Consider the following 65842-nt stretch of genomic DNA (forward strand, 5'->3'; position numbering starts at 1 on the left):
TGGCTCCTGAGCCCATCCGTGGAGTGTCAGAACAGACCAGCATGTCAGTAGCCATACTTGAAGCATTTCCTCTTTGCTTACAGGGCTGTGGGGAGGTGACATGAAGGAATCCAGTTTATGTGATAAATCCAGGTACTGCCTCATAGAAAGCTCTGAAGAGCAGCGATCTTAACAAAACAGAACAAGACAAAACAACAAACAATTAAACAACCCTCGGCAGCAACCATGGCAGCCAGCCACAGTGGAGTTCATTCTCCGTAGGATCCCCAAGAGACAAGCATTGGGATGGAGCCCTGGGACTCTCCCGTGAGGCAGGGCCAAGCCCAGAGGTACAGATCTACTTGCCAGAGCTAGAAGGGTTGGGTCAGGAGAAAGCAGGGAGACTGGGAGGACACTGTGACCCTCGGGCACCCTCCCCGGGGACGGGGAGCAGCAGGTGTCCAACAGGCATAGCTGCAATGGGACACTTGGGGACAAGCATCCTGCGGTGTCCAAACAGGACAGAGGTCAAAATCAGGTTATAGCATGGGCAGCAAGACTCCAGGCTTTGGGCCACAGTTCAAATACAAGGCTATGTGGGACTGGAGCAACTTAGGGACACTGCCATAATGTTGGGATTGAGTATTGAGAATGGGATACAAGGCTGAGTCCTGCTGTTGGTGCAGGGGACTTTGTACTGGGCCCTGGAGACCAGCCTGGAGCTGCCCTCAAACCCTTGCATTTGGGGACAGGCTGGTTTTCAGAGTCAAGTGAGCTGACTAGGGGAAAGGCTGTAGAAACCAGATTTTTTTTTTCTATGCAAGATACTTGTGTTCAAATCCTGACCCACAGTTGTGGGCTGGGTAACCTCTTTGAAACGAGTTACTTAATCTCTTTTTAAAAACCTCACTTTCCTCTTCGTGGGTAAGTCATGGGGTTGCTGAGGTGTTGAAACAACACAGCCTAGCAACACTGGACAGCGTGTCTTCTATGCACAGGGTTTAATGCAGATTTGATCCTGGGCGTCCAGGCCTCTTCAGCTTCCCCTCGAAGCTTCCTAGGCTCAGGGCCCCGCACTGTACTTCTAACTAACCTGGGCACCTTCAGCCTTCCCCCTGATGCCCTGTTCCAGACCCCTTACTCGGAAATGCCCCAGCACTGCATGAGTGCTTTCAAAACTGAAAGCAGGTAGAAGTCTCCAGAGGTCAAAGGTCGTTCCCCTGGGAAGTAAGTGTGCCCTGGCCTCAAATGCTCTGTGACTCTCGTCAGCCATCTTGGATTGTTTCTACATTTGAGGGGCTACCTCAGGCTGCTGACTGTGCAGTTGAGGACAATTTTGCTGTTAAGGACGCTGTGGAAGATGATGCTGTAGAAAGCGGGAGTCTTTTCCCCTACTTTTTTGGGCTCTGGTTCATTTTTTTATTCAAATTTCTTAATGTTTGTGTTTCACTTTTTAAAATCTTGCCCCTCACATACTCCTTGCCCCGTCTCCTAGGCTAGAGATCCCAAGGTGTGACACATCCCTTCAGGGACATGTGCCCGCCCCCGACCCCATCTTCATGAGAACCACAGTCAAAAATCACTGTATCTGGATTTGTCTGGATAGTTCATATCATAAAGATATGTTCCATAACGTACTGAAATATGCCTGTAGTGCTTCTTTACTAAAGTTGAGTACTGAATTATAATCCTTTCACTTTCTCTGCCCAGAGGGTGCTACACCTCTTTAGTCCTGTGAAAGTTACCACATTTAGAAATGCCTCTCCCACGCCAGGACGCCTAGGCTGCATGGTCTTCTCCTCAGGAAATTGGCCATGTTGATGTTGACGCCCTCCTGATTCTTCTCCATCTCAGATCTCTGTACTCAATCCTTCAGTGAGTCCTTACGGCTCTACCTTCTAAACCTCAGAGGCGTTCCGTATCCCTCACTGGCTCCCTCTCCACTCCTTTCCCCAACATCTCCTGCCCGGGCGTCTGTTGTAGTGGCCTCCAGATGCCCTCATCCATCACCTACAACCCAATCTTTGGAGTCACTACTTTTTTTGATTTCTTTAAAAAAAAAAAAAAAGTGAATTAGAGACTGCTTCTCCTCTGTTGAAATAGAACAAAATCCAAATGCTTTTCTCTGAACCAAAAGGCTGTCCATGGGAGGGTCCTCCTACTCCATGTGCATGGCGGGCCCCGCCCACAGCACCACCGCACTGTACCATCCTCTTCTTGCTCACCCGTATGTGGCCTTCGTCACTCTAAGTCCAGTTCTGACCCAGGACCCTTGCACTGACTATCCCTTTCCCTCACACACATGAAAGGACACAGAGTTGGCTGGAGGGGCAGTGCAAGTGGGGGACACTGTGACCTGGGGCACTTTCTTCAGGGATAGGGAAAGTAACAGGTGTCTGGCAGCTAGATTAATCACAGTCCAGACACCCCACCCTCCCCCACCAAGGTACCAGTGCATCCTACAGAACAGACTGGTTTTATTTGCTATCAGATTTGTCATTTGTTTGTTGCGTGGGTTTTCTGTTAGAAGAGAGGTCCCTGAAAGTAGGGACATTATCTCTTATTCAGTGCCAAATTCAAATAATCTGGTGTATAGGCTTGGACTAAAAAAATTATCCACCTGTTTATCCGACACTCGAACCTAACCAGGCACCTTGAAATGTAAATGGCAGCCCTACTCAAGCCCTGTGAGGTCTTGGGGGACATGTACCCAAGGGAAAGAAGTTGGCAAGAGACAAGAAGGAGAGAGGATGGGAGGGAGAAGGAGAGTCACTGTTAGACTCTGACGTCGTCTGAGTATCTCGTTAGCCTTACGAACCCTGACTTTCCTATGGTGTGTTTTTCAGCTATTAGTATGTTGCCTTGTTGCTTCAAAGCAATCTCCAGCATTTCTCGAGCTGTGTGTCCCTGCTGCTGAGCCAGCCAAGTGGCTTGGAAGCACAGACTCATTTATGCTGTTACGTCACAATGACGCTCCGGATGCTGCGATCGCACGTCCTCTGCAAGAAGAACTACAGGTCGGGACTTTAAATAGCACACCACGGTGACAGAGATGCTAGGCAGCAGAGCTAGGACTCAGCGTCAGGAGTCAGACCATTGCCAGGCCTCTTGGCCACTCCATGCACTCACTGCTCACCATTGCTTTAGCCAAGGAGGTCCTCAGCAGAAAGACTGGCTCCATTGTGGGTTTGGGTCCCAGAGCCTTGTGATTCAGGATGACATATGGGCTTAGACCAGACCACAGGTCAAATCTAAATTCTCCTAATCCACCACACGACCTCAGAATAAGTTCTTTACCTCCTTTCAGCCTTGACTTTCTCTTATGTAAATTGAGATGGTGATAAAAGTAGCTAGACGTGGGGTGCTTGACTCTGTCTGTCTGTCTCTCACCCTTTAAATATGAACAGGCACTGATGGGTGACGATGACGTTGGGGAATACGGATCATCGTGAATGAGTGCCTTAACATCTGCCATGCACGAGCGCTGCGCTGAGCGCCTCACACACATCTCAGTCTCCATGACATCAGCGTCATGCAGAAACTGCTATCTCCCCCTTTTAAAGATGAGAAAACTGAGACTCAAGGCACTCGAGTTACCAGAAGGCCGTGGAGAGAGAGGCCCGGAGCTTGGATCTCAACTCTGGTGTATGGTTGGGTTGACTTTGATGAGGTGAGGAAGCAGAGCAATCACGTGAGGAGCTTCTTCTGTGGGCTGAGCTTTGACCTCTTACCCGTGTCTTCCCGGCATCCCTGTGTCCTGTTGCTATGCCTCTCCACAGTTTTCAATGCACTGCTGTCCCATATGAGTACAAAGAGTCCCAAACTGTGAACGGGTCCTAGAGGCCAGGATGTATTGGAAGCCATTCTAGTAGTTAGGAATACCACAAGATTTGAACACACCTGACTCTCGTCTGTTCACTGGACTCTTAGAGAGCTCCCCTGACTATAACAGAGCGCCAAGCACCTACCTTTTCCTTTCCCCACACTCTTAAGTTCTGGGTTCATGTGGACTCACGTTGGATCCGCATGGCCTGTGTGTATTTCCCACTTCTGGGTCCTTCTGCCTACCTCCATAGTCTTCGGATCCACCACCAGGTCTGCTCAGATATGCAGGCTTTATTTCCACTCCTTTTAGGGCTCTCGATCAGGGCCTCGCGCTCTGGTTCTTGCTCTGGTTCCTGCCCTCATCCCCTCTGTGAACCGCGCTCTTTGACTGAGAACTGCTCAGTCATCTGCACTGCTGTCTCTGCTTCTTGGCCACACACTCGTGCTTCAGAGTGAAACACCCGTGTCCCTACCTTCCTGCTTTAAGCATCTTTCAACCCTCAGTAACTGTCACCTCTTCCAGGAAGCTTTCCTGGCTTTGCTTAGGCACTCTTCCTACGTGTGTATTTATGGGGATCTTCGCCTTTTGTAAGTGAGGTTTTTCTTAAGGGTCTCTCCCACTGCGCTAGTTCCACGCGGGCAGGGGTTTTGTCTGTCTGCTCAGGCTGCGGTCCTGGGGCCTGGTACTATATTGGGTACATGGCAGGTGCTCAGTGAAACACTGCTGAATAAATGAATGAATGCACCAGTGAGAATTTCTACTGTTAACCACTCCTTATGATCGTTATTTACAGTTAGCACCAAGCTGAACATAGTGGGCTCCCAAACACATCCATTGCATTCAATGGAGGAATGAATGAATGAATGAATGGGATATATATATATATATATATATATATATATATATATATATATATATATATCCCAAGCCCCAACCCTGCCTCATTTGTCTACTCTTGGCTGTGAGGCCTCTTCCTGCTTCAGCACCCTCTTGCAGAGTAAGAGGGATCCCAAGTTTACGATCAACTCTTGGGGGGCAGGGTCTTTGGTGGAAGTACTCCTGCCCCTTCACCAAGAAGACTTTCAGGCCACAGAGGCCTTTCTTGCTAGCAAGGGATGAGCGAGAGTCGTGGCATCAGCCTCATTTCAGGACGGCCTCAATTGGCCCTGAGCTGACTAATAAAGTGTGAAATTGACTTCATCCTCCACCAAGTCTCCCCAGCCAGCCCGTCCCTGTAGCATCTCCTTGTGCTCCAGCAGATGCAGCACTCCTGACATCCCCTCCATCACTGGCAGACTAGAGCGTCATCAGTGCCCACGCAGTCCCTGGGCCCAGTGCTCTGCAAAGCCTGCAACGTTATTTGGCCAGCGGCCAGCTGAGGCTTTCAAAGCCAGAAGCATCCGACGCGAGTGTCTGCGGTGCTCTAAGACAGGCGTCGGCTCCTTCTGTCCGTCTTTACTCCACTGCTACAGGCTAAGGCAGGCTGACAGCCAAAGGGACCAATCCCAGAGGCTCGCAAGAGGGGAGTAAGGGAACATGAAGTGCCTCGAGAGGTTACGGGAGACCCCCAAGCCCTCTTTCTAGCATAATGCGGTCCATTCCGGGCTCCATTCAGTTTATTCCCTCCTGTTGAAGATTATCCAGGAAAAAAGGAGATCCCATGTCTGTAATATGTCCTAACTCCCTCTTACCCATGGATCAGAATTAACTGGCGATGAAATACATATCGTGAGTCCAGTATTATACTTTTTTTTCTTGCTTGCTTAGCACCCATTTACTTCTTCTTTGAGGAGAGCTTCCATGCTTCCTTAGGGAGTCATTTCTACCCACCCTGACATCATCCATGTGGTTCCAGGGCGGATCCTGACTGGTCACCTAAAACTTGAAGGGACAGGCACGTCCTAGATGTGGCCAATCAAAAGGAAGGTGACAGACAGTCCAGGGCCAGAGGCACACTAGATCAGGAGGCCCCAGGATGAGTCAGAGCAGAGCGAGCAAGAGCAAGAGAGAGAGAGAGAGAGAGAGAGAGAGAGAGAGAGAGAGAGAGAGAGAGAGAGAATGAACCCCTCCTCCCTCAGAGGTCCTAGGCTGGTAGCTGTCAGCTTGAAACAGCTCTTTGAGAAGGGAGAGCCAACACGGAAGCAGCAAATTGGGACAAGGGGCGGGGAGGGTAACTGGTGACAGACACACCCAGAGACATGCTGCATGCTGTGAGTGGGTTGGGTCTAGCCTTACCCTGGGTTTGACAAACAGTTCTTATTTTTTGTTTGTTTTGTGACTGTTTTCACTTCCGCCTATTTCGCTCTCCCCTCAGATCTATGCAGTAGTGAGTCCTTTAAGATAGAGTTGAGAATCTTGTATTTCTCAAAAAAATATTTGCAGGAAATCCTTAAAAGTTTTGCTCCAGGCTGGGGGCTGATTAAACACGTGAGGTCTAGGGAGATGACTCAGCAGGTAAGAGGGCTTGCCACCAAGTTCGAGGACCTGTATTTGATCCCTGAAATCCTCATGGCAGGAGGAGAGAGCCGGTTCCCACAGGTGGACCTCTGACTTCCACATACGCAATGTGACACATGGTTACATACCCGCTTGCTCCCACCCACACAAGTAAATAAACACAATAATAAAAAGTTTAAAACGGAAACAAAGACTTAAGCAAAGCGGGTCCCTCCAAGAAGGAAGAGGACCAGCATGGCTGGGGAGTCTCGGCTGTAAGGCTCGGCCTCATCTTCCTGGGTGCTTACCTTAGTGGGATTCCAGAGGTGTTTACTTGGTTTACTCTTGTTGAAAATTTCCCAGGAAGAGCAAAGGATTCTGTGGCCCATGTTTTGAAAGGACTATTGGGAGAAGGAAGATGAAGGAAACTAGTGAGACACCCTTTGGTCATCAGAGAAAGGTCATCACCATTCAAGAAGGCTATGCGACCCCAGTCCCTTCCTCTTTTACTTACTGTGGCATTTGCCCCTGTCTTGAAACGTCATCACAGACACAAAGCAATGAATTCAGTCGACCACAGACTGACACCCCTAAAGCCCTGAGCCCAAACAGCTCCTCTCTTAGCTGAGTGTCTCCAGCACTTGTAACCACAGCTTGCTATAAAGCCACACATGTGTGGTCCATTACTCCCTCTTGGGTAGCCGTAGGTCTTGAAAGAAGGTCAACTGTCAGAGTTCAAACACATCCTGAGGCTCCTATCTTTCCAGCCCTCCAATACTGTGTATAACTCACTTCCTGTTGGATTCACACCGGGTCACTAGGTTGCCCAGAGGACCAATACTGTGGCAGGCACATGCTAATTGTCTTTTGTTTCCCTGCTTCTAATTAGAGGATCCACGCCTGCCCTCTGGGCACCCACACTCCTCCACTCTCAAGCCCCATTGGTGTAAGAAACCCAGAGCCTCTGGGGACTCAAACTCTTATAAGGGTCTTCTCCTATAAGGAAGAACGCACTTGGTCCTCATGACTTAGGCCTATCCAATCACTGTGTTTGACGCGTCTTCCACACGATTTGATTTCCGTCGGACAACATCCCTGGTCTGCTCCTGTGAAAAGCCGTGTCCTAGGCCTTGGGCTCAGAGCCTTGAGTGAGAGTTTCATTTTCACAAGCAGCAGTGTTTGAGCTTGGTAGTTTTCAGCAACCGTCTAGAAACTTCTTGCGAGAAAGCTGCTCTAGGTATTGACAGAAAGGCCCCAAGCTATTGGGTCTGGCCGAGCCCAGTGCTGGAAAACTCCAGATATTTCAGCCACGTGAGTCACGAGTCTCTTTGCTGGTCCATCTGCCTTGGCGCCCTGTCCTTGTAACTAAAAGGCTACTGAGAGAGCCTGTGGCTTTGATGGTGCTTTTTTCTGCGGCTGGGGCATGGGATGTGTGAGGGGTAATGAGTGATAAGGGTAGAAAGCGATGGATGGTGAGAGTCGAGCAACCCTTATATGGGCCACCGATCTTTGAGATTATTGAGAACGTCGGCTTTCCTGAGGCCAGGTAAGCCCAGGACTTGCTAAACAGGCTCTCGGCTGCCCCCAAGGAATCCATTAATGTTGCCAGAGCTGCTGAGAAAGCTGGATTCTTTGCCTGCAGCAGGACCCATTCCCCAGGAACACTTTGCCAGAGGGAGACTAGGAGGGTGAGTCCTGCATGGCTGAGAATATTTGAAGACCAGGAGCTGCTTACATTAACTGGGGTGATGAGGGTGTGGGAAAGCCTAACGCATCTTACAAGGAGAATCGAGGAGATCCGTTCTACTCAAATGGCCCAGAGCAGGCCACAGGCGGCCCACTGGAAAGGGATAGGCATCCTCCACCTCTTCACATAGTCCTCCTCCTCCTCTTCTTCCTCCTCCTCCTCCTCCACCTCCTCCTCCTCTTCCTCCTCCATCCCACCTCCTCTCCTCCTCCTTCCTCTTCCTCCTCCTCCTCTTCCTCCTCCTCCTCCTCTTCTTCCTCCTCCTCTTCCACCTCTCCTCCTCTTCCTCCTCCTCCTCCTCCTCCTCCACCACCACCATCTCCACCCCTTCACATAGTCCTCCTCCTCCACCACCACCATCTCCACCTCTTCACATAGTCCTCCTCCTCCTCCTCCTCCTCCACCACCTCCTCCTCTTCTTCCTCCTCCACCACCACCACCATCTCCACCTCTTCACATAGTCCTCCTCCTCCTCCTCCTCCTCCACCACCTCCTCCTCCACTTCCTCCTCCACCTCCTCTTCCAACTCCACCTCTTCCTCCTCCATTTTGGCTTTGGTTTTTCAAGACGGGGTTTTACTGTGTAGCCCTGGCTGTCCTGGAACTCACTCTGTTGACCAAGCTGCTCTCAAACTCACAGAGATCCGCCTGCCTCTGCTTCCCATGTGCTGGGATCAAAGGCGTGTGCCACAGCTGCCCAGCAGAGCGGCTTTATTATTATTATTATTATTATTATTATTATTATTATTATTATCACCATCATCATCACCACCACCACCATCATCATTATTATTAATTTTACTTTAATTTACCAGCCTTGTGCATGTGAGAGTGGACTGGGTCCTGCAGCTCACACTGAGGACACTGGGCCTGTACGGCAGAGCATTTACCTGCTCAGCCAATCTCACAGCCAATGCACTGACCTAGTTCCCTCAGTACAGCCCAAAGTGCCAACAGATTCGCATTTAAACAAACGTCATACATGTTGCTACTAATTTCAGGTTTCTCACCTTCCTCCCATCTAGGGAAAACCGTCCCCACATTTGTCTTCTTTTAGGATGCCAGGAGTCAAAATTCCTTTCTTGGGAGGGTCGAAGAGACAAGAAAACAGCGTTCGTTCTATCATCATGGCTACTGTTGTTACTGAATAGCATCACGGGCCACTCTCAGGACCCTCCCCCACCTTCTAACTTGTTAGCAAGAGAACGGTGCTTGGTCCCACCAGGGTCCATGGGAACAGAGCTCCATCCACAATGTTACTCCCTTCACTTGTACCCTCATGACTTTGACTGTTTCCTTCTGAGGTCTTGCTTTGAGTTTTCCCTGAAAATGAAAGTTTTCCCTGGATAGGTTCAGAGTCACCTGGCTCCTCCCAGCTAACGTTAAAACCCAAACGAAATGCTTAATTCTTTTCAGCCATAAGCTTGCCTATTCATGGACATAACATGATGGACAGAGTTAGCCAGTGATTTCCATCCGCTGACATAGTTAGCCTTGAGAGAATCCATAACGCCCCTCAACATGCCCCCTTATTAATTTTTTTTACATTTGTTTGATTATTCTATTGGTGTTTTGCTTAATTATATGTATGTGTGCCTTGGTAGCCATGGAGGTCAGAAGAGGGCATTTTATCCCTTGGAACCGGAGTTATAGGCAGTCGTGAGGCACCATGTAGGTGCTGGGAATTGAACCTGGGTCCTCAGCAAGAATAACGATTGCTCTAAATTGCTGACTCAACTCTCCAGCTCAATGTGTCCTTTTTATAGAACATGGGACTGAAGTGTGCACAGATTAAGTGACCTACCCAACATTACGAAATTAGTGGCGGATCAGAGCTTTGATTGGTTAAGAGTACGGACTGCTCTTCCAGAGGTCCTGAGTTCAAATCCCAGCGACCACATGGTGGCTCACTACCATCTGTAATTAGATCTGATGCCCTCTTCTGGTGTGTCTGAAGACAGCTACAGTGTACTCATACATAATAAATAAATAAATCTTAAAAAAAAAAAAGAAACGGAGTAGTCTGCACCCTTGAGCTATACCAAGAGCTGGCATGCACTTCCTGTAAAGGGACAGGTAGTGTTTTAAACACCGAGGATGACTAGATACTGTCTCTGCCATAGTTGTTCCCATTACTGTCATGGCAAAATGTGTGTACTTGTATGCCATGTGCTAGTACAGGTCTGTTTGCAGCATTCAGATCGCACATCATGAGATATGTTTCTCTTGACTTCCTCCCAATTGTTTAAAAATATGAGTCTTGTGTGTGCATGTGAGACAGGGTCTTGCTATATGGATCAGACCAGCCTCGAACATGTGATCCCTCTGCTTCTGAGTTATTGGGATTATAGACTTGTGATCCATTCTCAGCTCACACACTGTGTATCGTGATGTGTGTGGTCAGACCCTGCCCTGTGCTGTCCCAGATTCTGACACTTTCCTCTTACCATCTCTCTTTCCCAGCAATGGGTTGAGGAAGTTGAGGAAGTTAAGGGCTTGTGCAAGGTGCCCAGTGAGAAGCAGGGTCCAGAATTTCTAGCCCTTGGGCTACAGAGGCAGGAGGGCTAGCTAGCTAGCTAGGCAGGCAGGCAGGCAGGCAGGCAGGCAGGTAGGCAGGTAGGCAGGTAGCTGGACTCAGCATTACCTTGTTTGTTTGATCTGAATCTATCAGTCCACCAAGAGCTGGTAGGACTTCCCTGCCTACCCCAGGAACTGAGTAAAAAGTCCTACGGACCAGATTTGGGTGTGTCTGTGTGTGTGTGTGTGTGTGTGTGTGTGTGTGTGTGTGTGTGTGTGTGTGTGTGTGTGTGCATGTTGTCTATTTTGTTTTTCAAATGGACACAGCTAGAGCTATCTGGTAATCTTTTCTTGATTGGTGATTAATATGGAGGGCCCAGCTCGCTGTGGGTGGTGCCACCTCTGGGAGGGTGGTCATGGAGTGTATAAGAAAGCAAACTGACCAAACCAGGAGGCACAAGTCAGTGAGCAGCATTCCTCCATGGCCTCTGCTTCAGCTCGGGCCTCCAGGCTCCTGCTGTGGTCTCCCTGGATGGCATACTATAACCTGTAAGGCAAGCTGATTTTGATCACGATGTTTATCACAGCAATATAAAACACTACATGAGAACCCCTGCCCCACAAGCCACTGTGGGCTCACTTTACACCCTGGGACTCGTAAGCAAAAGAATGATTTGCTTTCCAAGCTTGGGGCCGGAAACTCCAGCAAAGGCTGGAGGTTGCTTTGCCTTTGTCTAACCTCGTCAACTGTAACTGCTAAGCTAGGGAAGACTCAGAGGGCCCAGACATGTCACCTGTGAAAATATTTCAGCTCTGGCCTGGTTGGGAGGGAGGGAACAAGAGCCAACAGAGGGACAGAAGAGACTGGAAGGCAGACCCAGAGGCATATGGAGTTGGGAGTTGTAGATACTCAGGCATGCTCAGGTAAAAGCTACTTCCTGCTGGGCATGGTGGCTTGTGCCTATAACACCGGCATTTAGGAGGTTGACAGGGTTGGTCACAAGTTGAAGCCAGCCTGAGCTACACAGGAAGATGCTGTATCGGGGATGAATTGTTCTTCTGAACCAGAACCCTATTGCCTGGATCCCTAACTCCGTGGACACAGAAAAGCCAGAACCTTCCTGCTTGACTTATTGGTATTCATTTTATAGGCTCCCTTACTCCCTTACTTTATCCAAACCAATGAGCAAGGCCCTCGGGTGAGTAATACAGAGGTCACTTACTGAGGAGGAATGTGGGCTCAGGGAGTTCCAGAATCTTGCTCCAGTAGCACCAAGTTAATGGCCGAGCTGGAGCAAAGATGGCGGCTCCCAACTCAGGGGGACTAGGGCTGCAGGCCAGAAGCAGAGAAATTGCCTAGCATGTGTGAGGCCCCGCTTTACACCCGAAAAAAAAAAAATCTCGAAAAACAACCAGGACAAAAAGGGGTGGGGCTGGTGAGATGGCTCAGTAGATAAAGCCATTAGCCGCCAAACCTGACCACTGGAATTCAGACCTGGGACCCACGTGGTCCAAAATGAGAACCGATGCACACACAACTCCAGAAAGTTGCCTTTCAACCCATGCAAATTCCACCTTCTTCTCTCTCACATACACAAAGTGAGTGAGTGAGTGAATGAATGAGTGAATACATGTAAATTTAAAACAAAACAAAAACCCCACAAAGACTCTTGAATCCCTGAGCAAGGTATGCCCAGGGGATACGGCAGTGCCAGGGGCGCACATACATTAAACGATCTTCTCAAAGTCACTAAGTTTGATCCTGAGAGCTTCCGTACTTACATCCGTGCTGAGCGTCAGCAAGCTTCACACCCGTGGGAAGCTCTTGATTTGGGCCCGCACAGCTTCCATCCTCCCCCCACCGGAAGGACACTGGGGGGAAACACGTGGAGACGCTCACTTCCTCTCCTTCTTTCAATCAGTGAGACCCTGAAGTGCTTGACCAGGAACTGAGCGTGGCATAGTATACTGGAATGAGCAAGGCAGCAATTAAGCAGTGCATATCCTAGTGGCCAAGCAGAACAGAAAGCTATCAGATGGATTCTAGGCCAGCTGGGGAGACTGCAGGCAGCAGAAGATTGGTACCCAAGGGATGGATGCTGATGGGTCTCTTAACACCAAGGATGCTATGTCACACACAGCTCTTCAACACTTAAAGTGGATGACTTAAGCTCCCTCCCACCGCTTCTGAGGATTCTTTACCCAACTTGGGATCCCTCTCCCAGGCCAGCTCTGGGGAGATTACTTAGTTTAATTTCCATATCCAGAGGGAAATAAACCAAAGGGGCCTGGTCTTTAGGGCTGCAACTTTGGGTTCTGGTATGTGAGGGTCCTGTTGAAAAGGCACAGCTTGGTTGCCTGGTGTCAGGAGCTTGGAAATAGTCACTAGCATCTGTGGGCTCAGCCTAAATGGAGTCCCTAAGGAAAGTATGTGTGGGGGGAGGGGGAGGGGGAGGATGGAAGGGAGGGGTAGGGGGAGAGAGGAGGGAGGGAGATGCTGGGGATAAAGCCTAGTGCTTTATTGGTCACATAGTGTATGTGTCTGTCTTGCATTTGTTTCTCAGTGAAAAGGAATGAAAATTTCCCATATAGTTATCCTCTCTCCATGGCCACACAGACCTAGTGTTACGATTCTTACATATTCATGCTCAAAAAGCGACTCTGTACCTTTCCAGATTCACCAGCACGTAGCAAAAGTAGCAAGGTCAGGACAAGCTCCACGCTCAGCGCCAAACTGAGTCAGAGCTCTTGATCTGAGTGAGCTCTTGGTCTGAGTCTCCATCCCCTCTTCCAAAGACATCCCATTCCACGGAGGGATGCGGCTACTCCCCAGTGCATTAGAACAGGGAAATCCTAGTGCCTGTGTCACATAGGGGACTCCCTTCATTTGCAGTCCCTAGGGCCTGACCCTTTCACTCTCACCTCTTGGGAGTCACTTGGTGATGTATAATCTCAAATGCTCTTTCCCAGAACTTTTGAAGTCTGGCAGTGGAAAAGTAATGGTGTCCAGCCAGTGGCTTTGTGGGGTCAGCCCTTGTGAAAATAATACAGAGCATTCTGACATAAGTCCTGGCTGCAGGCAATGGCTGCTTTTCCTGCTTCCCAGCCCTTTAATGTGTCCTTAATTATGCTGACCAAACCTGCTCTTGGTCACCAATAATGGAAGCTTCCCCTGGTTTCCCACTATTCCTTAGTTTCTCGAACTTGCACCAAGACCCCTGTCTGACACAGTCTCCCATGGAAGAAGGCCTTGACCTTCTCTTCCGTCCAAGATTTGCTTCTGTTTGTTGTCCAGGGGGACAGCTTGGGTGCCCCAGAGGAAAGGCCTCCTTTGCCCTACATAAATTTTCATAGACAACAGCCCAGGCCTCAGGTAATGTGCTTCCCACATGTTGGCAGTGACAGCTGAGTTTGCTGAGGTTCCTGGAGGGGCCTCGTGGTGTCCACTTTGTTGTTCTTTGCCACAGCTTCCATTACAGTTGCTGACATCAGTTAGTGTTCACATTTGTGTTGCTTACACTGCAGCCAGAGAACCCAAGATAGTGAGAGAAGGGCACTGAGGGCCACTAAGTGCCCTTCGCAGTGCCCTTGAGAAGCCTTGACTGGCACTGTGGCACTGCCTGTTGCCCATTATCACCCAATGTTTGGGTGTAGTTATTGACACAACTGAGGCCTGATACCTCAGTTGACTTTGTTGTGTGTGTGTGTGACTTAGGCCAAGTCCTCCATCCAATTTCCCACTCACACAAGGAGGGCATGGGACAAAGTGACCTCTAGAGAGCTGCTGCTCAACTCTGGGCCTACTGAAAGCAGCACCCAAGGAAGGAGCTGGAGTCATGTTCCAGGGCCTAGGAGGCACAATAAGGTCCCTCAGGGTCAGCTCTCTGTTGACCGCACATGGCACTGAGAGGTTTTGGATTGCAAATGGCTGGGTGCAGGGAATAAGGGAACGAGGAGGGCTCAGCTCTCTTCTTGCTTCATCCCTGGTCATGTTCTTCCCATAGCTGCCAGTGAACCGCATGTGCTCAGGGAAGTGGGTGGGCAATGGTGGTAAGCCCTCTTCTATCCCTGGAGCTGGAATACAGGGGAGTTTCAAAGTCGGTGGCTAGGAGTGGTTTTTTGGGGGGCACACCAGGACTGTTGTCAGAGGTGGAGACCATGATGGGAAAAGAGAAGAAAAAGCCTTGCAGAAGTCCCCTTTGGGTCAGCAGCAGCCCCCCCAAGTATGTCCTTAGATAATGGTGTTGCTGAGAAAGGCAAAGAACTTGAGCTAGTGAGAGTTCAAATTCGCACGGAAGCTGAGAAGTTCTGCAGAAACCTGGGGGTGTTACCCATATCCCAGTTGCTCACTGGGGGGGTATTCCTGCTGCCAGGACCCTGTTGAGTGTTTGGACAAGACCTTGCTGCATAGCCCAGACTGGCCTGGAGCTTGTGATTCTTCTGCCTCGGCCTCCTGAGCACCGACTTTACAGGTGTGCACTACCACACAAAGCTTCCAGCCAACTCTTTCAGGATGAGGAGGAAACAGGTCCACTTAGAAAATGATTCCAGTTCTGGCAGCAGTGGCTCAGTTGTTGTTCTTCTGGGGGATCCCAGTTTGGTTCCAGGCACCCATGTTGGGTGGCTCATAACTGCCTGTAATCAGGCACCAGGGAATCAATGCTCCCTTTCTGGCCTCTATGGGCTCTTACACACATGAGGCATTCACACACACACACACACACACACACCCCTAAATAACCTACATTTCCCCAAATGACTCCACTGGAAGGAAATCTTGCCCTCCACATTCCTGACTTGACACGTGCTGATGAACAAGAATGTGGGCAGGCCCCTGCCAAGAACAGCCTGGGAACAATGACATGTGAGGTACAACCCACAGCGAATCAAATGAAGCATGAAGCTGAGGTGGTGGCAATCCAGCAACTGTCAACTTTGAACCTGGGGTTCCCTTCTTGTAACAAATTAATCTGCACGCCCTTACTGTCGGTTCACCCAAGACAGGGGAAAAGACATGATTTCAAAGTTATTTTTGTATCTATCTCATTGAAACAAGACATAACCCTGTGAAGTGTGTAATAAACAGAAACACAAACCTGTGTTGGGTAATTTTTAAGAGAAGTACGTATTGTGAGGTTGGTAATGTTAAAAAGAACTATAACTGGGTAGATAGGTCATGGTAAACAGGCATGGAACTAGGGAAATGATTGGGTAGAGACAGAACCAGGAAGGTCAATAAGAGAAAATTCAAGAGGAAAAATACTCACGGTCAAATGGTAAAGCAGATCTGGGTAGCTGAGCTGGGATCTCAATCCAGGGCTGTCTGGGTCAAAATCAGATCTTTATATGCATGTGACATACATGCATACATACATGCAGGCAGACCACTTACTTATACACATAAAATTATGTATGCATATATATTATATATAGGCTGCTTTTGTGTGTCAACTTGACACAAGCTGGAGTTATCACAGAGAAAGGATTCTTGATTGAGGAAATGCCTCCATGAGATCCAGCTGTAAAGCATTTTCTCGATTAGTGATCAAGGTGGGCCCATTGTAGGTGGAGCCATCCCTGGGCTGGTGGTCCTGGGTTCTATAAGAAAGCAATTGAGCAAGCCAGGGGAAGCAAGCCAGTAAGGAGCATCCCTCCATGGCCTCTGCACCAGCTCCTGCCTCCAAGTTCCTACCCTGTGTGAGTTCCTGTCCTTCTGACTTCCTCTGGTGATGAACAGCAGTGTGGAAGTGTAAGCTGGATAAACCCTTTCCTCCCTAAGACAGTATGTATGTATGTATGTATGTATGTATGTATGTATGTATGTATGTATGTAGGCTTTTATTCCTTGTTCATGTCCTTCTGGGAAAGGTCTCATCTCTAGGGGTTGAGAAGCTTGGAAGGTGGACGGGAAGCTTACAGGCAAGCCCTCTGGTGTCACAGGCTTGTGGAAAAAGCACTGGCCTAGAACTGTTCAGTCTTGTGGCTTCCAGTAAGTTACTTTGGTACTGGGTCCTCCGTCTCCCATTCTGTACAATGGGGATCACACCAACAGGACCATAACTTCTTTTTCAGCTGCACAATAATTTCATGGGGGAGAGCCTAGTGGAGTAGCTTTCATTCTGGGATTCTAAGGTCTGCTTGCTAAGTGCCTGTTTCCTCGTGCTCCAGCTCCCATTACAGCCATACCAGTTGCTGAAGATTGATTCCTTAACGACCCCTGAGGTTTGTTTTATTTTCAAGTCTTAGAAAATAGCACAACTCCTAAAGAAGGTCTAACATTCTCAATAGTGGAGGTCTAAGAAGATTCTAGAATTCTGTGCCTTCGTCATTGAAGACTGAAAAAGCAGACGGTGGTGACTGCACTAACATTTATCTGTTCCCTCTGACTAGGTGTGGCGCTAGTGAGGAAGGAAGAGAGGCCAAGGGGCAGCACCCTGGAGCTCAGGAGGAGAGCCACAGGTGTGGACATAATCCTGTTCATGTTTCACACTCATCCATGAAATGAGAGGTTTGGGGCACCAGCGAAAGGGTTATTATTATCCTGGGCTGGTGTGCAGGGATGAGGATCCCCACCGTCTGTCGCTGGACCGTGTACCTGCACAGCTTTCTCAGAGAGTAAATGTTAACATTGTCAAAATTAATTAACACATGTACCTCTTTTAAAATTATTTTATGTATATGGGTGTTTTCTCTGCATGTATATCTGTACACTGTATGTGTGCTTGGTGTCTGTAGAGGCCAAAAGAGGATCCCCTGGAGCTGGAGTAACAGAAAGCTGTGAGCTGCCCTGTGGGTGCCAGGAAACCCAAGGTTCTCTGGAAGAGCGGCCAGTGCTCTTAGCCACTGAGCCATCTTTCCAGCCCCAACAAATGTAACCCTTAATCCAGTGACTCCAAAGATGACCGTCAAGATGCTTCCAATGAAAGGGGTTAGCGGGTAAAGGTGCTTGCTGCCAAGGGTGAAGACTTGAGTTTGAACTCTGAGACTTGCATAGTAGAAAGAGAAGACTTATTCCTGACCTACACACAAGTACACACAATAAATAAATATGTAAGTGAGTAAATGTAATAATAACTTTAAAAGGAATCAAATGCTTTCTCTGAATACAAGAGACAAAAACAATATCCACTCATTCGTGTGCTGGTAGTGTTCGTACTGGCTGGGGCTAGCCAGCCATCAGCCAATCAGTAGGAGGTGTGTGTAATGGCATAGAAAACTTCCCAAGGGCTACAGGTGAGAAAAGCAGATCCAAGAATATATTTGGTTATCACACCCACCCCACAGTGAGAAACTTCATATCCACCGTGATGTTTACATAGACAGAAAAGGCAGAGGAGGACAGTCATGGTGGAATACAGAAACCAGAAGCATGGGTATTTTAAAGGAGAACACGGAATAGTGCAGCCACTGGAGACCCTGCAAGAAACTAAACACAGAATTGCCGTATATGTGGCGTCTTATTAGTGAAATACCAGTACTGGGAAGGTGAAGGCAGGAGAGCCAGGGGCCATCCTCGGCTACCTAGTGAACTAGAAGCTAGCTTAGGTTGCATGGCCACATGGGATCTTTCTTCTTCTTCTTCTTCTTCTTCTTCTTCTTCTTCTTCTTCTTCTTCTTCTTCTTCTTCTTCTTCTTCTTCTTCTTCTTCTTCTTCTTCTTCTTCTTCCCCCTCCTCCTCCTTCCTCTTCCTCCTCCTCCTCTTCTCCTCCTCCTCCTCCTCCTCCTCCTCTTCCTCCTCTCTCTCTCTCTCTCTCTCTCTCTCTCTCTCTCTCTCCTTCTCCTCTTCTTCATTTTCTTCTTCTTTTCAGATAGGGTCTTACTACACAGATAGCTCTGGGTGTCCTGAAATTCACTCAGTAGATCAAGCTGCCCTTGAAAACAGAGATCTGTCTGCCCCTGCCTCCCAAGTGCTGGGACTAAAGTCATGTGACTCCACTGCTGCCACCTCCAATGCCACCACCACCACCACCCGGCAGGCTACACCAGATCTTATTCCAAACAAAACAAAACAAGAATAATCACCATATATCCTATTAATTCCACTCCAAGATATACAGCAAGTGCAAATAAGAATACAAACTCAGACATGAATATTCATACCAACATTATTATAATAACCCAAAGTGTGAAACAACCTGGATAACTGCATAGCCACACGTTAGAGTCTTATTCATTCAGGATGAAAAGAAACGAAAAACTGACATGTGGTACGCAGACAAACCTTGGAAAGCCTCTTCAATGAAAGAAACCATTCACAAAATACTGCGCACAACTCCATCTTTATGAATGCCCCAAACAAGCAAATCTTCAGACACAGAGAACAGAGCACTGGTAGACGAGAGACCCCACTGTGTGGCTATGCAGTTATTTTAATTATACTCATCAGTTTGTGGAGACTCAGGTTGCTTCACACTTTGGGTTATTATAATAGTATTGCTATGAATATTCATGTATGAGTCTGTATTCTTATCTGTGCTTGCTATAAATCTTGGAGCGGAATTAATAGGATATGTGGTGATTATTTTTGTTTTGTTTGAGATAAGATTTTTATGTAGTCATATCCTACTCCATGTAGGAGGATAAGGATATGGGGAGGGGTATAGAGTTTGGTCTATAAATACACTGACCTTGAGTTATATACCTAAAGCAGGTAAGTGATAGCGTGTGCTGTCTACATCTCGGAAAACACTCAAATATATCCAGAGTTTTGCAACAACACGTTTTACAATAGCAAAAGACGACAGCCCAAGTATTCACCAAATGGTGATAAGCTAAGGAAATTATGGTGAAATAGACTACTGGAGACCAAAATGGGGATGTTTGTATGAATGGGTCTTGCATGGTCTCCACAACATATCACGTGGTTTCCTCAGGTGTCACACAGAAAACACGGAGCCCGTGCATCTCGTTTGCTTGTTTGTGTTTTGGGCGTAGACCAGATGTCAGCCAAGTACTTTCCGCATCGAGTCCAGCCTGTTACCTATAGTGGTATAGCCATCTAGGATCACCTGAGAATTTTCAATAAACAATCAAAAGCACTCAGCTTGGAGATACAGCTTGGTAGTCGAGTATTTGCCTAACATGCACACGGCCCCAGGCTCAGTCCCTAGTACTGAGGAAAAAGCACCATGGCACATACAATTAAAATCGGTGTTCACAGATAAGGTTTTATTGACATAGAGCCATACTTAATTCAGTATGTGTTGCCAATGGCTTTCTTGTATACTATTGATTGAGTTATTTACTCACTTTACATCTGGATCCCAGCTTCCCCTCCGTCCTCTCCTTCCAGTTCCTCCTTCTTCTCTCCTCTCCCTCCCACCCACCGCTCCTCCCTTTCTCTGCAGAAAAGGGAGGCCTCCCATGGATATCGACCAGCCTTGGCATATCAAGTTGCAGTAAGAGTAGGTGCACATCTTCTTGTGTTGAGGCTAGACAAGGCAGCTCAGTTATAAGGGATCCAGAGGCAATGGCTGCTTTTTTAATGATAGACTTGAGAAGTCGCCACAGAGATCATGAACCTGCAAAGCCTAAAATATTCACAAGCTGGCCCATTACAGACAAGGTTTGCTGACTACTGGCCTAGTAGCTATGAGAAGAAACCCTGAAATCTGATGTCCAGTGGACTGATCTGGTAGAAAACTGGGTTCCTGGAGGCAAAGGCTGAAGAGAGCTAGCTGACCCGACACCCTTTGGATCGGCTAAAAGAAGTCAATGCAGGATGAATGTGGTGGTGATACAGTAATTCCAAGATTTCAGAGCTGGAAGCAGGCTACGTTTGATAGATGGTGCACTTAAAGACATCTTGGGGTACATGATACTCTGCCCCAAAACCCAGCAACAACGAAAAATGTCAACCCTGCAATGTATCTCTGAATGCTGCCATATTAGGACATGTGTGTGTGTGTGTGTGTGTGTGTGTATGTGTGTGTGTGTGTGTGTGTATCTTGATGTGTATGTTTTGGTAGGTCTTATTTTATAGTTCTCTGGCTGTCCTGAAACTCACTAAGTAGACCAGGATAGTCTTGAACCCACGGAGATCCTTTTGCCATCCAAGTGCTGGAATTAAAGGCATGGGCTACCAACTGAGGTTTCTTTGCAGGAGGGGTTGGAAGGAGGAAATCTGAATAGAGGGATGAGAAGAAGAAAATCAAGTGGTTGTTCCGTGCTTTAACAGAAGGGGGAGGAGGAGGGGGAGGGGAAGAGGAAGACAAGGAAGAGAAGGAGGAAGAAAGAGAAGGGGGAAAGGAAGAAGAAGAGGAAGAAGAGGAGGAGAAGAAGGTGCAAGGAGGAGGGGGAAGGGGGAGGGGGAGGAAAGGAGGCATCCATATAGTCACCAAGGTACTTTTAGAGGTCTGTGTTCAGCCAGATTGTAGGCTCTGCTGGGGCACAGTGTAGACTCTAGTACAGAGCATAGCTCACTGTGACCCATTATAGTTTTAGAGTGAATGGAAAGGAACAAAGAATGTGTGTTAAGAGCAGGGCGGTGGTGGCGCACACCTTTAGTCCCATCAGGGAGGCAGAGACAGAGGGATTTCTGAGTTCCAGGCCAGCCTGATCTTTAGAGCTAGTTCCAGGACAGTCAGAGAAACCCTATCTTGAAAAACCAAAACCAACCAAACAAAACGAAAAGGGGGTGGTGGTGGTGGTAGATGTGCACACAGAGTGTGTCTGGCTGTGCTAGAATAACCCAAGAAGTTGGGCACAGAACAGCAGAGCAGAGACATTACCCACAGTGCCTCCTCAGACCATAGCTGAAGCTGAAGCTGGGCTGCAGAGTGCTGGTTCAGGACTCGTAGCTTTTCAGCCTCATCCACAGTCCTTCCCCCACAAGGTACTTGCTTCCGTTTGTCCTTCACAGCTTCTTGAAGGACAGCAGAGGAATCTAGCTGGAGCATGTGCACTGCCTGCTCTAGCTGCTGCTGCTGTCGTGTCTGTAAGCACCACCTGTGGGGCCAGTAGTCCTGGGAAAGGGGCAGACTTCCCACCAGTTGTCCAGAATCCCCTACCCAAGAACCAAGCCTGTGGTGGCTGTAGCCAAACTGCATGCCCAGGGACAGCCTGATTCTAGAGACAGCCAGTGTCACACATGGATAATTGAGGACATCTTTTGTTTGGCTTGTTCTCATCCTTACACACACACACACACACACACACACACACACACACACACACACACACACACACACACACACACACACAGCTCTTCATGACTGAAATATAGTTGGGCACCTTTCTCAGTTCATGAGCATAAATGAAACCAAGCCAATCCTGAATACAAGTTTGGGCCAATCAGATTATTCCATTCCCCGGTTTCTGTGATTGGTTTAGAGGAAGGCATGTGTATCCATGAGTGGCAGCCACAGGACTTTCACTAGTGCTTTTGAAAGAGGGGAGATTTTTGCCACTAGGCACAGTAATCGACTGTAGGACTAAAGCTGTGATAGATAAAAGAAGCAAGAGGCTCTGGGAGTGAGAGACCAGTTCCTGATAGCCCAGTTTAAACTGGTTCTGTTCTGCCTGAAGTCCTTACCTAGCCCTAGCTCTTCAGTGGAAGAAACACAAGACATTGTCTTTGCTTAGGCTGGTTTGCATTGGCAGGAGTCACGGCTGCTGCTCGGGCTAGGCCGAGCCTTGGCTTTGAACATACATGGAGGTTTGCTCCTCATGCCCTGTACTCTGCACTTAGGCCCTCTGTGCCTCTTTCTGGGCTGTTACCCATCTGAAAGCAGGCTGCTTCTCCACTCTGTTCATTTTCACCCCTGGGTGAGGTGTTTGACCTGCTGAATTCTACCTTGATTCTTCAGGCTGGCTTGCTGCCTGCCCTGCTCTCTCTCTCTCTCTCTCTCTCTCTCTCTCTCTCTCCCTGTCTCTCTCCCTCTCAAACACATGCACATGCTCACACACATGTATGCTCACACACTCACATGCACACACACACACACACACACATTCATTGACCTTTATAACTGAAATATAATTGGGCACCGATTTTGGCCTTCAACCTTTATTGAGCATTTCCTGTGTAACAGACTCAGTGCCAAGCACACTTGTGGATAATCTCCTTTGGTCTCAATAACCCCATCAGCAGGTTTTATGATTATTATTCTCATTTTCATGTAAATGGGAAGCAATAGCTTAGGAAGACTGACATCAAACAGCCATGTCATATCATGACAAAGCAGCTCATGAGGTGAATGACCTCAGAGGCTTTACTCCAATCCCTGAAACTGTGCTTCTGACCCGAATGGGCTCCATGGGCACAGGTGCTCATCCCAGGCCCTTGCTAATCATGGGGCCAGGCCTGAGTAGCTCTGGGAAGCCTCTTGGTTAAATGGATACCTCAGAGGACACTAAGTCAGGAGTCCCCAGGACCTCAGCCAGACAGAAGCCAATGTCTCCTCATCAAGTATTTTGGTCCAAAGAAAGACTTTGGTATGACCAGATGTCTTCTTGCAGGAATTGGAGTTATGTCCTAGCTGAAGAATATCTACAGCTCAAGGCACCTTCTCTGCTGACAGAGGAGGGGACAGGGCATCCAAAATGAGAGGCTTAAGGAGGAGGGGAACACAAGTTTTAAAACTTCATCTTGCAAGGAAGGTGATGGTGGCTCACGCCTTTAATCCCAGCACTTGGGAGGCAGAGGCAGGCTAATATCTGTGTTTGAGGCCAGCCTGGGCTACAAAGAGAGTTGCAGAACCACAGGGCGACACAGAGAAACTCTATCTCAAAAACAAATAAGCAAACAAAACCCCAAATTCTGTTTCACTCTTCAAGAGTGGCTTGTGAATTCAAAGAGGTAAGCCAGGGTCTGAGATAAATTCAGACTCTGTAAGATTTCTCCATTTTCTCTCTCTTTGAATTTTTATTATTTTTATTTTTTGGAATTTTATGTGATCTATTTTGATCATATTCTTTCCTCTGTGCTAACCCCTCCCAGATCATCCCATCCATTCAATACCATGTTCTATTTTTTCTTTTACAAAACAAAATGATACTGAAAAACCAAAAAAGCACACACACACACACACACACACACACACACACACACACACACACACACACCCCAATCTGGGTTTATTTGTGTTGTTCATCTGCTACTCCTGGGCATGGAGCCTGGCCTGGAGAGGTTGTTTTGACCTGGTGTCACTATATTGAAGAGAACTGCTTTCCCCTTGCCCAGCAGGTACAAATGGCAAATGGTTTCTTGGCTAGGGATGGGACTTTGTGCCCATTTCTGGTTCTGTGTGCTGGGGCCTTGTTTGGCCTGAGTTTATGCAGGTCTAATGGATGCCATCGCAGTCTCTGTGAGTTGATAGGGTGCCTCCCTCTCTAGGCCTCGAGGTCTTTCTGCCTTCTCTCCCACATACATTCCCTGAGCCTTGAGAGAAGGGGTGTGGTAAAGATACCCCATTTAGGGCTGAGTGCTCCAAAGTCTCTCGCCCTCTGCACATTGTCCAGTTGTGGGTCTCCATGTTAATTCCCATCGACTGCAGGAAGAAGCCTCTCTGGTAAGGGCTGAGCAAGGCACTGGTCTATGGGCGTAGCCGTCTGTCGCCAGGAGTCATTTTGCTGCTGGGTTCACTTAGTAGAACAATGGTAGCAGGTTTTCCCTTGGACTCATGGCCTATCTAGTCTCATGTTCTTGACCTCTTTGTGTGGAACTTCCTAAAAAGCTGGAAGTCAATTTACTACAAGATCACTCTGTCACTCTTGGGCATAGACCCCATGGACCCTACGTCTTTCTACAAAGGTACTGGCTCGACTGTGTTCACTGCTGCTCTATTCATAAAAGCCAGAAGTTGGGAAAAGCCCAGGTGTCCATCAAAGGATGAATGGACGATGAAAATGTGGTACATTTGCACAATGGAATAATACTTAAAGACACTAAATAGTAGGGGAGCAGGAAGGAGGAGGGGATCCCCCAGGGAAGGGAAAATAGAATACAGTGCATAAAGCAATAAAGAAGAAACTAGAAACAAGAGTTAAATGGACGGGAGATGGGAGGTAGGGTAAAAGAGGGACTATGGGGCGGGACAGCTAACTCTGAAGGCCTTTCAAAGGGCCATATGGAAACGTGCTGTTGGAGAAGCTTCCTAAAATATTTACATGTAAAAGAGAAGTTTAGATGAAGTCACCATATAATGGGTGGGGGGAGACACAGTCCTCTAACTAGACATCAAACGATGTAAAGAGAATCTCTTGGACTGTATGGAAGCATCACCTATCAATAAGACGCTGTTGGCCTTCTAGCTTAGGCAGGACATAAGGAGGTTGAAGTTCTGGTACAGATTATGGGAGAGAGAAAAGTGGGAAGCGAAGATTTGACCCCACAGACGGAGGAAGACTGTCACATGTAACTGAGGACCAGGTAACTGGCCATGTGGCAGAACTTAGAATAGATTAATGAGATGGTTAAGTTCTAAGCTATTCAGGGAATGATCCAAAGCACTTGGCCTAGGCATTTACTCAGATACAAGAAGTCTCAGAGTCATTATTTTGTGAACTTGGGCACAGGTGGGAATAACATTTTTGAATTGTTAGACAAAGTAATATCATAGAGAGAGACCTCCCCCCCACCAAACGTTAGGGACCAAAGATATTGGGTACCCTCCTTAACATGCTGATAAGAGCCCGTTGCTGAAGGCACCACATACTTATGTGTAGAATATGGAGAAGTCCAGCTACTACCTACCTGGAAGCTCACCCCTACTTACTCCTGTTCACATGCTGGCTGGGGTTGTACACACTTGGAGGAGTAAACTCACCCAGCTATGAACAGTGTGAACTACAATAGCGACCCACCTGCATGCTATGCTCACTAGTGCAACAGTGAGACACACTATGAATAACCAACCGCCTTTTGATTGGACCTAAGGCCCAACCCACGAGAGGGAACCCATAACTGACCAATTACCTGAGACCAGATAGGTCATGGTTTCCCTAGAGGAATACCTATGGAAATTATTCATCTTTCTCTTGAGAAGAAATGGCTCGCACAGCATTAACAATGAAAACTTAAGCCCCCCACCACCTCCCTTTTTGTTTTTTTTTTGAGACAGTGTTTCTCTGCATAGTCCTGGCTGTCCTGAAACTTGATCTGTAAGACCAGGCTGGTTTCAAACTCAGAGATCCTCCTGCCTCTGCCTTCCAAGTGCTGGGAATAAAGGTGTGTGCTACCACTGCCTGGCCAAAGCTCCTTTTCAAAATTGCATTTATTTTGAGAGAGAGGAAAAAGTGAAGAGAAAGAGAGAGGGAGAAGAGGTGGGGAGGGGGAGAGGGAGGGGGAGAGGGGAAGGGGGAAAAGGGAGTGGGAGAGGGGAAGGGAGGGGAGAGGGAAAGGAGGTCGGAGGATAATTTTGGGCTTGGTGACAGTGTCTTAAGGACTGAATCACCTTGCTATCCCTTAAAGCCGCCCCCCCCCGCCCCGACAGGGTTAACTATGGAGCCCTGGTTGAACTTGTACTTACAGGTTCCCAGGATAGCTTCAATTTTATGGCAACCTATAGCATCTTCCCATTTCAACCTCAGCAAGCTGGAATTGCAGGCAAGTGTCACCATGCCTGGCTGTACTCTCTTAGTACCAGACTGCTGGGTGTGCTGTCCCCTCTGCCTGGATGCTGTGTCTTCCCTTCCCCTCCAATCCTGACGGGCCTCTGCACATGCGTGCGCACATCCTCTCGGTGCTCACTTGCTTCTTTTAAAAACATGTTTGGATCCCACCACTCACATCGTATTTGATACGTTTGGTTTTTACCACTAGACAGTGAGGCTCCTGAAGGAAAGTAGACATCGGTTTTCTTCTCTATCATATTCTTAGCAGCAGACACACTGCAATGATTCACCGACTGAACAAACAAGAAAATGAAAATTGAAAGAAACCAGCTGAAGCAGAACCCCCTCCACCACCACCCCAAAAAGTATAAAGCCCAATAATTATATGCTGGGCATGGTGGCTTATGCCTTTACAGCACTCTGAAGGCAGATGCAGGCAGATCTCGGTGAGTTTGAGACCATCATTGTCTATGTAGTGAGATGCTATCTCAGGAAAGAAAAAAAGGAAAGGAAAGGAAAGGAAAGGAAAGGAAAGGAAAGGAAAGGAAAGGAAAGGAAAAATATGAAAACCAAAAAGCCTGAAGCAGGCATTAAGGGCAGTTACTTACAGTGATTTTTATGGCCACTAGATGGCAGACTGCTGTACCTTCCAACAGGGAGGGATGGTAGAGGGTAAAAGCAAAAGATTGGCAGGTGACTGGGTGGAATAATTAGACTTCCCAGGGGCTTCTGATCCTCTCCAGCAGGAGGCCTTTGTGAGTCTGTGAGTCTGTAGTTAGTGGTGTGTGTGTGTGTGTGTGTAGTGTGTGTATATATGTGCATATGTGTGTGTGCATGTGGCATGTGTATGTGTGTCTATGTGTGTGTGTCTATGTGTCTATGTGTGCATATGTGTTTGTATGTGTGGGTGTTGTACTGTGTGTATATGTGTGTGTTGTGTGTATGTGGCATGTGTATATGTGTGTGTATGTGTGCGTATGTGTGTGTGGTGTATATATATGTGTGTATGTGTGTGTTGTGTCTATGTATGTGTTGTGTGTATATGTATGTGTTGTGTGTGTATGTGTGTTTGTGTGTTGTGTATGGTAATTGCCTCATTGTACAACTCCATTCCCACCCAGGCTTCCACCTTCAGGCTGTTACCTTGTCAATGCCATTCCACATCAAAAAGGTGGGTTTGTTGGGTTTGTTAATGCTATCTTTTGTGGTTTCTTGAAATGATTTTACAAATTGCTTTTTCTTCCTGCTGCATAGAATTGAATGGGCTCTATCACTTTTAGCATCTGAGTCATATTATTTGACTTAAGAAACACAAACTTCCACTTCCCTTATTTCATTATAACACAAGTTTGCTAAAATTTCAAGGAAGAATATTTTATAAAAAGCCAACTCTGTGTGTGTGTGTGTGTGTGTGTGTGTGTGTGAGCATGTGAAAGAGAGAGAGAGAGAAAGAGAGAGATATGTGTGGTGTGTATGTGGGGTTGTGTATGTGTGTGTGTACGATGTGTATGGTGTGTATATGTGTGTATGGGTGTATGTGTATGATGTATGTGTGTGTATGTGTGTTTGGGGGGGTGTGTTTTGCTGAGGATTGAAACCATACTAGATAAACTCTGTTACTAAACTATAACCCCAGTCTAGAGTTAATATTTCATATTACTTCCTGAGATTGTCAAGACACATAACAAATAACAACAATAACAGGAGGACAATGCTGGCACTGGTGAGGTAGCTCAGTAGGCAGGGCACTTGTTCCCAAGCCTGAAGACCTGAGTTAGATCTATGGCACCCCAGAAGGAAGGGAGAACATCAACTCTCAAAAGTTCAACTTGTCTTATGGTGCCCCCCCTTACACACACACACACACACACACACACACACACACACACACACACATCAATTTAATTTTTTTAAAGAAGTAACTGGAGGTTGGGGTTTAGCTCAGTGGTAGGCGCTTGCCTAGCAAGCGCAAGGCCCTGGTTCGGTCCCCAGTCTCGAAAAAAAAAAAAAAAAAAAAAAGAAGAAGAAGAAGTAACTGACTTGTGCCATTAACCTAATGCAGGAAGCTGATGTATAGCTGGCGTAACCACAGAGCCCCACGCTCTGATTGGATGGAAGTGTACCCTATGGAATCTTTTTCTCTGGAAGCTCATAAAAAACCTGTTTGGCAGAGGTTCAGTACTTTGGAGCCTGCAAGAAGTCAGGAGTTAGGGATTGGCCTGGCGGGGCTAATCCTTGACTCCCGTTGTGTTCCCATGAGGCTCGCAGCCTTTCCTTGTCTCTCTTCCTTATCTGCCCAGTGGAGGCTGCAAGGCTGGTCCACTGAGGGAGTGTGAGTGTCCTTTTTGCACATGTATTTGACTTGGAGCTGGTTCCAGATCAGTAGAGCCCCAGAGGCTGTTACAAAGACCTCTGGCAATCTTGCCTTGCTGGGCTCCCCAGTTGATGCCAGTCGTGGCCGTTACAACCTTCATATCTGAGCGATTTGGGAATCATTTAGAAAGAGTCTTATTTGTACTGCTGCAATTCAGCCAGTATGACAGCCATAAAGATTGCTTTGTGGCCCCTTGAGCTGTTGATTGGAGGGTGCAGAGGGAAGCAGAAGCTGACTCAGTCAAGGGTTTTGGCCCAAGGTTGACCAGAAGTCTCCATGTGCAGGTCTGTGTGTGCCTGCATATCTGTGTCTCCATGTGTGTCTGTGTCTGAATGCTGGGTAGAGGGGGCACATATGAGAGGTAACCACATCCTTCTCTTAGCAAACAAAAGTAAATCGGATGTTGAGCACTGAGTTCGATTTGGCAGGGATTTCTTGGTTATGACACTACAGGTATTGGCAGCAAAGAAGAAAACAGCAAATTGTACTTAATAAAACTTTAAAATTTTGTGCATCAAAAGACTCCCATTTCTCAAAACCTGTGATTAATTCTATATTAAAATCTTTTAAAAATAAGCCGGGCACTGGTGGTAAATGCCTTTCATCCCAGCACTCAGGAGGCAGAGGCAGGTGAATCTGTGAGTTCAAGGCCAGCCTGGTCTACACAGTGAGTTCTGGGACAGCCAGGGCTACACAGAGAGAAACCTTGCCCCCGACCCCACCCCAAAAAAAATCCCCAAAATAAATAAATAAACTTTAACTTTGACTCAAAATCAAACTAAAAAACTCAAACAAAACAAAAACAAAACACCACCACCAACAACAACCCAACCATCCAACCGAACCAAAGCCTATCAATAAAGTAACAAGCCAAACAAGGTGGCTACAGCTGCAATTCCAGCACCTGTGAAGCTGAGGCAGGAGGAATACTGCGAGTTTAAGACCAGCTTAGCCTAGCTCCATGGTAAGTTTTGGCCAGCAACAGCTTAGTAAGACTCAACTGACAAAAAGGAAAGAAAAAAAAATGATAAAACAGGGAGAAAATAGTTACAAATCATATATCTGATAAGGCACCAACATCCAGAATATAGAGAGAACCTAAAACAACAAGCTAATTTCAAAAGGAGCCCAGTGTTTGAGATTTGACCAAATAGTATATGCAAATAAGCAGTAAACACACGAAAAGACGCTCGCCCTCATTAATCATTTGAGAAATAGAAGTTGGAACTACAAAGCTGGTGGTGGTGGTGGTGGTGGTGGAGGCGGCGGCGGCGGCTGCGCAGGCGCAGTCGGTGATGACAGAGATCAAAGCAGAGGCCAGTCTGAGCTCCACGATGAGACTGTATCTCAGTACCACTCCCCCGCCTTAAAAAACAACCTGCGCTGAAGTGCCACCTCACACACCAGGGTGGCTACTGAAAGCAAAAAAGGGGGAAAAAAACCCAAACAAACAAAAAACAAAGCCGCAAACAAAACCCAGGGGCTGGTGAAGATGTGGAGAAATGGGTCGAGATGGGAAATGGCCTAGTCACTGGGGAAAACTGATAGAATGTCCTCAGAACATTACAAATAGAATTATCGTGGGTCCCAGCATTTCTACCTCTAGATAGACACCGGAAAAACTCCAAAGCAGTCTAAGAGACACTTATGCAGCTGCTACAGCATTTTACACAATAGCGAAAATGGAGAAGCTAAGTGTCCCCTGGTGGGCAAATGAATAAGCAAACTGTGGTTTATAACATGAGATGGAATATTATTCAGCCTTTAAAAAGAAGGTAGCTCTGACCCTGGAGGACATTATGTAAGTGTAACAAACCAGTCGCAAAAGACAGGTTGCTAGGAGCCTTTCAGCGAAAATGATTTCATGGGCACAGAACCATCGTCTCACAGAATAGAATCAAGGAGATAAATAGTGCCGGTCAGCATACAACACGGTGAATGCATTTGATACTGCTGAACTGTACATTTCAAACAGGTAAGATGTTAAATTCTGTTCTATGCAAATAAGACAAGTTTTAAAAGAGATTTAGGGCTGATTGGTTTTGTCAAATAAACATAAACATTTATGGGAAGAGAGAACCTTAATAGAGAAAATGTCTTCATAAGACTCAGCTGTAGGCAGGCCTATAGAGCGCTTTCTTATTTAGTAATTGATGTGGGAGGGCACAGCCCATTGTGGGTGGGGCCATCCCTGGACCGGTAGGTCCTGGGTTCTATAAGAAAGCAGGCTGAGCAAGCCATGGGGAGCAAGCCAGTAAGCAGCATCCCTCCATGAACCTCTGTACCAACTCCTGCCTTCAGGTTTCTGTCTTGAGTTCCTGACTTCCTTTAACAATGGACTGTAATTTGGAAGTGTAAGCTGAAATGAATCCTTTCCTCCCCAGGTTGCCTTGGTCATGGTGTTTCTTTCCTCATAGCAAAAGAAACTCTTAACTAGATAGATATCTCAATACATAAAAGTCCTTAGCATGCTAGCCTGGCAACCTGAGTCCACCCCTGGAACCTAAGTAAGAAAGTCAATGTAGTGTCTGTAATCCTAGCACTCCTGCGGAGAGAGAGAAGGCAGAGACAGGAGAGCAGGCTGAAGCTTGACCAGACAGGAGGGTGGCAGAAAGGCTTGACTCTGAACCGAGGCGGAAGGGAGGCCTGACTTCCCAAAAGTTATCTTCTGAGCTCACACGTGTGCTGTGACAAAGATGCGAACACACACACACACACACACACACACACACACACACACACAGGAAGCAAGTAAACAGATACTAAATCTTTTTTAAAAAGCAATTCAGTATTGAGCCCACTGTCATTGATAACTGAGTAAGAAGAAATAAGACGCAGTCCCCTGCCTCAGAGAACCTACAATGTAGCCAGGAACACAGAGTCAATAAGACAAGAAGATAAGGACACAGTGCCGGTTCCTGTGACTTGAGCTGATGCCCTACGTCCTTGAAGATTAAGAATTGGATGGCGTGTGTACCCCGCCCCCAGCAGGAAGCTCAATGCCTTCTAAAGGTTTATACAAGTTCCGAGGCAATTCAGTCTGGTTCTCAGGCCGGTGGCTCAGTGCTCCCTGAAGCTGTTTGTCTCTAGGGTCACCAGACTTTGCTTTTCCTGTTGCCCTCCGTGGAATTCAATGTAGCTCAGTAGAGTCATCAAGGCAAACAACTGTAGCTTAGACCCTAGCAGGCCTCAGCTGAGGCTTCAAGCCACCAGTCTGACCTCCTGGGCCACCTCCTTTCAGAGATCTCCATCTGTGTGTGAGTGCCTGACAGACCATCCTCAGAGCCCTCTATCCGAGCCACCTCTATAGCTGTTTTTTGTTTTTCTTTCTGAATCCTCCTTCCCCACTCCTCCTAACCCTTGCACCTTTGGACATTTTGCGGTGTGCACAGCAAAGAGATTTTACACTGTATGCCAGGCACAACCAACACTTATTTCTAAGGAGCCAAGTTACTCCTTTTGAGGGACCTTCTTAGGTTCTCACCATTTACCACAGAGGCAAAGCTATAAGCCCTTGTAGTCCCAACTGCCTCCTCTTCTCTCACGAACCTAAGAATGCCCACGGCGATTCTTTTCCCCACCCATGAGAATTATGCCTTCACTCTAAGGGGGCAGAAGTCATTACCATGAGTTTGAGTTTTAAAAACATTTTCTGTCTCTGCCTTACCAGTAGTGGACACTCTTCCATGCTCTCATTCAACAAACAATTTAGATTGGCTTTAACAGATGCGGGTTTTGTATGAGGCTGCAGTGATCTGGGAAGTGGCTCATGGGAAGGATGGGGGCTGACTCAGGGTTTCAGAGCTTGGAGGGGTAGAAATTAAGACAAGATGAAGGAAGGGCAAGGCACGTCGGGAGTGGGCATAGGGATTGACTGGACCCAAGATCCCCATGAAGTCAATGGGTATGAGCACTACCCAGAGAGGTGGTCCTCTGACAGACACCCCAGTGGACAAACAGACATGAATGACCAGAGGGGCTCCCAGATGAGAGGGCCATTTGGGCTGAGGGATTAGATGGATATGTGGGTGACTGAGAAGCAGAGATTCAAACTGAGGGAGCACGAAACTCCTAGTCAGGTAGGCTGGGGAGGGGGAGGGGAAGCTGGAGAGGTACACAGGGAGACTGCTGGTGGGGGATGAGCACAGCAGGCAGGACAGGAGAAGGACTCAGTCCTAGGGACAGGGGAACAGGCCCAGGCACCTTTGAGCAGGTGTAGCTTCTGGATCTGGCTATGGGAGGCACCTGGTGGGTGTTTACAGATACTGAAGGAACAGATGTGGGAAGCTGAGGGCGGTCAGGGAGGGGGTTATAGCTGTACTGGGGAGCTCTGATGCATGACGAGGCAGAGCTTGCAGTCAGAAGGGGAGAGAGAGGGAGCAGGGACACACCGGAAGACAGGAATTAGCCTTGTGGACTGGTGAGGCGGCCTGGGTCTACTAAGGGCTGGAGAATCTTCCCCTCTCTGGCAAGGGCCTGAGGCTGCTTAGGTTTGTCTGAGAGTGACTAAAGGCCTCTGGGAGGCGGAGTCAAGGACAGCCGGTAAGCTTGACAGACTGTCGAGCTTTTGCTCACAGTGAGAAAGAAGGTATCCCTTTCCCATGCCCTGGGGGCCTTAGGGAGAAAGCCTGGCTGTGTGCTGAGAACAGGTTACATTTATTTTCACTGGCTGTCTTCTACTTAGTGAAATCAGATTTCCAATTAGGGCAACGACACCAGCATTTGCTTTTGAACAAGGCAGGGGATGAAACATGGGCTACCTTAAAAACACAGTAAGTCACTGGAGCCAGGTGATTCAGGCTTTTTGGAAGAACCAGGAACATGGGCTTGGAGGCCTGTGGGGTGTGCGAGTGTAAAATCTCTTGTTCTTCCAGGGCATGGTGTATCTGGGAAAGGGCTTCCGGATCCTGAGGAAGCCAATGAGGGGTGGTTCTTGGGATTATCCTGTTTCAGATGCACGAGAGGAAGTAGCTTCATGGTGACCCTCCTGGAGGGTCAGACATGAGGTAGGAGGTGATGGTGTGGGAATAAGTTAGTCGGCGTCCATTTTATTCCAAAAGCCTTTTAAAAGAAACAAAACCTGAAGCATAGTGCTTGGCTAGCATGCTCAAGGAGAAAGGGGAAGGGGGGAAGGGGGAGGGGAAGGGAGAGGGGGGAGGGAGAGGAATTCTTCGAAGATGAAATGACTCAAAGAAACCACTGCCAGGCCAGCTTTGTTCATGGTGTCTTAAATTGAACCTCAGGCAGTTTTGGAAGGTCTGGTGTTCCTGGTGTCAACTCAGTGTAGTCCCTTGAGCGGGGCAGAGTCCCAACCTCTGTCAGTAGGGGAAGCAGTTCTGGGGGTGGGGATTGCCACTGTTGCAAATGTGAGGTCCTGTGCACGGGGCTTCCTCTTGGGAACTTTCCTTCTTAGTGTTGGTGGTGTGTGTGTGTGTGGGTGTGTGTGTGTGTGCGGCGCTGGCGCCCGTGTGTGTGTCTGCCTGTGTATGTGTGTGTCCGCTCTTGCCTGCGGCCCTATTGCCAGACTGTAATTAGAAGTTTTCCTTCAGAGCTACTAGTCACCTTAGTTTAGCCTGTCTCTGTTTACTCGTCATTTAAAGGAATGACAGAGGAACAGAGCATTGCTGTCAGGTCTGAATACCTTTCACAGCAAGTACTGCTTGGTAAGTCTGTGGCGAAGGAAGGAGTTTGCTAGAAAGGCCAGGGACAGGATTCTACTCTCTTGCTTCCTCATGAGGCTCCAGACAGATGCATTAGTGCAGGACTGAAGATGCAGAATGGGGAGAAAATTGGCCCTTTCTTGCCCTTGTGACCTCATAATCCATAAAAGGGATTAAAGAAAGAATGCTTTCAAATGGAAAGCTCAAAGATTTTAAAATGACCCTGAGATCAAAATCTAAAGCAATATTTAAGGAAAGTGGCTATGCTCCCATTAACTATCTAAAATGGTCCCTTGGTGGAAGAGTCCGGATTTAGAGGGTTCCCCCTGCCTCCACCAGTCCCTGAGGATGGAGGGAGATAGATTGCTCAGATTCAGGCTCGTGAGTAACTCGCTACATGGTTGGACTGCCTGGTACCTAGTTTTCATCTGGAACTACCCAGGGCTTCACTTTCATACCTTGGTGTCTACTTGGCAGCCATGTGGTATTAGGCAAGTCGATTCAACTCCATAAATAGGGAATAATCGTGGCATAAGGATTCCCTAAATGAAACCTTAGAAAGTTCTGAAGACAGTTCTGCTGGATGTTCTGGTGTACGGCTCTCAGGAGGCATAAGCATGGTTTATACAACAAGTTCCAGGCCAGCCAAGGCAGCATAGAGAGACTCTGCCTCAAAAAAACCAACCAACCAACCAACCAGTGTTCTACACATAGTAGTTACTCAATAAAGATCAGTTCTAGGCTGAGACAGGAGATCATGAGTTTGAGGCCAACCTGGGCTACATACATAGTAAGACCCACTCTCAAAGAAACAAAAATCAGCTTTTGGTCTGAGGATATAGCTCAGTTAGTAGTGAGTTCTCGCCTCATAGGCATGAAGCCCTCACATACTAGTAATCTAAGCTGCTGGTAGGGGAATCAGAAGTTCAAGGTCATCCTAGATTATATGACAAGTTTGAGGCCAGCCTGGGCAGCATGCGATCCTGCTGTTATATATAAAAAAAATAGTTTTAATACTTATTTATCTCCTTTCCTTCCTGTTCTTAGAATAAAGAAGCACTGTAAATTATATAGAGGGAAAATATGAATGGCTGTTACTATCCAATCAAATATATACTTATCATAATGAGATAATTTCCAAAAGACAAGTGTCTTCAGCGAGCTTGGGCGCTCTTCCTTCACAGTCTCAGCCGTGTCTCTGAAGATGTGTGGTATCCACTTATCCACCCCTGAGGATCCCCACGCCAGAGACCTTACTGAATCAGTCAAGCGTGGCTGATTTCTGCTCTCTCAGACAGGCAAGCATAAGAGACACCTAAGTGTTACCGCCGCGTCTGTTTGTTTCTTTTTATAACCCCAACAAATTAACAGTCGATCTGAAATTTATAATTGTTGTCTGAAGGATTATACTTGGAAATGCAATACACTGATGATGATAATTTGTAGGGAAACTCATTTTATACGTAATACATTTTATGTCCCCAAGTTAATACCTTGTGACCTAGATAGAAAGGGATTGCACCCATTTTAATCCTCCTTTAACTTTGTACCCACCCCACTCTGTCTCTCCAACTGCAGCAGAATTTTCCCACGGGGTGTTCACCCTGGCAGCAACCCTGCATTCTGTTCTGGGCACATACCCATCTCCCCCTGGCTAAAATCAGCTTCTGGTTGGAGAAATCAATGTCCCAGAGAGTTAGGACATGAAGGGGTGGTCTGGGATCTTCAGGGAGCGAGAGCCATCCATCTCCCTGTCAGAGATCCTTGGTCATTAAAAACTTAGGTGAGGCTCTTCTGTAATCCCTGTATTTGAGGCAGGAGGGTCCTGAGGTTAAGGATATCCTGGGCTCAGAGTAAAATCATTTCTCAAAAAAAAAAAAATGAAAAAACAAAACAAACAGTGGCTGGAAAGATGCCTCAGTCGATAAGAACAGTGACTGCTCTCTCAGATCCAAGTAGGGGATCACCTTCTTCTGACCTCCTTGGGCACACATTCACACACACCCCTTTAAAACAGCCTACAAGACTGGTAGTGGGCAGAGTTTACCATGTAAGCACCAGGATTGAGTTCAGATTCCTGGCACCCACCCCCCAATGCTAGGTGGGCATGGTGGCTACCTATTCTTCCTGTGCTTGGAAGGCAGAGGCAGTGGATCCTTTAAGCAAGCTGATAGATAGGTAGGTAGGTAGGTAGGTAGGTAGGTAGGTAGATAGATAGATAGATAGATAGATAGATAGATAGATAGATAGATAGATAGCAAGCAAGCTAGGCTTGGGGGTGTACACCTTCAATCTCCTTTAATCAGAAAGCAGAGACAGGTGGATCTCTGTGTGTACAAGGCCAGCCAGTGTTAATTGGTGAGACTGTGTCTCAAAAAATAAATAGAAAGAAAAACTCCAAACAAAACAAGAGCAGTGAAATTGTAGACTTTCACATTCCCTTAGATGCCCCACAGCACAAGTCCCCCGTTTTACCAGCGAGGGACCGAAGGTTGTATTGGATGACATTTCACAGGCCATGTTATTGTGAGTACCAGCTGGGATGGCCCTAATATTGCTGTGTCGGTGTGAGGGTGAGAATATACCCTTCTGGATCAAGCAGAACTTTGTCTGTGTAATAGAAATGATCATGTACAACGACCAAACCTTCATCAAGACATCATGCAGAGAAGAGTTAATGGGCAGGCAAGTGATTTATAAAATATTAAAGAAGCCTGGCAGGTGAAGTAGGATCAGATATATAGTAAGAGGAAACATTATTGAATGGGTTAAACAGCACACGCACACACACACACACACACACACACACACACACACACACAAACACAGGCACACACACACACATACACACACATACACACACATACACACACACATACACACACATACACACACACATATATACATATACACACACATATATACATATACACACACTCACACACATACACACATATACACACACTTAAACACACACATACACACATACACACACATACACACACATACACACATACACACTCACACACACACACATACACACATACACACATACAAACACACATTCTCTCACACACACATATACACATACACACACACATACACACATATACACACACTCAAACACACACATACACACACACACACTCACACACACATACACACACACACACACACCAACTCAATCATTTATTAAGCAGCTACTATGCACCAGTCACTTTACACACTCTCCTGGGAGCCCTCAGCACCACCCCCCAGAGACCTTTCCCAATCTCTTGCTGGGGGCAGGGCATCTTGCCAGGAGTCACATGGCTGGTGTTGTATGGTGGAGCCAAGATTTGAGTCAGCACGGCAGGATCTCCTGCAGGCAGTGGAACGGGGCCTGGGTAGGCTGGGGAGAAGGTCAGGAGAATAAGAAGGTGAAAAGTAGGACGGGCATCCCCCCGTGGATCACCCAGGCCAAGACAAGGCCCCAAGGGCTCCAGAGAACTTCTCAGAAAAGAAGCAGGAACTGGAGACAATGGTTAAAGTTTTGTAAGAGTTTCTAACTCTGAATTGCTTCCCCATACTTGTTCTACTGCTCAAGCTTTGTGCCTATAGGAAGAAGGGGTGAGGTGAGACCCACCCTTCTGGCTGCGAATATTTCTTAATGTCCCATTATGGTGTCAGGCACGTCAAGGGCATGGAGTCCTTCTCTACAAGGGTCCATCTCTTTACAGATGGAGGAGCGTCTTTGAGTCCTGCTCTGTGCCTACGGTGACTGGGTAAGAGAACACCAATGACAAGAGAAACAGAAAGCTCATGGGTCTCCAAGGCCCTCAGAGAAAAAGGGGAACACAGGAAGGGATGTGAGTGTCGCTACACCCCAGAGCACTGGGTAGGCGGAAAAGGGAGATGACTTGGCCTTGCCTCTGCAGCAGGCTACCTCAGGGCTAAAACTGCCCTTGAACTGGCCTATGTCCTCCCTGGCCTTCCAGGCCCTCAAGTTTCTCTTCCTCCTCCTTCCTCCCTCCCCCTGCTCCACAAGGGCCCACCCGCATTCTTAGGAATCATAGACTAAAAATAAACATTTGCCACCAGACTAGGGCACAAGGGCGAACTGGTTCAACAGAGGTCTTGTGGACAGTGGGATGGGTTTGGTGCAAGATGGGCGAGAGGGCCTCCCCCTCTGTCCCCTCCACTCCAAACTGGCAATGAAAACAATTCTTTCTTTAGTATGGCTCTTGGAGAGCGAGACTTGCCCTCAGCTCTGTGACCTTCTATGGCTGGGACTATTTGGATCTCCAGTAATGTCACTGTGCCTGCTGGAGAGATAGAGCATGTGGCAAAAAATAGCTTCACCCCCTTGCAATATTCCTACCATAACTGGACACGGCAAGCCTTTATCAGCCCAAAGGCATTTTCCCCACTGGAGCAAAGGTACTTTTCTGGGAAGGCAGAACCCATGACTCTCTAGCCTAGAGAACACATAGTGGGGGGCTCCCATTACAGAGAGCATGGCTGGAATCCTACAGAAGAGAGTCCAGCCTTAGGAATGGGAGGCAGGGTGAGAGGTGGGGGCCCACGTCAACTGGCGGCACACATCTGTCATCTAAGGAACCTTCCTGGGTCTTAGCTGTCCTCTACTCTCCTGCCTGTGTTGCTGACAGACATGAACCCTCTCCTGAGACTTTCATGATGGACACAGGGAATAGTATTCCTACTGAGTCATTGCCTATGCTTTGTCTACAAGAGTTCTGGGGCCCGAAGACCCTTCCTGGCCTTGTATTAGCTCCATATTTAGCCACAGAGAGACTGCGCCTCCAGGTCAGGGGCCTGGGCTCCTAAATGCAGCACAAGATCTGCGGTGCTGAGCTCTGCTAGTGTGGACATTGGGCTCATGACTCTACGTGACTGCACATGGCTAATCCTGCTGGACCCTACCAGCCCTAGAAGGTCACATTGGACATTCCTGTCCAGTTTCCAGGTGAAGTGACACAGGACGGTTAAGCTGCCTGGTTGGACCCTCAGTGTGAGTGATAGTGTCAAGCCACTGGTTCATATCTGTTCTGCTCCAGGTGTGTGCACTGGGCCCCAACCAGAAGCATTCCAATTCAAATGGAAGGGGAGGGGGATTCTATGTCACCAGCAAAATCCTAAAGTGTTCTCCTGGAGAGCTGTCACTGTGCCCTGCCCACTGCCCTGTCCACAACATTAATGGTCACTGCCAAGCATATTAGCTTCGTTGACTTCTGAGGCTTTCCCCTCTCCTTCAAAATCCCTTCCCCTTGCTCTGGATGGCCGACTTCTGTCCACCTTGTATGTCTCAGCTGAGCAGGGATGACTGCAGAGAAGCTGGCCCTGGCTAGGTTTGGTCTCGCAGATGCTGTTGAAATCCATGCAAGGATTGTTTTGTGATTAGTGTCTGTGACTCTGGCTGTAAAGTAAGTATGAACTCACCAGAGTACCCCTACAACTTAGCCGGCCCAGCCAGCACATAGTAGGTGCTCAGTATGTGTGAATGAAGGACTGCAGTGGCAAGATATCAGGTGACCCCTAACTGGATTGGCTGGCGGGAAGCAGCAGCTTGGGACCACAGGAGTGACAGGTACCAAGGAGGCTGCTGGGAAAGACAGGGCCCCTCAGACAGGGGCAGGAGGGGACAGGATAGTCTGTAATAGACTAAGACCCTAAGAGCCCCCTCCACCACCATTGGTGTCATAGATGTCATGGTCACACTCCCTAGGTGCCCCACCCGCCACCTCTTGTTTCCGCTGAACAATCAATCAAAATAAACGTCATGATGTGAATTTTGGACCCGATGAGGCAACAAATGGTAGGATTACTTTGAAATGGTGCTGATGGAGTCTGGGATTACTGTCATATTTCTACTTTGCATAGTTCTGTAATGACCCCTCCCCCTTCTTCTCTGTCTTCCAATCAAATGTATTCTTACTTCTTTCTCTGTTTGCTGACTTCATTAATGCGTGACATGAAAGTGTCTCCCCTTTGAGAAGTTTATAGTTGTAGGGGAAGAGGAGGTTGGGAGTGAGGGGCTGAGCTAGAACGACAGGATCACTGGCTACTTTTAATTGTCTAATTCTTTTAATTAGCAGTCGGTGAAACTGGCTTTTCCCCCCAACCCCATTCTGCGAGTTTCGACACAGGGTGTAGTATATTTTTATAAGCACTACTAAAATTGGACTATAGATCAGGTTTGTAGGTTGAAAAACTCCTGCCACCTATGAGTGGGAAAGACTTTCAAAATCATTGTGTACATGAAATCAGAATAACATTTATATTTTGAGGCAGGATCTCATATCAAGGGGACAACCTTGAACTTCTCATCTTCCTGTCTGAGCCTCCTGAGTGCTAGGGTCACAGACCTGTGCCAGAATTTATGCAGTGTTAGGAATCAAACCAGGGCTTTGCAAATGCTCGGTGAGTATCCTATCGGCTGAGCTGCATTCCCGACCCCAAAGTCCATTTTGAAACAGCCTTGCTACTAACTAACCCAAGCTGATCTCAAGTTCATTATCCTCCTGTCTCAGCCTCACAGTACTGGGAGTAGAGGCATGGGCCCCATGCCCAGCATGAATGTCCCTTTAGAGAGTGGCTTCTTGTGTTCGTTCAAGTGTCGAGTTTCAGTGTTTGTACCTTGCTCTGCGGGTGTGCCAGGGTTTACCCACCCACCTACTAGAGGACATGGAGTTGTTTCTGGTGTGTGGTGATTATCGACAGCTGCTAAAAACACTGGTGCAGGGCTTCTGTGTGAAAGCAAGTTTTCATATCTCTAGGGAGGTTACCTAAAGTGGGGTGCTGAACTCTGTCAACTATAACTTAGAAATAACTGCCAAACCGACAGGGCCCTCTGCAATCCCAGCCCACCTGTATTTGACTAGCCACTGGCATCAGTAGAGTTTGGGGAGGGTTGTTTTGTATTTATGTTAAAAACAAGATCCTGTTATGTAGCCTAGGCTGGCACCAAGCTCATAGTACCCTTCTGTTTAGCCTCCCTACATCTGGGAGTGTGAATATGTACCACCCTGCCAGACTTGAGGCTTTTCTACTTCTTTTTCTTTTCAACAGGGACTCTTGGACATAGAGTAGCCTGGAACTCACTTCTAATCTTCCTGCTTCTGCCTCTCGGACGCTTGCCTTTTAACACGTGCTTGCACACTCCGGGAACACTCTACCAACTGAACTGTTTCCTTAGCCCCTTTATTTTTTCTCTTTCCCATTAAAAGAAAGTTATTCTGGTGCTGGGGGCCACATGGCACATACCTTAAATCCCAGATTTCAGGAGGCAGAAGTAGGCAAATCTCAGTGAGTTCAAGGACAGCCTGCTTTACAGAGTGAGTTCCAGCTAGAATTGTCAGGGCAGCCAAAGCTTCTGTCTCAAGAAAATGGATTTTTAATAATAATAATAGTAATAGTAATAATAACAACAACAATATGGTATACAATGTTATCTTATGGCTTTGTCTTTTAATAAAATAATAATTATCTGGTGTAGAATGTTATCCCATGGCTTTGTTTTGCAATTCCCCCATAAGCTAGTACAATTATATATCTTTCTTTATGGTGCTGTGGGGACAACACAGCCTCCATAACTAGGCTACCCTCAACTCTGAAGGGTAGCTTTCCATGTGTTTTCGGTTTGCCCTCCCCAGTGGTTTTTCTTTGATGAACTGTCAAATCAAATTTTGATCTGTTTCCTAATTGGGTTGCTCTCCTAGCCCCACTCTGTTCTGCTTGACATAGAGTCTCAAAATGGGCCTTGCCTTGCCGGCCTAGAACTTGTTATGCAGACTAGACTGGCCTTGAACTTTTGATCTTTTGCCTCTGCTTCCAAGGGCCAACATCAGAGGTGTGTTAGCCACCATGCTCAACCTAGCTGTGAATATCTTCTTACTGTCGAGTTTTTAAAAAATCCTTTCATATGCTCTATAGAAATCTTTCTATTCATTCATTCATTTATTTTGTTTTGAGATGCGGTCTCATAACCTGGCCAGGCTGATCTCAGTCTCGGGCAGTCTCCTACCTCAGCCTCCCAGACGCTAGGGTTGAAGGTGCAGCCAACATACCCTGTCTGCTTACAAGTCTTTTGTGAGAGGCAACTTGCAGGACCCTGCCCCCAACCGTACTCTGACAGTCCCTGCTCCACTGGGGTTCACTGTCAAGCAAGGAGTTCTAATTTTAACAAAGTCAATTTTAGTCAAGTTTTTCTTTGCCATGTCTTTGATTCCATGTTTAATGGCTCATCTGATACCATCATTGCTTTTGCCGGTCTATATTATATAGTTAATTAATAGTTACTAGAGTCCTAGGTCCTAGCCAATACTTGGTTGTGTCTTAAAGAACAAACTTCCTTTCTTTCTTTCTTTCTTTCTTTCTTCCTTCCTTCCTTCCTTCCTTCCTTCCTTCCTTCCTTTCTTTCTTTCTTTCTTTCTTTCTTTCTTTCTTTCTTTCTTTCTTTCTTTCTTTCAGGTTGGTCTTGAACTCGGAGATCTGCCTGTCTCTGCCTCCCCAGTGTTTGGGATTAAAGTGTGCACCCCCACTCCCTAGTAACATGGCACTATTTCTATCTAACTTCAAATACTTCAGATGATGAGACAAAGCAGAGAGCTGAAATCCATCCCCCAACACCCACCTGGATTTTACCAGCAGACCCTGGTAAGGAGGAATCCTGTCCTCCTTACCTCTAGAACTGACACATGGTAGGACGACTGGGAAACTCTCCCATGAGGGCCAGTGACATTCAATACTACTTATGTGCTCTTAAATACGGCTACCTTCAGGGGTCTTCCATGCCTGCCTCTCCAAAATAGTTTCTTTATCTCTCCTCTCTGTTCCCCACTCCTCTAGTCTTTCTCCCGTCCTCAAGAGAGAGCGTGAATCTCTCTGGGTGCAACATCCCTCTGTCTGGCATCATTTAGATCCCTTCTGTGACTTCTCTTCTGCTTGTTTTCTTTCTCTCTGGTAGAAGGTAAGCAGGGTGAGAGCAAGGACCTTGTTTTCTCACCTCTTTCTCTCTAGCCTCGAGCCTTGTGCCTGGCACGGAGAGAGTGATCAATAAGTACTTGTTTGCAGACCTTAGTGGACATATGAGTGGGTGGGTGAGTGGGTGGGTAAGGCTCTTCCGTGGCTGGGGGGTTGGCTTTTTGGAGGAGCTGTAGGCTTGGGTCTAAATTAATGGAACGGATGGAAATTGCATTCCGTAGAGAAATGCTTGCCTGTGTGTGTGCATTTGTGCAGTCTTAAAGATAAGACGAACAGTATCTACACGGAGTTCTTTGAGAAGCAATTCAAGCATCTGCAGCACTAATCGTTTTCCACAGGTAGAACTGTGGTAGGGCATTAGAGAGGGAATGAGACCTTTTTTTGCATTATGTGACCTTATAATATTCTGAATCTCTGTCTTCTTTCTATCTACCTCTCCATCGATCCATCCATCAACTATCACTTATCTATCTCAGATAATACTAAGATACTAACAATTTTCGATGTCTTTTCTTGACGAGCTGGGCAGCAGATCAAGGGAAAGAGTTAATCAGAGGAAGGCACTCGGAAGACAATTAACTCCTCCTTTTCATCCAGGACAGACAGACTTTGCAGAAGCTAAAGTAGGGCAAGTGTGAATACAAAAGATTTCCCAAGACTGGCTGGGCAGGAAACGTTGCTCTCGGACAGCGCTTGTTGGCACCGTCCTCTGTAGTCCTTGCGACAACTCAGACTTGAAGAAGAATCTGAATCCAATCAGACTCCTCTGACACAGTGACTAAAAATTTATCACAGTTGTCTATCTTTACGTGTCCAGGGTGATTTGGGTGTCTTGTCTTGCTTGTCAGTTTTCTACAAAATGTTGTCAAGCCATGAGCATTCTCCTTAACATCCCTTTTCTTTCAGATGTGTTCATGATAACCTTAAACTAGAAGGCATGGAAGTGTCATTTTTGTTTCAGTAGCTAAACACCATACAACAGGATTGGCAGAAGTGCAAGGTTTTGTGTTCCTTGCTATTACAGAAATATTGCAATGAATATAGATACTTCTAGCTACTCGTCATCCATTTGTCTGCCTACTTAGATAAGTCTATCATTTATCTGTCATTTATCTACCAGGTAGATCAATCACCCATCTAAACCTATCTATCTATCTATCTATCTATCTATCTATCTATCTATCTATCTATCATCTATCACCCAAATCTATGTATCTATATATCTATCTATAGATCAGTCTAGCATCTTTGTCTATTATCATTCATCTATTTCTCTATATAATTACTTTCATTTCTGAAAGTTGGCATGCATCCTCAGTCCTCATACATTTCTTGGTGTGAAGATATTTCAGAACATTTTTGTAAAGGCTGTGATGTTTCACAGTCTAACAATAGATATGTAAAGTTATTTTATGTTGTTATCAGCCATACGTGTTACCACTTTTTCTCTTTTGTGAGTATTAGGTATACAGAAGCTTCTTATTTTAAGTTCCCTCTCTCTACTTACATACATGCTCGTCGTTGCTCATTTCCCTTTTTGTTTGCTAGTTTTTATTACATTTTATTATTTATACTTGTGCATGCACATGCGTGCGCACTTGTGCACAGGTACCAAGGCACACAAGTGGAGGTCGAGGGACATGGGATTCTGTCTCTCCTTCCACCATGTGTGTCATAGGGATTGGACCAAGTCATCAGGCTTTAATGGAAAACGCCTTTACCTGATGAGCCTCCTTGCCAGACCTGTCTGTTTTTGAGCCAGCATCTCATGTATCCAAGATTAGCCTCACATTCACATGTAGCTAAAGACGATCCTCCTGCCTGCCCCTCCTGAGTGCTGGCATTATAGGCTTGTACTATCATTCCTTGTTTCATGTGATGGTGTGTATTGAACCCAGGACTTTGCTAGGCTAGCACCCTAACATTGAACTAAAGCTCTGGGCTCTGTTTTTGTTTCTTGAGATAGAATCTTACTATATCGTTCAGGCTGACCTGGAATTTGTTATGTAGCCAAGGCTGGCCTCTACTGATAACTGCTGAGTGCTGGGATCATAGTAAGATTTGCCAGACCTATGCTTTGGCTGTTTTTATTTCCTCTTCTGGAAACAATCCCCAGTCCTTTGTCCATTCTCCCCTTGGGCCATTCATGGCTTTTCCATTCATTAGCCAGAACATGTTTGGACCAAGGTAGTAAATCTTTGCCATATAAAGTTGAAATATCTTCCCCTGCACCTCATTTATCTTTTGGCCTTGTTGGTACTGTCTTCTGTTATACTGAAGTTTAAATTTTTATATAATCAAATCCTTGCATCTTCTCCTTTATAGTTTTAATAGCCACCAATGTTTGCATATCCCAGTGGTTTCCACACTGTCCTAAACTTAGGGTGTTTGAATGGAGGAGATGAATGGTGTGTGTCAATTGAGGTGTGGCTTATACTAGCTCTTCTCTAGTCGTTGATCTTGTATTTATGTTACACCTTCGATGCCAGAGTGGAGGAGGGTCTAGCTCTGGAGCTGGAGTGACTGAGCCACTCACTTATGTCCGTGGATCTTGGATTCATATACAAGAGGAGAATTTAGGAGCATGTCTGCCCCAGGATTGTGGTTAGGCTTCAGTGTGTACGGCCATCTCTGGTTGGCGCTTGCCTTGTGTCAAGTGCTGAGTGAGGCAATGTGTGTACATGTATTTCCACTTGGTCTTTATGGTTCCTGGCTTCCTGAGAGGCCAGCATGATTGTCTCTGCTTTACGGAGGAAGCTTAGGCCAGATAGGTGACCTAAAAGTGCGGCAGGGAGGATAGCAAGCATGGTAGGCGGGATAGAGAGCATTGCAGGGGGCATAGCAAGTGAGGAAGTTGAGATTTACAATCTGTTTCCTGTGGTTCTTCATCATCATCGTCATCATCACCACCACCACCATCACCGTCACCACCACCATCATCATCACCACCACCATCACCATCACCACCATCACCATCACCATCATCACCACCACCACCACCACCACCACCACCACCATCATCACCACCACCACCACCACCATCATCACCATCACCACCGCCACCACCATCATCATCACCATCACCACCACCATCATCTCCTTCCTCTCTCTCTCTCTCTCTCTCTCTCTCTCTCTCTCTCTCTCTCTCTCTCTGTGTGTGTACATGTGTACATGGTATATGTGTGGAAATGACACCTATGCAGAGGCCAGAGGCCAACTTTGTGGAAGAGTCAGTTCTCTCCTTCTACCTTTATGTAGGTTTCTAGGATGGGGTTGTGCCTTCGCCCTCTGAACCCATCTCACTGGCTCTTAAGTTCAAACTCTTGGTGGTTGCTTCATCCACAGTCTTTGCCATGAGACTGACTGGACACCTGCTAATGTGCGTGCCCTACTCAGATGAGTATGACAGTCTCAGTCTGATGAAGTCCATTGGGTGACACAGTGATCAACATCCAACTCCTAGCTGTGGTTGAATGAGGTGAGCCTTGAGCTTCAAAAGACGTTAATAGTGATGGCTGTTTGGGGTTTTAGGGTCAGGAGATGCCTTTCTGAGGCAGCTTCATGGATAAAACATGAGCAGACCAGGTCATGTGAAGTTGGTGGGAATTAGGGCAGAGAAAGAGATTTCTTGTCTCCAAGACTAGAAGAGGCAACATAATGGCTTGAATATGAAGTGCCCTAAAGGCTTGAATATTAAAGGCTTGACCCCAGCTGCTGGCATAGCTACTAGGAGACAACTGGAATGAGACCTCCTCCATGGATGAATTTAACAATTTCATAGGCGAATGGGCTATCAGGAGGTGAGACCCAGTTAAAGGAAGTAGAGAACCGGAGCTGTGTCTTCCAAGGGCGATACTTATCTTGGACTCCCCTCACTCTCGCTTCTAGGTCACCATGAAGGGACAGCTTTGCCCTCTGATTCCTTTCCCCACACCATGATGCTCACCACAGGCCCCAAGACAATGGGGTCAGATTGCCTCTCAATAACACGTGTCTCTCACCAAGAGTCAAAAGACACCTTTCCTCCTTTAAATTACTTCTCTTGGGCATTTTGTCATGGCAACACAAGAGCTGACTAACAGTCAATATGTCAGGAGGCCAGAGTGTGGGAGGGCACGGTTGGAGATGGAATGAGGGTGGGGGTGGTGGTGGATAGGCATTGGTGTAACAGACCAAGAAGATTTTAAGCCATCTTGGATACAGTGACACCAGAGACCGTCTCTACAAGTATCCCTGTTCTTGCCTCCCCTCTTAAGGTCATAATGACACCTTTCCCTGCTATATTCACCCAGGGCTCTCCCATGGCCCTAGAGCAGGAGTTTTAAGCATGGGATACTAAGCCAGGCTGGGAAGAAGAGTCTTTGCCATCTCGACTGCTTTCAGCCATTTGTAGACTATGTGTTTAAACCCTGTGAGGCTTTCTGTGCATTGGCTGCTCTAAGTCTTTCTTATTTCTAGTTGTAAGCAGGTTTGTTTTTTTCCCATTTGTGACACTTCTTCCCCGGTATGTACCTTCAATCCTCAGTGTTCAGGAAGGTTTCATAGACCAGGGTGAGTTACCAGTGCTGACCTCAAATGACCCTTACCCTTGTTGTCACCTATTCTTTGGCAATAGGCTGCAAATGCAGGACAGAGGGGACTGTGTGTGCCTTCGTTCTCATTGTTCCCCCAGCCCTGGGCATATGGAGAGTTGATCAACTCGTCCCCTGAGCTCACAGCTCTGTTCCCTGGTGTCACGTCAGATGTGTCCTCTGAGCCATGTTCTTTCTCCATCTGGCCTAAACCCATGAGTCCCAGCCAGTGATTGTGCAGCTGTGTCTAGCTTTGTCCATAGCATACACCTAGCAAGACCAGAGTCCACTGGGCGTTTAGGGACACACCCCATGTTTACAGAATCCCTTGAAAATACTCATGACCACAGCTAACCCCACACCTACTTGTCAACTGAAATTTGGGCACAGTTACAGGCAAATCAGATACCAAACCTGTACCGTTCTCCCAAAGGACCAACAAGGGCCATGTATAACAGCAACTCAGTTTAAAATGTTACTGCATGAGTGCCTGAGGAGGACAGTCACAGGGCATGGAAGCCAACAGAAGCCTTTCAATGTGAATGCCTTCTGCAGAACAATCCCCAACTAGGGAGCCATTCTAATAAAACAATGGGTATGGGCAAAGATGGGGTCAGGAAGATGTCTAGTAGCACCGCTTAGCATAGTCAAGATTCCCAACAACAGGGGATTGGCTAAACATGGAAATCCAGATAGTACCATTTTGCTCATAGAAAACGCAGGTATGCTGTTATAGAACATGGACTTGGGCCCACAGCATGCTATGTGTCTGTTAGGACTCCTAACAGCAAGTGACAGGTATTCTTCTCCATAAGGAAGGGTCAATTGGCTCTTGGAATCCAAAAGCATGTTGGAGACCAAGGAGAAGGAACCTAGTGTAACCAGACCTATAGACCTCTTAAAATCCAGGACTCTCCAGGATGCCTTCTTCCTCAGCTATGTTCGTCTTTCTGTGCATGTCAGCCCCCCTTTTTTTTAATGGAAGACCACGATGCCCAGAAAGACTTGGAGACATGTTATAGTATCTACCAGGAGCTGTCTGTAATACAAACTCCATGAATCTTAAGCAAGAAATACATTGGCCACCTCAGATCAATACCCAACTCTAAACTGTGAGTGGAACAGTCAAGAGCTGTGATTGGCCAAGTTTGAGTCAAGACTGTCCCCTGTACCAATCAACCAAGACCAGGAGTGGGGGGCCTCTTTGATCTAATATGGGAGATCCTAAGTTAAACCAAGAAGGAAAAGCTCCTTCCAAGAAGCTCCTAGGAAGATAAATGAGCTGAGAACCTCATGCCTCGTCTTTTCAAAGGGCTCTAATACCTCCCTTTTCTGAAAGAGGGGGGTACAGAGAGAGGCACTAATGGACACATCTGAAACAGTGTCCTAAAATAATGAGTCTTTTTTTTTTTTTTTTGAGTGAGTGAGATGCCTTATTGTGTGAAGCTGGTGACCCAAGTTAGATCTTCGGAATCCACAGTAGAGGGAGAGAACTGAGTCTCCAAGTCTATTCTGACTTCTACACATGTTCCTCCAATAAAAAATAAATAAAAGAGACTGTTGACTACATTGTTTTCTCTCCAGCGAGCACCAATTATTTCTGAGACTAAATACTTGGGATGTTATATGTGTCTAATTTGGGAATATCCCCCAGACAGTGACCTGCAGATGGGATCCTATATGGATCTGTCTTCAGGCACCCAGATAGCCATCTAGTGGATGTTCACAGGGGCCTAGTAAGTGGCAGGATGCACTATGCACTGGAGAGACAGAGAGCAGCAAAGCCAGGCTCTTCCCTTCATGATGTGGTAGAGACGGAGTACACAGCCAGCCATGTTTTAAGAAACTGAAGACAGAATGTGAGCACTTAATGAAGAAAATACAGACCAAAGGATAACATACTCCATTTAAGGGGATCTAACAAGATAGTGTTGGGATGTTGAATTTTTAATTGGGTTATGAACCTTGACTGTGCACATTACGCAGAAGGAGAGACAGGCATGCAAAAGGGAGAAAGGCTTACCAGGAGGACCTGGAATTGGCAGGTTGTTGGTGTGCAATAAACCATGGTAGAACATGTGGCAAATTTCACTCACTGATTGTTTAGTGAGCCTCTACTATGTGTTCGACTAAGGGTTTGCTTAGGATAAGAAAGCATTTGGGATTTGAGTCCAGAGGGCCTTGTATTCTGTTCTGTTTCCAATAAAGTTGAGATTAAAATGTCAGTTTATTGCTGGGTGTGGTGGTACATGCCTATAATTTCAGCACTTGGAAGATGAAAGCCAGAGGATCAGAAGCTCAAGGTCCATGACTACACAATGAGTTTGAGACCAGCCTGCATGAAGCCCAACTCAAAAACCAAAATAATAAAAATTAAAAATCTAAAACAAAAATGAAACAAGGCACAACTAAAATGTGGGTACAGTTTCTGGGTACCTACAGCTCACACATCTGTGTGTTTAAAGAGGAGTCAGGACTATCTCAACACCCTGCTTCCTGAGTTCACAATTGTGATTGAATGTGCAATGTCTCCTACAGGCTTCAGTACTTGGTCCTCAGCTGTGGTGGTGATTTGGAAGGTTGTATAACCTTTAGGAGGTGGAGCCTAGCCAGAGGAGATAGATCACTTGAGGTGGACGTTCAAGAGTTTTTGGTTTTTGTTTTTAAAACCTCTCTGTCTCGCTGTCTCTCTGTCTCTATCTTTGTGTGTGTGTATTTCCCATGTGTGTACATAACTTCAGAGACCAGAAGAGTGTATCAGATCCTCCCAAACCCCAGACTTGGAGTTACAGGTGGTTGTGAGTTGCCTGATGTGGGTGCTAGGAACTGAACTCAGGTCCTTTAGAAAAGCAGCAGATTCTCTTAACTGCCAAGTCATCTCTGCAGAGTTTGTGCTTTGAGGCTTTCTATCCTGATCCCACTTCCTCTCTGCTCTCTGTTTTCTGACTGCAAGCATAATATGACCAGCCAGCTCTTCCTCCTGCCATGCCTTCTCCACTATGATGGTCTGTATCTCTCCTTAAATTGTGTGTCAAAATTAACGTTTTATGTTGGTTTCATGGTAGTTTGAATGAGAAATGTTCCTCATTGGCCTGGGTGTTTGAACCCAGTTGGTGTCAGTGTTTGGGAAGGTTATGGAATCTTTTAGGAAGCAAAGGCATGCTGGAGAAAATGCATCAATGGGAGTGGGCTTTAAGGGCTTATAGTCTTGGCCTACTTCTAATTCAGTCCCTCTCTTCCTGTGTTTGCGGCTGAGATGTGATCTCTCAGCTTCCTGCTCTTGCCAGCATGCATGCAGCTTGTTGCCATGCCCCCCCTGGCCATGTTAGATTCTGCTCCCTCTGGAATTCTTATAAAGTTACTCTTAGTCATGACATTTTATCATAGCAACAAAAAGCAACTAATATAGTTCCATCCTCTGTTGCTGTGATAAAACACCCCAACAAAGCAACTTATGAAAGAAAGAGTTTATCTTAGTTCACAACTCCAGTGGGAAAGTCACAGTGGCAGGAACTCGAAGCAGCAAGTGAGGTCTATACTTATAAGCACAGAGTAAATGAATGTGTGCTTGTACTTGCTTTCATCTTTTTTATACAGTCTGTGACCCAAACTCAGGGACTAGTGGTTTTGACCAGTTATAGACTGGTGCATCCCGCATCAATTAACACCATCAAGAACGTTTCTCATAGATATCTCACAGATTCACAGACCAACTTGATCTAGAAAAATTTTCATTGAGACTCTTCCTTGGTGATTCTAGATTGTGTCAAGTTGATAATTAAAACCCTATCATATCCTTCTTCCTGTACATTGTTTATTAGCAGCTATTTGGTCACAAGAAGAATAGTACCAATAATATAGAAAGTTAGTACCAGAAGTGGGGTGTTGCTGTGATAAATCTGACTATATGGTACTTGGGACTTTGGAACTGCTTTGCCAGAGGAATGTGAAAGAATTTGGAGCTGTGGACTAGAAAAACCCTGGAAAGATTTAATAGGCCATTCTGATGGATGTTTGGAAGACCAGAATGTGGAGAGAAATATGAACACTGGAGGCCTGACTCATGATATTTCAGAGAAGAACAAAGTTTATAACAACAATAGAGATAGAGTTATTCCAGCTATAGACTGGCAAAGAATATGGCTCATTTGTATTGGTCTACTGAGAATTGGTGTTTCTTTTCCTGGAACCCAGGTGGCCAGTATGAACAGCAGGGACCATCCTCTGATGCAAGTTTTCAACTGTGAGCTACCATAGCCCCATGGGCTTCAGCTGCAAAAATGAAACAGAATTTAAAAGCTTTGTTTGACTTGAAAACCAAAAAATCAGACACTAAAGGTGGAAGACATAGGTAACTTGGAAAACATTCATAGCAGTGATTGGCTAAGTTCTTTGAAAGTATCTGAGAGATGTTCGCTATCCTTCAAGATTCAGGATTGGCAAGATGAAACTGACTGGCTAATTAGTTTAGCTGTGAGACTTGACTATGGAGATATTGCTGAAAGATACAAGGACTTTGTGCCTGATAACACAAAAAGCACTGGCAACTACAAACACAAAGTCACCAATCAACTTGGCCATAACTAATCCTGAATTTAAGGTTGCCGTAATTGCTCTGGCCTACCTCCTTCAGATTCACGGTCAGGATAGTTACCCAGGGATACCGCAGGGGCTTTGGTTGAGGAACACCTAACACAGGGTGCTGTTGCTAAAGCAAATCCAACAAAAGAGGGCTCCCTTGTCACTGTAGGCAAACACATTCTTGGTTTTAGAGCAGGAGATGCAGTTCTTAATGAAGCTGCTCAGAGTCTGCAGTTGTCTCACATACAGAGGTACAGACAAAGCTCAATGTGTCCATAGGATCTGTCCAGACAATTCCTGCTGAGCCAAAGACAGAACGCACACAGGGGAATCTCAGATGATGAACACATTGGGATTTTTCACCTGCTTAGGATGATGGGAGCTGTGAACACCAGCATGTGTTTGGAAATCACATGTTACATTTTCAAAGGAGGAATCCCAGAAATTTGACTCTGTTTTAGAGATTTACCAATACTGTTCTTTTTGTTTTTCCTTAAATAAGTTTGAGAATGTAGGATGTTGAGAGTAAGAGACTAATTTGTTTGATGTAGGAAATTTCAAGATTTGATAGCATTGAGGCCATGCTGTTTTTACTGTTCTCTGCTCTTTTCCATGCCCACCCCCCCAAAAAATATACAGTTTAGCAAGAAAATGAGAAAGTTTAAAGTCACAAACACGATTGATTTGGATTCAGAGCAATTACACTTGTTAAAGAGTTTAGCAATATTAACAATAAACTTTTTCCTCTGCACTGGGACAACAGGACTATGCCTCGAGGGCAAGATTCCAGGCATTGGCTTCCATCTAGTGAAAAGGCAAGTCCATCTGAGAGGAGAGAACTGGAACTGGGACTGTTGCTGAAGGGGACCCTGCTTGAAAACAATCATTGAAGAAAGACTTTGGATTCTTTCTCCAAAGGCATACAAAGGCCACCACTATGGTACCTGAGGGAGCAAGAGTACATCTCCATCTAGCAGCGGAATTTGGCGGCCTTGTCTACATGGTACTGTTGATGTGAGAGATGAGAAAGCACGTGTCCCACAGAGGCTTGCACCGGTGGGCTGTAGAGCCAGGCAATGTGCGGCAGGTCAGAACCTCTGTGTGGAGCTCCATTGTATGAAGCTATGAAGGTAAAACTCAAGCTGCAACTCCAGCATGTTAGGGATGCTGGGACTGTGGGACATCCACCAAAGACAACTATAGGCATGGAGCATAGATGGCACCAGAGAAAGGCTGTGCATGTTGCAGATGGCAGAGCTGGAGGGAAAGGCTTAGGTATCCCTTTGGAGCCCAGTTGATTTTATCACAAGTCCTGGCTGCTGGACATGGAGCTGAATGATTTAGTGTTGTTCCTGTAGGATTTGGATCCTTCCTTGTTATCCTCTTGCTCTGCATGTCTAGAATTGGACAATACTCTTATGCTGCTGTGTATTGAATGTATCTAACTTGCACTTTGATTTTATAGAGCCTCCTAGTTAAGAGATTGCTTTGAATCTCAGAAGAGATGTTGGGCTCTTGAACCACGTTTGGACTACTGAAGACCATATGGGAATTGTTGAAGTTGGAAAGCATGGATTCTGCATGGTGAGATGGCCACAAGTCTGTGGAGACCAGGAGTGGAATATTCTGGTTTGAGTACAAAATGCCCCTCATAAGCATAGGTTGGAAGATGGTGGCACCGACTGGGTAGGTTGTGGAACCTTTAGGAGACAGTGCTTTGGTAGATGAAGTATTACACTGGGATGAGCCTGAGGATTTATAGCATGGCTCCAATTCTTGTTTACTTTTTGCTTCCTAAATATGGGCACAATGGGACTGACTGCCTTACTCCTGTTTCCATACCCCCCCATGATGGCCTGCATCCTTTTATTATTAATAATAATTGCATCTGTGTGTATATGTGTGTGTGTATGTGTGTGTGTGTGTGTGTGTATGTACACGCATATGAACACAAGAACAGGTACCTATGGAGGCCAGAGGCATCAGATCCCCTGGAGCTGGAGTTACAGTCAGTTACAAGCTTCCTGAACGGAGTAATGGGAACCAAATTTGAGTCCTCTTCAAAAGCAGCCAACTCTTTTAACCATTGGGTCATCACTCTAGTCCCTGCATCCATCCCTCTTTTAAAAAACTATTTTTATATTTAGTCATACATCTGTGTATCTGTGTGGTGTTGTGCATGTGAGTGCAGTGCCCTCAGAGGCCAGAGGCTTCAGATCCCCCTGAAGGTAGAGACACAGATGTTCATGAGCTGTGTTCATGTGTTTTAGGAGCCAAACTTAGGTCCTGGCAAATTCAGTAGGTGGTCCTTGCCAGTGAGTCAAATCTCCAGCCCCCTGCCCCCCTTTAAATGCCTTTTAAAAATTGTGAGCCCAAATAAACCTTTCCTGTTTATGTTGTTTCTTGTTATGTCGGTCATAGCAGGAAGAAATGGAGATTGTGGCCAACAAGATGGCTTACTAGGTCAAGGTACATGCTATAAAAGTACAATGTTCCGGGTTCGATCCCCAGAACCTATATAAAGGTAGAAGAGGAAACTGACTCTGTAGAGTTGTCTGGCCACCACACATCAGACTCCTCATAGTCCTCATCCCCAGCAGTAATAATTAAAAAGTAAAATTTAAAAAGCGGCTAATACAGTAATTCAGGTTCCACAGCAAAAACTGAGAGGCACCCCCAAACCCCGCCCCCAGGAAATGCTGTATGGCTTCTATCATAGGTCCTTCCCCCTACCTCTTTCCTCTCTGAAGGGACCCTGGGGAAGGGGGATCACTGGTCTCTCAAGTATCTTTGGGGCACTAAGTTCATTGACCTTGGCCTGAATTGCTGAGGGTTATGTGACGATAGTAGCTACTTAGTCAAAAATAGCTTTTCTGCTGACTTCAGCCCAGAGGACAGCATCCAAGCAAAGGAAGCTAAGCCCTTGAGGGGGCCATCCCCTTCCTGCTCCTTTTCACTGGACAATTGTTTCAGCATGCTTGAGGGACATGGTGTGTACTTCTGTTTGGCTGCAGGGAAAAAAAAGGCTGTTTGGGGCAGCACAGAAACTGAAGGGCTGTGAATATAGACATGCAGAGAGGACCATTAGAATAAATGTCAGCAAGTGCATGGAGCAAGGAAAAAGAGTCAGGCTGCTACCGTTGACACTCCAGTGATGTGGTCTCATTTATTCAGTTAACAAACAAAGCGCCTTTGCTACATGACAAAGACTGTGCTGTCACTGGAGATACTAAACAGGGAAAGGGTTCTTCTCACCTTCATCCCTCACTGGTAAGCCATCTTGTCCCCAACCCTAATGGTTGCTTTTACATTTTTTTAAGGTTTATTTATTTTATTCATATAAGTACACTGTCACTGTCTTCAGACACACCAGAAGAGGGCATCAGATCCCATTACAGATGGCTGTGAGCCACCATGTGGTTGCTGGGAATTGAACTCAGAACCTCTGGAAGAGCAGTCAGTGCTCTTAACCATTGAGCCATCTCTCCAGCCCCTGCTTTTAAGGACATGAGAAATGCCCTAACCTGGGTACTTCATAAGACATGAAACTCACACAGTGAACAAACCAGCTATTTCCTGGCCCCTCGCTGCTTGCAGTCTAGAAGGAACAATGGACAAATGATAGACAGAATCCAAAATTGCAGACACTGTCTTAGCACGAAGAATCCCAAGTGGAACTGGCTGAGGGTCCTTGCAGGCCTGAAAGGAGGCTGCCCCTGATGATGGGCAGCACTGCTGCTCTGGTCACCTAGGCTTACTGCTCAGTGAAGGACTATGTCAGGGCTCTCAGTGCTTTCACCCGTAAGTAACGTTGGGGAAAAGCTGTCTGGGTTTTGCTCGAGCCACAGGCGCCTCCAAGTGCTAAGCAGAGAGGGGGCTGCTCTGATATTTTTGGAGGAAAATTTGGAAACACTCATCAGAGCTCTGAAAGAATGCCTCTCCTTTGACCTAATAAGTTCACTTCTGGGAATTTATCCAAAGGAAATAATTAGATAAGTGCACAGGGATGCACATTAGAAGGAAACTCATTGCAGCCTTATTTCTGGTAGTTAAAAATTTGAAGTGATCAAGACAGTTAATAATCAGGGATTGTCGAAGCTAATTGCAGTACATCCAGTAAATGACAAAAAAAAAATGATTCTTTTCCCTCTATGCTAATATAGAAAGATGCCCATTGTCAGCCAAGTAAGAAAATCTTGGTTTAAAACATATGGAACCTGGCGTAGAGAAACACTTCCAACCCAGCACTCTAGAGGTAGAGACAGGAGGATCACAAGTTCTAGGTCATCCTTTGTTACAAGTGAGTTTAGGGCCATCCTGAGACATATCAAATCCTGTCTTAGAACCATCCAGAAACAAACCAGTGACTGAGAGTCCAGAAGAAAATGCTCACAACTGTGGTCTTCAAGCAGGTATCTCTGAGGGCATTGAATAGAGAAAGGAGAATTTCTTCAACAGCGCTAGGCTGAGTGAAGAGCAATAGCAGGAGAATGAAATTGGACCTTACCCACACCGTACATACAGTCAACTCAAAATGGAGGCTAGCTGAGCATGAGCACCCTTAGAAGACATCAGAAGAGTAATTCTTGATGTTGGGAATAGTTTCTTAGACCCAAAGCACCCCACCTCCTAAAAAGATAAAGTAGACTTCAACAAAATTAATTTTGTTCTTGTCTATAAAGCACTCCTGTTTCAAGGAAACCCACAGAGTGGAAGAAATGTATTTGGAGATTGTGTGTTTGAATGTAGAAAGGTCTGGACTATAGAGAGAAGTTTTATGATTCAACAAGAAAATGCAAACAATCAAAAGACTTGAATAAATATTTCTCCAAGGAAGATAAGCAGATGGTCACCAAGGGTGTGAAAAGACACTGCCCAGCCCTGTCCTCGGGGAAGCACACTGCAAACCCATAATAAGGCACCACCACATGCCCACAGCCTAGGGCGAGTAGTAAGGGCTGGCTGAGGGCCTTGTGTGTTGCTGGGGGTAAGGTAAAGAGCTGCAGTCACTGAGGCAGCCAATCTCAGTTTCCTCAGTGAGTCAAGCATACGCTGACCATTCAGCCCTGCAATCCCACCTCAACTGTAAACCTTTAGAATTGAAAATGACAGCCAGTGGTGGTGGTGGTGGTGACCATGGTGCATGCCTTTAATCCCAGCATTAGTGACACAGTGGAAGGTTTATCTCTGGGTTCAAGGCTAGCCTGATCTATAGAAAATTCTAGGACAGTGCAGAGAAATCCTGTCCCAAAAGACCAATTAATTAATTAGCTAATTAATTAAAATAACATTGAAATGAAAATGTACACATGCATGGTTTTATAAGCTATCCTTAAGAGTTCAAAGGTGAAAGTGGTTCAAATGTACCTCAGCTGCATTCATGCCCTGGAACATTACTTGACTCTAAAAAGCAAAGAGGGAGTGATTCCTGCTGCATTACACATTGGCCTGGATTCCACTACACTGTGTGAAGGAAGAGGAACATAGAAGTCCTCATGCTGTCTGGTGTCGTTCATGTCAAGTACCCAGCACCCAGCATGGTGATCCATGGGGATAGAGCAGACTGGTGGGGCTGGGGGTGGGGACAGGGGTCCTGGGAAGTGTATTACAAATATAGTTTCTTCCCGGGGTTGATGAAAACACTTGAGTCTAGAACTAGATAACAGTGATGGTCATGTGGTAATGTGAACAGACCGAATTTGCCAAATTACACTTTTTCCAGTGATTAAAATAGTGGAAAAACTGTGGCTAGTCTAGAGAAAATAACTGTTAGGACAGATAATCAAATGTTAGCTGATGATATGTGAGGGCTTGTGATTTTCAGCCTTTTTTTAAAAATAATCTGCATGGCTTACAGTAAGCAAGTTTTGCATTAATAATCAGAGTAGGAAAGGAGACATAAATTGTGTTTATATTATTATTATTATTATTATTATTATTATTATTATCACTTTTCTATTATAAGGGAGAACAAGAAGCCAGCAACATGGCACAGTAGGGAAGGTGCTTGCTGCTTAAGCCCAATGTCCTGAGTCCAATCTCCAGAACCCACAGTTGAAGGAAAGAATTCACTCCCCAAAATTGTCTTGTGACCCCCAAGAAGCATACTCACTCACTAATAATAAATAAAATAAGAATGAAAAAAAGCCAAGGATGCTTGCTGGAGATATGGCTCATTGGGTACAATGCTTGCTGTGTGAGCGGGAGGACCCTAGTTGAATTCCCAGCACTCACACATGTTAATGCTTGGCAGGAACCCCTGTCAGCCAGTGCTAAGGATGCAGGGACAAGAGCATCCCAGGAGCTTGCTGGCCAGTCACTCTACCAAAGCAGTGAACTTCAGGTGAGCCATCCTGCTTAGACATACAGGGAGGATAGCTACTTAAAACCAGATAAAATGTTATCTGAACAAATACTCATTTATATGTTCTGTTAATTATCTAAGTTGATCCTAGAGAGAAAAAAGAAACCACGAAACTGAACTTGGTTAAAAATTAGAAACCATGGAATTTTCAGGTAAACAGATGGAAAAAGAAAACATTATACTGAGTGTGGGAACCCAGATGCAGACAGTCAGATATTGCAGACAGACAGATATCACATGTTCTCTTTTATTTGTGCTTCCTAGTTCCAAATCTTCAGATCTGCGTGTGCAACACGGAGTGACCACAGGAACCAGGAAAGTGAAAAAAGACTGTGGGGGAGGGGGAGCTCTAGACAGGAGAACACCTGGATCCAACAAAGAGAAAGGGGGAAAGGAATGGGGTCTAACCTGGGGAGAGGGAGGGTCAGGAGAGGGGGAGGGTTAGGAGAGGTGGAGGAGGGGAGGGGGATGGAGGCAATGTAGAAGGACAGAGGGAAGAGGAGTAATTAACACAGGAGATGTTTATGAGAACCACAGGAATCCTATTGTTTTTATGTTTGCCTAAAATTACATCTAAATGTATGTGAATTATTCATACACATACACCCTGAAATACACATGCACCACAGTTTTAATAAAGCTATACCACACAGTCATAACAGGCTCCTCTCAAGAGCCATGGCTACCTAACAGAACTCTGGGCCCCAGGCATGAGAAGCCTCCCTCTGAGTTGTTGGTCAGGGGAAATCCAAGAAACTCCTAAAAGGATATGGGCTATGGCCATTGTCCTCTGTTTTCTCCCAGAATTTAAAGGTAAAACCCTATTGCTGAAAACACCATACATTTCAGACCCAGGAATCAAACTGGAGATGACCCGCAAGCTGCTTTCATAGTACCAGAAGGTGTATCTGAGGGGGGAAAGGAATCAATAGTCGTCCTACCCAGCTGCATTACCTATGAACTACAGTAATGACCAGTAATGGCCAGTAATGGCCAAGATATCACCAAAGATGCACTATATATCTTGGGGGTAACCAATAACTGTCTAATTGGGCTCAAGACCCCCTCAATAGGAGGGAATTCAGGCCTGGTCCTGTAAACACAGCCAACTACACCTGGCTGGTGAGGTCATAGACCTAGAAGAGATTTTACCATCATCACTGTCCAAACCGGTATAATTCCCAACTGCATTCTTAAATGCTTATCCTTATACCCACAGCTAAGTGTAGCCTTCACCTCTCATCAGAGAAGCTCCTTTTTACAGCAGACAGAGACCATTACAGAAAACCACAGCAGGTCAAAATACAGACAACCACTGACCACAGGGGAGCCCAGTCCCAACTGATACACCTACGACACAACCTCTACATTTAAGGCTCAGGGAACAGCTCAGAAAAAGAGGCAAGAAGATGGCGGGAGTCTGAGGACCACAACATCTTCTGTGAGACAGTGTCTTCTCTCCAGGATAGAAAAGTTGGAACCGCAACATAATGCGCGACATGCCCGAGCCTGATGAAATCGCAACAATGTGGCTGTCTAAGATCTGAGCAAGGACAATACCAGCTGACCTGCCAGTGTGGATGAGGGAAATCTCACACAAAGCTCCACCCCTGGATGAAAAGCTCCATCAAAGACTGATGTGGGAGATGAGTCTTCCCCAGGGATAAGCCCTCTACTCAGTTACCCAACCCTAAGAAATCAGCCCTAAAAATGTATGTATACAAGCAGCACTAAATCAACTCAACAGGTTATATTTTTATACTTATTAATTTATGTATAAATAAATAAATATAATAAGTATGCATAAATAAATATTTTTAAAAGGCCATGAATTTGAGAGGAGGCACAGGGGAAAGTGGAGGAAGAGGGGAAGTGATGTAAATATAATATACATATATAAAAATTTAAAAATTAATTTAAATATTTTTAAAGGAAATAAGAATATATAAGAAGAGAGAACAAAACCTGCAGTTGGCCTTTGACTTCTACATGTACACATAGGGGTGAGTGCCCCTTTACATCCCTCCCCCCAACACATACACACATATGTTACATACACAAGAAGAAAGAAAAGCAAAAACAAGAGGAGGAAGGAAAGGACAGAAGAGGAAGGAAGGGAGGCATTGAAAGGGGAGGAGGAAGAAAGCAAGCCTTGAACTCCACTCCCACCCCATGCATGGCAAGACGAAGGCCTTGCTGATATCGGGCTGGGAGCTGTAAGGGTTTCTGTTAGCACAGGAAGGACTCATGATCAGCAGTGACCAATCAACATCGCCCTACGGGGTCCTATGGAAAGATGCCCAGGACGCACGGTGGTACACACATAATGACTGCGGAGTGAATATGTGTGCACTTGTGAATGCAAAGATTTTCTACAAAAGTGACTAGAACCCAGCGAGAATGGTTTTCTCCAGATAGCTCAGCGGGTAAAGGCACTTGCTTCTAAGCCTGACAATTCCTAGTTCAACTCCCGGAACTAACGTGATGGAAGGAGAGAACCAGTTACTCTAGGTTTGTCTTTGATCTCCACAAATGTGTGTGTGCACACTCACATACACACACACACACACACACACAATAAATGAAGGAGGAGGCAGAGGAGGAAAGGGGGAGGGGAAGGGGGAAGCGAGGGGGGAGGGGGAAGGGGAGGAGGAGGAGCTAGTAGTTAGTTGTCCCTGGTGTGATGGTACTTGTCTTTAATCTCAGCATTCAAGAGGCAAGGCAGGCAGGTTTTTGTAAATCTGAGGCCAGCCTGATCTACACAGTAAGACTGATCTTTTTTTTTTTTTTTTTTTTTTTTTTTTTAAAGCAAAACAAAATAAAACAAATAAAAATTAGTTTTATTTTGAGCTGGCAGCTGGAAATAGAGACAAGGCTAGCCCTGTCTGTGCCTGTGGTAGTGGTTGCCTCTGTGCACATGCCTGGCAGGATGAACTTATTCAAACAGATACATTCTTTGCCAGAGCACCTGCTTTATGTAATAAAACAAACTTCTCAGTCATAAGATCAAAGCTATTTAAGTAAAAAATGTTTTTCTTGTCCCCGCCCCATGTTGCATTTGCCAAATTTTTATAAGACATTATTTAACACATGGAAACAAGCAAACATACTGTAGCACACGGAAACAACCGGGAATGTTTGCAGTAAAAACAGAACGCTCTTCCCAGCTAACTTTCAAAGAGAAAATATGTTCATTTAAAAAAAAAAAGTATTTTGCCCAGTATCACATACAATATGCCAATTCAAATATTATCAACAAAAAATTAAAATACACATGTAAAAGTTTTTTTTAAAAAATTGAAACTACTACGGAAAGCCCTCCCACCACACTAAATTTTCTATAGTGCTATCTATTATTGTCTCTGAAAAAGCAATTTTCCCGAGTGTCAGGCAGACTTAAGATCTAGGTGGCAGGGCAATACCCTGCTGACCTTGACCTTTGCCAGTCCCCTTTGGCCCTGAGCTCTGTAGCCTCCTTGGCTGATCTCATTACCCTCCTGCAGCTGCGCAGCCCAGCAGAGCCTCGGGGGACCCTGCGGGGTTGTTGGGGCTTTTGGACAGCTACGGTCTTCCTAGGGTATTCAGCCTGCTTCCAAGTTCTGTTTATCCAACAGACACCAGGCTTGTGCTTTGATATTATATAGAGCAGAAAAAGAATGTTTTCGAGAAAGAGAACTTTTTTAAAGGGTTGGCAGACGGGGCTCACTGCGTTGCTGCCATTAAGTGTCCCTTAGCTTCTCTGTGTACAGACAAGTCGTTGGATGCGCCCACCCCCACCCCACCACTCCTCTGGGACTGCCCTGACTTCTAGGGCGGTCGGGATGTGTTATGCCTTTTGGGATTCTTTGCTGAGCCCTTCCTCATTTTGGCTTCTCTGCACTGCTGCTCCCTGCACACAGCATAGGTGATGCTGAGCGCGGTGAGAGCGACTACTCAAAGCTTTCCTAAACTTTCTGGAGCCAGCTCTAACCAGATCCACACTGACCTCCAGGGTCCCTCTATCTAAGGACCATTGTTTTGTATGCTTGGTTCTGCATTGCTGTTTAAAAAGCATACGATGTTACATTCTTGCCAGACCACTCAGGAGGCAGAGGCAGGCAGATAGATCTCTTGAGTTCCAGGCCACCCTGGTCTATATAGTGAGTTCTAGGTCAGCCAGGATCACAGAATAAAACCCTATCAAAAAAAGAGTTGTCTGCATCTTCTGAATAATAAAAACATCATAGAAAGTAACAAAACATGAAAACAATCTTTCTCGGACCATAAAAAAAAAATTTAAAAATCACCACACACCCAGGACCTTAAAAGAAGTCCTGATATATTTGAGAATATTTCACTGGGGGCCTTAAAAAAAAAGAATCATTTTTATTACTGTTTTTACCTAGTTTTGATAATATCAACCTTGTATCAACTTTATAAACATGGTGTGTGTGTGTGTGTGTGTGTGAGCGCATGTGCGTGCGTGTGTGTGTGTGTGTGTGGTGTGTGTGAGTGTATGTGTGTATATGTGTGTGTATATATATGTGTGTGTATACGTGTATATGTGTGTGTATATGTGTATATATGTGTATATATATGTGTGTATATGTGTATATGTGTGTGTATATATGTGTGTGTATATGTGTATGTGTGTGTATGTGTGTGTATATGTGTGTATATGTGTGTATATGTGTATATGTGTATATGTGTGTGTGTGTGTGTGTGTGTGTATGAGCAAAGGTCACAGGATAGCTTCAAGTCCTCTAAAGTTGGAGTTACAGGTGGTTGTGAAGCACTTCATGTGGGCACTGGGACGGTTCTTGGATCCTGTGGCATGGCAGTGCAAGGCTTTAATCATTAAACCGTCTCCCTAGACTACTGTATTTTTTGAGAGAGTCAAGCATGTAGACTGCCTCTGATTCATTAAGTTGCTGAGAATGACTTTAAACTTCAGAGTCTCAATTTCTTCCTCTCTAGTGCTGGGATTACAGGGATGCTATGCCACCTGGTTTATACAGTGCTGGGCAGAGATCAAACCCAGGGCTTTGTGTATTCTAGGCAAGCACTTTACCAGTGAGCTAAAGCCCCAGCTTTGTGTGTGTGTGTGTGTGTGTGTGTGTGTGTGTGTGTGTGTAGTATGTATGTATGTATGTATGTATATATGTATGTATATATGTATGTATGTTTTAAGACAAGGTTTCTCTGTGTAGCCCTGGCTGTCCTGGAAGTCATTCTGTAGATTAGGCTGGCCTCAGATTCACAAAAACCTGCCTGCCTTGCCTCTTGAGTGCTGAGATTAAAGACAAGTGCCACCACACCAGGGACAACTAACTACAAGTTCCTCCTCCCCCTCCCCCTCCTCCCCTCCCCTTCTCCCTCCTCTACTTCCCAAGTGCTGAGATTAAAAGCCTGTGGCTTTCTTTCCTTCCCTTTCCTTTTTCTTTCCCGTTTTAAAATAGAGTCTCGTGAGGCATCCTAGGCTTGCCTCAAACTTAGGATTCCCTCCTTCAGCCTCCTGAGCCCTGGGGTTGTCACACCTGGCAATTTCTAGTCTTCATTTTACAACAGGAGGCAGTGTTGCTCGAAGTCCGGTCTCTGCTGTTCTGTGGCTATTAAATCTTGGGGAATCTCTTTGAGCTGTTTGCTTATCTGCAAAATGGGGATTACTACCAGTATCCACCCTACAGGGCTGCTGGGTGGAGCGAGTGTGATAGTATGGGCGAAATGCTTCGCCAACAGTCTAGTGCAATAAACATCAATATTCCTAGATGCTGTGGTGAGTTCATTTTTCAGGCTGTGCAAATAATACCACACTCCCTACCCCTTCGTCTGGAGCCTTGTCCGATGAAGATTTATTCCTTAGAAGAGGTTCCCAGAAGTGGACTTTGCTGGATGCAAAGGGTCTGGATCCTTTCCAAGTTATAGCCAGGAGAGGCAGATCCTGGTTTTCTGTGTCTCTCTGTCCTCTGGGGTAGGACATTGAGTCTTGTCACATATGGTTTCAATGACCATGAATTCAGGAAGCTTCCTTCTTAGGACAAGCCTATTAAGATAAAGGTCTCTTAGCATCTTTGGGGGCCTCCTAGAATAGCCCTGAGACATCAGTTTTACTCTGGTAAAACTGGAAGGAGAATCGCGCCCAAGGTGTGGTAAGAAGTAATCAATAGCTAATGGCTGGAGCTGACTTTTGTCCTCTTCATCATAAAAGACCTTTGAATTGCTTGGCCACTTCTGAGTTTCTGAGGAAAATGATAACATGAGGCCAAAGTTCGTACCAGTTGGCCAGGCTGCCTCACTCCACTGCCTGTGAGCTGCAGGGCAGGAGGGAGTGACCAGTCCCATGAGTGTAGGAACAGAATCACTGGAATTGGGGTCACCAGGGTAGAAGCCCTCTCTCTGCTGGCCCTCCCACACATCCCACCACAGAAAATGCCCTATGCACTGTTTATCTGCTATTTGTACCCCGTACCCCGGACATGGGTAGAATTCGGTACAGGGTAAGCAGAATGAGGGATCCTTGGTTAACCATGACATCAAAGACACCGATCAAAACCAGGAGTTCCCCTCCGTGGTCATTACCCAACCTCCCACCACTACTTTCCCAGAATGGCTGACTCAAAAGTCTCTGTCCCTGAGTCTGGATGTCTGCATTTCGTCCTCGGAAGATCGTATCATCTAGCAAATTAACTTAAGGAACATGGGGATCTACAGACCAAGTATTGTCTGCTCAGCTTTCTTCTGTGTTCAAACTGTCTCCACAGCACCCACCTTGCAAAGGGGAGCCTGGGCTCTTAGTATGGCCGTCGGGCCTCAGGCTACCTACTCAGACCCCCCTTCCAGCTTGTCCTGACAGCATTCCGGGCAGCTCCTGGTGCCTGAATAGACTGGAGGCCCCAGCTCCGCTGCTCTGTTAACTTGGTAAAAATCCTTCCTGACTTAAAGTTCCACTTGAAGGCTCTAAATCCAGGGGTCTGTTGTTTAATTTCTACAGATTTGTGGGTTCCCCGCATTCCCTCCCATCACTCATTTCTAGTTTCACTTCGTAGTTATCAGAGAATATACGTTATGTACTTTGAACCCTTTCAATTTATTGAAATTTCTTTTAGGGTGTATCATTATGGTTATGCTAAGCAAAAATATCCCATGTGCTGCAGATTAGAAGGTGTGTTCTGCCCGATGGGATGGCAAATGTCTTTAATCCCAGAAGCACCAGGTGGATCTCTGTGAGTTCAAGGCCAAGCAGGTCTACAGAGCAAGTTCTAGCAAGTTACG

The 65842-nt window shown here is 46.2% G+C and overlaps 1 pseudogene; it reads left to right on the plus strand.

Moving 5' to 3' along the window:
* The first annotated feature begins 7710 nt into the window (after positions 1-7710).
* On the plus strand, positions 7711-52568 carry LOC116884409 (annotated as a pseudogene).
* Positions 52569-65842: the final 13274 nt, after the last annotated feature.

Source organism: Rattus rattus, chromosome 15, assembly GCF_011064425.1.
Source record: "Rattus rattus isolate New Zealand chromosome 15, Rrattus_CSIRO_v1, whole genome shotgun sequence".
Taxonomy (NCBI): domain Eukaryota; kingdom Metazoa; phylum Chordata; class Mammalia; order Rodentia; family Muridae; genus Rattus; species Rattus rattus.